General features: G+C 37.6%; 1 protein-coding gene, 1 long non-coding RNA gene and 1 pseudogene across 2 annotated transcripts in view; 1 reads left to right on the top strand and 2 right to left on the bottom strand.

Moving 5' to 3' along the window:
- The window catches only part of LOC140241263 (tyrosine kinase receptor Cad96Ca-like), a 24,313-nt gene extending 8,095 nt beyond the window's left edge, over nt 1-16,218 (bottom strand). Inside the window, exons 1-8 of the mRNA XM_072321014.1 lie at nt 16,159-16,218; nt 14,253-14,423; nt 13,602-13,697; nt 11,851-12,032; nt 3,842-3,946; nt 2,210-2,324; nt 1,242-1,338; nt 841-940 (exon numbers count right to left, since the gene is read on the bottom strand). Coding sequence (XP_072177115.1) covers nt 841-940; nt 1,242-1,338; nt 2,210-2,324; nt 3,842-3,946; nt 11,851-12,032; nt 13,602-13,697; nt 14,253-14,423; nt 16,159-16,180 — 888 coding nt within the window. The 5' untranslated portion in view covers nt 16,181-16,218. The remainder of the gene's footprint in view (nt 1-840; nt 941-1,241; nt 1,339-2,209; nt 2,325-3,841; nt 3,947-11,850; nt 12,033-13,601; nt 13,698-14,252; nt 14,424-16,158) is intronic.
- Nucleotides 16,219-33,939: 17,721 nt separating this feature from the next.
- On the bottom strand, nt 33,940-48,861 carry LOC140246113 (uncharacterized). Its single transcript, XR_011902430.1, has 3 exons — nt 48,751-48,861; nt 35,603-35,728; nt 33,940-34,021 (listed from the first exon to the last, which is right to left on the bottom strand). It is a non-coding gene; the product is annotated as an uncharacterized lncRNA (long non-coding RNA).
- An 11,210-nt stretch (nt 48,862-60,071) lies between these two features.
- Nucleotides 60,072-66,060, top strand: LOC140243560 (N-terminal EF-hand calcium-binding protein 1-like; annotated as a pseudogene).
- Nucleotides 66,061-72,089: the final 6,029 nt, after the last annotated feature.

Below are 72,089 nucleotides of genomic sequence, written 5' to 3'. Positions count from 1 at the left end.
CAATGCTTTCCAACTGTGAGTACTCTTGACAAAAGTTGCGCTGGGTGTTAGGATGCCTAGCATTGATGCGTTAAAGCGCGCATCCTTGGTAACACGGTTGCAATATATTGTTATGGCTTAATTTTGTTATTGTTCTCTCAGTATCAACACTTGAGAAAGGGCGGCGAGACGCTCGAAAATTTGTGCGAAGAAATAAACCGTTGGTGAATACAGCATGAACTTTGTTGCAGCTTTGTTACTTATATATATATATATATATATATATATATATATATATATATATCTTCATATACTGTACGTACATATTACATGTGAATGTTTTTATTATTGGGAAAATTTAATGACCAAGCCAAACCTCTTAACCATTTGTGAGGTACATTAATTATCAATCTTTATAACGGTAAGTATAATTATAAATGATTCAAAAATATTCAAAGTACACAAATATACATGAAAACGCCCCTACGCACTAATACACCTACACGCATACACATACACTGAATATACTCTTTACCTCTTGAGACCAGCAATAGACTTACACCAAAATGAATAAAGGCCGTTGCTTTAAACAAGCGGTCATTTATTGTGATGCAAACCCCGTGGTCAAGAAGAAAAAATGAAATTGAACCGGAGTAGTAAATGTTTTGTATTTTTAACAAGATGCAACTGCATTCATTACAAAGTCAAACAGTTCGTCAACTGCTCTGTTCACACTAAAATCATCATTTCATCAGCCTGGTATTATAACTTACCATGTAAGAAATAATTAACGCTCTGAGTAGAATATTTCACTCTAATGGTGAAAGAAATAATATTAATGAAACCGGTATGATAGCTTACATGATAAACCCCCATTGTCGGTTCAAGTTTCTGCAGAATAACATGATAAGCGCATCTCTCTTCCGGCTCCATTTCCCAGCAGCTGGTCATTAGAGAGTACCTATTATGCGAGGTAAAGTCAACAAACAACATTTTTTTTTTAAATAATCTATTGATGTCCATATTGATCTGTCTTTGAAATAGATTTATCCCACAAACAATAATTGGGTAAGTGTGCCATTACCTCACAAGTGTCGCATCTAGTCTGATTCAGTACAGGACAATAGGAATCAATGACAATTCTCGTCAACGAAAACAGGCAAACATATCACACAAACACAGACACACACACACACGCACGAACAAACGCATACACACACATAGATCCACTTGGAAAGGCAAATTTAATTAATTCTACTCACAATTCTTCAGCACAGTGAGAAGGGCGTGGCATCTTGTAGCCGTTTATGACCAGTTGCTTTACCATGTCCATTGTCATTTTGGGGTATGGTCTTGCTCCTTGAATATAGGTTAACGGCAAATAAAATGTTCATTTATGTTTTAATACTATATCTAAATATAAAATAACCAATGTAGTCCCTAACATTATACTCCCTATTACTAGCCACCACTCAGTTTCGATGTACATAAATCATACAGATACGTGTGTTCATGTTTGTGTACTTTCATGGTAGGCAGAGAGAACGGTGGAGAAAGCGAGAAAGATAAACGTGCATATAATAATGACGTGACGTTTATACACACACATACACACACACACACAAATATATATATATATATATATATATATATATATATATATGTTCTATGTTGTACATACATTATAAAACGTGTAAAATAACTTCACACTCTTGCTTGGTTTAGATCAACGTTCGTAAATTTCGTAATTTTATACGAATACGTAAACTATATATAAATTATAGGAACCTACATGTGTGTATATATATATATATTATATATTATATATTATATATTATATATATGTATATATATATTATATATATATATTTATATTATATATATATATATACTTCATAGATATTTAGCTTTATGCATATAAATATATATATATATATATATATATGATGGTATTATTATCCGCGTGTTGGAATAAGAGCATGAAGACGATGAAGACAAACAAGTTGACATAATGCATTAGAATCCGACTTCATTTATTTGTAAACCAAATTTTCGACCCTTGCACGGATCTCTGTTACCCTGAGGAAGATCCGTGCAAGGGTCGAAAATTTGGTTTACAAATAAATGAAGTTGGATTCTAATGCATTATGTCAACTTGTTTGTCTTCATCGTCTTTATATATATATATATATATATATATATATACATGTATAAGTATTATCTGGTATACCAAGAGTGACGATCTCCCAAAGAAGGATTCCGTAAGACCAAACATCGCCCTCTAGTGACAAGATGTTATTCTGCATTCCTTCAGGTGAAGTCCAGCGGTTTACATGGTTTAGTTCCTGCAAAGAATTACAAGCAAAGAAGAAGAAAAAAAAAAACATCGAGTGGCATATCGCATATGATAAAGTTAAACCTTCAAGAATCTACCCCTTGCATTCAATCTCACGTTAATTAACAAAGCAAGTAGGCCCTACTGTGTGTAGTGTCTTCGTTGTCTTTAAAGAGATGGTCAAGTTTTGGTTGAGGATTTAGCTTTTAACATATTGCGAGTTGATTAGAAAACCAGTTCATTAAATGTTACAGAGAGTATAATAAGAATCTACCAGTAAGAATCTACCAGTAAGAATCTACCAGTAAGAATCTACCAGTTCATTAAATGTTACAGAGAGTATAATAAGAATCTACCCCTTGCATTCAATCTCACGTTAATTAACAAAGCAAGTAGGCCGTACTGTGTATAGTGTCTTCGTTGTCTTTAAAGAGATGGTCAAGTTTTGGTTGAGGATTTAGCTTTTAACATATTGCGAGTTGATTAGAAAACCAGTTCATTAAATGTTCCAGAGAGTATAATTCAAAGAAGAATTCAAAGTTTATCTGATGAAAACTGGTTTTGAAATGGCTGAGATATCCAAAAGCAAAGTAAAACAAAGTGATCCTTATAAAAGGTGGGTCCTACCTTTTATTTGGATCCCTTTGTTTTGGATATCTCAGCCATTTCAAAACCAATTTTCATCAATAAGCTTTGGATTCCTCTTAGAATGATATGCTCTTTCATATCTCCAAAGAGGTTTTTCATTATCTCAAAAAATCTTCATCAAAAAGTTGGAAGCCTGAAGCTCCATTTCAACCGAAACTGTACCATCTTTTTGAATGGACTGCATAGTACTGGTTGAGGTGAGGATTCAGCTTGTAACGTTTTGCGAGATATTTAGAAACCACTCTATGAAATTTTAAAGAGCATACAATTCTAAGGGAAATCAAAAGATTATTTAATGAAAATCGGTATTGAAATGACTGAGATATCTAAAAACAAGGTAAAACAAAGAGATCCTAACAACAGTTGTGGCCTGCCAATCTTATTTGGATCGCTTTTTTGGATATCTCAGCCATTTGAAGGCCAATTTTCATTAAATAAATTATAACGTTGAATCCTTTTTTAAATTACATGCTCTTTCACATATCATAAGGAGTTTCTCATTATCTCACCAAAAATGTTATAAACATGAATCTTCACCTAAACCACTACTGTACAGTCCCTTTAAGCTATAGTCGCAATTCCTCTGACTTACAAGTAATATAAGGAGAGAACGGAGTAGGTCTATTTCTCTCTTCTTCTTTTTTTTTAGGCACAAGCTTCCTTTCTCGAATGAATGGAGGCAGTATTGTGGGATCAAAGCGATTCATGCAGGATTTTTAGGAGGAATATCATTTTTCATAGTTGTGGGCATTTTACTTATTTATAATTATTTCAGGAAAAAGGAAAGACATCCTTGTTATCTGTGCATCTGTTCCCTGGTAATCATTTTCAAACGAGCCTATTATGTCTCCTGTGATTGTGTGCTTGATTAATACTTACATTTCCAGCGGGTAAGATGAATGACGTCATCCCGTAGTCAGAAATCTTGCAGATTCTGTCTTCCGTCATCAGAATGTTGTGTGCACACAGGTGTCCGTGGACAATCTAAGGGTGATATCAAGTTTTGATTTCTTTCAAGATTCAAGATTCAACTTTATTTTCACTTCCATCGAATAAACAAAGAAATTATATACATTGCATATGTACAGGATATTTGTAATACTTGCAGAACGTAATTTGACAATGTACATGTGAAAATGAGAAGTAGATGCAATTACATCTTTGTTAATATATACATAAAGAGTATAATACATGTCAACTAAGGATGAGGATGTAAGTGGAGGGTCCCACTAAGAAGCAGAGCTTGTACGATGTGGGACCCTCAGAAAATACACAAGACAGCAATATAAAACAAAATAAAACGAACCGATGTCAACTGACATCAAGACGATTGGGAAGGGAAAAAGAAAGGAAAGGGGAAAAAAGGAGAAAAAAAGAAAAAAAAGGGGGGAACTACAGCACGTGACATCGTGGACGCAAGCAATCTAGATTCCATAATGTGAAATAAGTGATGAAATACAAGCTGGATTGAATATAATGCAAAACATTTTTATACGTAATTATGTTGGTAAGAATGCAGGAGAGAGAGAGAATAGACACATCGTTACATTTAGAACACAGACAGGAACATAATTAGAAGGAGGACTTATGTAAACAAAAGAGTGATGACTTGATTGAGATGATAAAGGGAAACTAACTCGGTTGGATATTGTAAGATTTCAATAAAAATAATTTTAATTTATTCTTGAAGGAGTTCAGAGATTGAGCTGTTGTAATATTGTTGTGAAGTGAATTCCAATACTTTGGCCCGTCATAGATGAATGTGTTTTGAGCCAACAAAGTTCTCAGAAATGGCAAATGGAAGTCATTTGATCACCGTGTTGGATAATTATGAACGGATTGATTTCTTTGAAACATTGTTTCAAATATGTTTGGAAGATTATTTTTGTTATAATTATACATGAATTGTCCTAGATTAAACAAATACAAATCATTGATTTTCAATATTTTATGCTCATAAAGTAGTGGGTCAGTATGGGACAAAAATGCAGTATGACATATGACACGGAGTAATTTTTTTTTGCAATAAAAGTAATTTATCTAAAAATGTTTTATATGTATTTCCCCATGCGAGAATACCGTAATTTAAATATAGCAATATTAAGGATGAATATAGTACAAGCAGGGACGACAAAGGAAAACAAAACTTAAGCTTATTAATTATACCAATATTACGTGAAATAATTTTACATATACTATCAATATGAAATTTCCATGAAAGCTTATTGTCAACTGTTATTCCAAGAAATTTTACATGGGAAACATTTTCGAGTGGAGTACCATCTAAAACAATATCAACAGACAATACCTCAGTAGAATTACTAAAGAGCATATATTTTGTTTTTTGAAAATTAAGAGATAGCTTATTTGCTTTTATCCGCTGGGCAACATTTTCTAATTCTGAATTTATTGTATCAACAAGGGTAAGAAGATTATTGTCTGAAAAAATAGATTTGAGTCATCTGCAAAGAGAATAAAAGAAAGAACATCTGATGATCTACAAAAATCATTTATGTAAACATTAAACAACAGTGGACCTAATAAACTTCCCTGTGGCACCCCACATTTAATATTTAACATTTGTGAATTACAACCATTTAGAGAGACATATTGTTTCCTGTTCATGAGGTAGCTCCTGAACCACTCCAAGGCCTTCCCGCGCACTCCATAATGATGTAATTTGTTAAGTAAAATATCATGATTGATGGTGTCGAAGGCCTTGGAGAAGTCCAGGAACAAACGAATCAGATGAGAAGATTTATCGATAGCATGTGCCACTTTTTCTATAAAACTCAATAATGCATTGTAGTGCTATGTTTCTCCCTAAGTCCAAACTGAGAATTCGAAAATATATCATTGAATTTATAGAAATTAATAGTTCTTTTATAAATAATTTTTTCAAGAATTTTTGACAATGCACTTAACAAAGAAATTGGTCGGTAATTATTTACGTCTAATTTGTCACCTTTTTTGAACAAAGGGATGACTTTTGCTGTTTTCATACTTTCGGGGAAGGTGCCTTTAAAAAGGGATAAATTAGATATATGAGCTAAAGGATCCGCAATTGACGATATTACCTCCTTTAAAAGAAAACTGCTGATGTCATCGTGTCCAGCACTTTTTTGGGAACTAAAATCAGAGACAATATTAATTATCTCCTGAGTGTATGTTGGATTAAAAAATATTGAACTAGAATTTGGTGGACCCAAAAATTCAGAAAAATGTTTTGTGGAGGGAGGAATATTACTTGTCAGGCCTTCCCCAATTGAAGAAAAATGATTATTTAAAATATTACAAATTTGATGAGGATCTTCAAAAATTTCGCCATCGAATCTAATCTTTTTAATATTTGACTTAACATTTGATTTATTCATGGCTTGCTTTAAAACTTTCCATGTATTTTGCATATCATGCCTGTAAAATTGTAACTGATTAGGATAATATTTTTTCTTTTCTATACGTATAATTTTCGTCAAAGTATTCTTATAACTAGTATATTTCAACTTTGATTGCTCAGTACGTTCCATTTTAAATCTGTAATACAAATGATTCTTTCTATTTATTGAACGCAAGAGCGATTTTGAAATCCATGGGAGCCTGGGTATTTTTTTTTTTTTTATAATTAGCTGATTTTTTTTACGTTTTGGAATACAAATGTCCAAATGTTGGATAAAAATCTTCATAAAATATTCAAAAGACAAATTAACATCATCTGCATCAAAGATACAGGACCAGTCTGCGGTGTCTAAACTAGCACCTAACCTGGCTATACTTTCATGAGTGATTCTTCATTTAAATATACGGTTGTTTTTATTATTAACTGTCTCATTTAAAGAAAAACCAGTCGAGATGGGGAAGTGATCGGTGATATCTGAGAGTACTACAAAAGAATCGGGAGGAGGAAGAATGTTACAAAAAATAATTATTATCAATAAGAGAAACGGATTCATCAACTATACGTATGGGTTTAGATATTAAGGGTAAAAAGAAAATAAAAAATCTTGCGACATATTATTGTTTTAATAAATCTATATTGAAATCACCCATTATAAAACAATTTTTATCAATAAAATGTGGGTTTTTAACCAAATCCGAAAGATAATCTAAAAATAATTTAGTATTCGCGCTTAGTGGTCTATATACTACACCTATGATTATATTTTTACTGCCTGGAACTGTGATTTCAATGAATAAAGACTCAAAGGAATCAGTCATACTGTTAAACTCATCACGAACTATATACTTAGTAATCATGATTTTGTGAAACATATATGGCAACACCTCCACCTACCCTATTTTGTCTGTTATTAACCACTAAATCGTACCCGTCAAGAGCGAATGGAAGACTGGAGTCATGAGAGAGCCAGGTTTCGGTTAAACCTACCGCCGAGATATTGTGCATAATGGGACTATTTAAAAATAACCTCAATTCTTCGAAATGTTTATTAATACTCTTAATATTAAAATGTAAAAGAGAAAAAATAGTACTATCATATTCCTTGACAACATTGTTAAATTGGGTTTGAGTAAGATCTTCAGAAGACGGACTTTGCGATTGGTTCTCTGTGTCAAAATCATAATCTAATTCTTGTGGCGATGAATTAAAACTGTCGGAAACATAATTATCAAAAAAAGTGTCATTTTGATTGATATTTGATTCGTTTTGTATAAAAGAAGGTCCTGCCAAATCAAAAAAGTCATCATCATTAATTGAATTGAATGCTGTGTCTATTGGATTGCATATTAAAGGGTGAGCGTGTTGTCCGTTCCTTGAGTCCACGAGGGCACCTGTAGAGGGCAGTAGAGAACAATTCGGCTGTGGAGATTGTTGCAATATTGCAGTTACACGTTATATCGTTGTCTCTTGACATAGCGTTATCTACAATAGAAAATAGGGTCGTCCTATACATAACATTAATACGATCTCAGTTGGCACAAACATAAAGAAAACAGTTTGTCATAAACATACTAATATATACAAAATAAGTTATAATAAAACTCCGGTAATTATTCTTTATCCATTCAATAGAAGGAACATATGTATATGATACGTATTGTGCTATGACAGAAGAGAAGACATCTCAAGTCTCATAGGGATAGGGTATATAGGGCAAATACGCGGTTGCCAAGGGCAACTCTAGGAAGGAAACCCTTGCCCGAGGAATCAATTTGGAGAGAACCAGCAATGGGCTTGTTCACAAGGAACATCTATAAATAAACCGTTTTTATCATCAATTCTATACGGATTCCTCCTCTCCCATAGCTGCAGAGCAAAAGAACACCCTATCCCTATGCCCCAAGAAGACCAATACGCTGAGACCGCCAACCGCCAGTATATATAGGGCAAGTACACGGTTGCCAAGGGCAACTCTATAGCGAACAAGGCACACACCAAACTCGAGAAAGTTACAAGTTGACATAATATATTGTAATAAACTGTGCAGCCGGTCCACTGCGTGAGTGGAGAAGAATACAATACTCGGCTGATACTGTCAGTTCAGATGGCACCCGTTTGCAGATGCAGATGTTGTGGATTTGGTTGCAATGGACGTGGTGGATTTGGTTGTAATGGACGTGGATTTGGTTGTATTAAGAAATCTATAAATGACACACTACAGAAAACCTTATTTGTATGATAATCATTTTTCATAACACTGTTGGAAAGGACAGAAATAAATAAAAAAGGCTATAAAACTTACATGATACGCCTTAATTTCGGTCTATAAAGTATATGGAAGAAAATGTGTAGGGGAACCTACAGAAAACAGATGCTTTATGGGGGTAGGTTCCAATAATGGAAGTCACGTACACATCTACACGTGTGTGTGTGTGTGTGTGTGTGTGTGTGTGTGTCTAGGACAATTTGTTAGCTGCACTCCAGTTTCTTAAAGGCCATGTCACACCTTTCCGGGCAAGCCTTGCGTGCGACTTGCGAAGACCAATTTTTGCTACCCGGAGGTCCCCACAGATGACCCGCACATGACAGTACCTAGCACGTGCCTCACCGGTAGTTACCCGGGGTTGCGCACGCAAGTCCTATTTTTTTTTTCAAGATTTTCAAGCACCTGGGACAATTTTTGCAGGTGGACAAGGATTTGGGCGAGTTTCGCATGCGTCTTACCTGCTGGACCCGTGCTACTTACGTGCATTCCGTTTGACCTGCGTGTCGAGTGGCGAGGGAGACCTGACAACTCGGTGAAGGAATCCCTGTGAAGGAATTTGATATGGCAGAAGTCCCAAAGAATGTCATTATCTTGGCCGCAGCCGACGCTCAACAGACCAGCGCAGAAAGGCAGTAACTAACCCTCAGCATGCACACAATTTGCTCGTATAGCTCGCTCCAAGCCCGCAGAACTGATCAGCCACACGGATATTTGCAGTTTCCACACCGTTCCTTGCCAGTAAAACACCCGTATTAATATGCTCGTAGAATGCCCGCATTTGACACGCGCTTCCCACGCATAAGCATACGTACGTGCTTCAACTTCCTGTGACTTGCGGCAGCTATACGGGCCTCCCACTGGTGTTTTGCGTGGACCTCTCTTTGTTGGTATACGACTGACCCGGAAAAAGTTTTGGTCATGATCAAAACTTGGCTGTGGGTAGATCAGACTTGCGTGCACACCTCCGGGTAACTACGGGCGAGATACACGCTAGGGACGTACTTTCAGGTGCGGGCTAACTGCTGAGAGCTCTGGGTAGCAAAAATCCCCCCCCCCCCCCCCCGGCAAGTCAACCAGCAATTAAGGCTTCCGCAGACACGGTGTGACAAGGCCTTGATCACGCTTTAAACTCGTTCCGGTTGAGTCGCGGGGTTTTGCCCGCAGAGGCACACGCAGAACACAAGTAGCAGGCCCTTAGCGGCAGCACCTCGCAGGCAACTCCTATGCAGGTACTTCGCAGTCCCTGTTTGTTGCTCGTAACTGAAAGCTCTCACGTAGGTCACACGGAATCCAGCAAGTAGTAGGTAAGTAGCACGCGTCTAGCAGGGAAGACGCAAGTACGAACTCGCCAACATTCTTGTCCGCCCGCAGAAAATTCCCAAGCGTGCTGGAAAATCCCTATAACTCGCTACAAACCCGCGTAGCTTACCCGGAAAGGTGTGACAGGGCCTTTGATGCGTGAGTTTACTATTGACTGTATCAAGAAGCATAATGCTATCTTGTGAGAAACACAACATAATATAACATAGAATTATAGACGAATAAAGACAAAGATTAATGCAAATCTAAGTCAGTAATATATCAAAAGCAATGGGAAGTTCTAATACAGGATCGTTTGGATACATTGGATCATTGCGTTATGAGTCGAGGAAGGAGAATGGACGCCAAATGAGAATTTAACACAATGCTCATCAAAATACATGAAGTATACTCCACGTCTCGTGTATTCACAGTCAGTGAATTAAATTAAGTCCACGTCTCTTCCGTTGATGGCGAAGATGTCATACATGACATTGGTCAAGCAAGAATCAAATCTAATCCAAAAAGGGAAGTTTACAAGGCATTCATGGCAGTTGTAAGGGACAAGTGATTATGTACACAAAGACCAGAACATAATGAGCTACAGGTCAATCTTTGGGGATAAAAAGGGAAGTAGATGTTACAATCCCATAGGATTAACAGAGCAGCATCATTCAAGTTCCCACTCTTAAAACATAGAACTGACCCGGAAAGGGTCCGTTGGGGTCACACCCCGTTCCGGGTCAGAAATGACAAGGAATGGGGTCAGATATGACCCCATTCAGAGTCATGAATTGGGTCAGGGTGACCCATTCCGGGTCTTCATGACCAAATTCCAAGTCATTTTTGACCCGGAACGGGGTGTGACCCCAACGGACCCGCCAAGTTCAGGGTCAGTTCTGACCCGGATTTTTTTTATTTATTTATTTATTCATTTATTTTTTAGAGTGCGGACGCTAGAAGAAATATAGGCCTACATTCTCAGAATCAATCTGACAGGCGACTAGATGGAGCTGTTCTTGTGATCTTTTCACAAAACATCTCTCGAGTTATGTGGTACACCTCAGAAAATGGGGTTTAACGCTTCCTGAACCATTGCATAAAGTCCCACCTTCACGCCTCCTCCTTCGTCTTTATCCCGGTCCTCTTCAGCCTATTCCTGTGGCCTAACTGGCCTTCCACGCTTATCTGTTTTTTGTTTTTGTTTTGTGTGTGTGTGTGTGTGTGTGTGTGTGTGTGTAGGTGTGTGTGTTTTAATAGAGCTGCCTTGTGTGCGTTTGTGTTTTTGTGTTGTGTGTGTCTATGTGTTTCGGCTATACTATGTTTCGGTCTTTCCTATTCATAGGCAACATGGCCAGCTTGTTAGTTCGGTCAATGTAATCACTGTTAATGAGGTGTCTGCAAAATACCAGCTTTACTTTTGAACAATTAACACCTTTCTCAATTTCCGGCAATTCTACTTTGTGTTGCCATAAAATCATATTTAATATAGGCCTACTTCAGTTCATTGTATTTTGCCTTTAATACTACAATGTACCAAGTTGCCTGCATTGCTTTTGTGTAATCATAATATTCAAAATCATGCATGTATACTTGTACCTTTGTATATTAGAAATGAAATAAAATGAAATCAAAAAAAAAAAAAGACGAACGAGGTTCAGTCTGGCTTGTTCTAATTCGTTCTGGCACGTAACTCGCTATATATTCTGCCGGTTTTTAGTAAACAAAAGTAAAAGCAGAACTATTTCCTTCACAATTTCACATCACTGGGGTTATGACAACGTCTATAAAACCGTTAGGGGCCTACTATGCAAGCAAAATAAAAACGTTCATTCATGACACACTTAGAAATAATTGTATAAACAGTTAGTGAGTCTGCATTATATCAAAAAGATTAACGTTTGCTCTTTATTTTTGTAAAATCACCTTGTTGGACGCAAGAAATTCCATCCCTTTTGCCACTTGCCAGGCGTACTTCAGTAACTGGGATTCATCAAAGCGGGGTCTTGGTGGCTTGATGTTGCCGTAAGGAGATTTTGAGGACTGGAGATTAAACTGAAGAAAAGTCAGCAGTGTCCCACCGGCAACAAACTCGTATATGATGGTACCTGTATGACGTCAGAGTATTCGTATTCACAGAAATCAAGCTATAAGCAAGCTCCCTCGTGGAGACATTATGTTGAATATCTGATAATAACGTTTGATTTGTTTAAGATTTATCATGGTCTAATTTTATGTTGGTATTGTCTGGGGCAAATCATTTTATTTTTATTAGTTTCCAATTTTTTCTTCTCTTCCTTTCCATTTCTTTTTAGAACGCCTGTTCAGTTTACGAAAAGTTTTAGCTCTTTTTTTCTTGAATATTACCAACCTAATAAACATGTATGTAGCAAATCAATGACATTTAAGTTACTGTAATTAACTGAATAAAGAAATTAATTTGTTTTAACTGTGTTGTTTTTTTCTTAAAAAAAAAAACAACTACGGTGAAATCACAATATGTCGGACAAAAAGACGAGGCCTATGCCACTATGTCTATGAAAGTGTAGGAGGCATGCAATAATGGTCCATGAGATGATATTGGGCATTTTTACATGCGCCATTCACTGCTTACATAATAGGACGATTGACTGTGAGACAGAAAGCGAAATGACCCTCCTTTGAGGGTTCGATTCTACATGTAAAAAAAAAAAAACCTGTACAGTGTATCTACTATTCATTCTTAGAAAAACAAAAAATGTATATAATTGATAAGGAATGAAATGTAACAATTAACCTGTATAGATTGTCACTCTTCTCTCTCTCTCTCTCCCTCTATCCCCTTCTCTCTCTCACACACACATACACACAAACACACACACACACACTTAGTCTATTGATTATTTAGACACAAGTTTGTATCAACTTATCTTATGATCACAACGAAATTTACTATTGATACAAAATCTTCCGTTCAATCAACGTAAGTGGTATTTCGTTGACTTCATCGGCCCAACTGATATTCTAACTTTTGAGAACAAACAAACAACAGTGAAACAAACAACAGTCAGGTCATCTAAGTATGTGGCCTTTAAACTGGGGGGGGGGAATATGCCTATAATAATGATAGTGTTGTTACGACAATGTATACATAATCATCCTGTTTGACTTCAAATTCTTTCCTTACGGTGAAAAAAAAAGTGATAATTTTTTTTCTCTCATCTTTTTGTTTCATTGTAATGAATATTGTATGTATGTATTATCTTATTGATTGTACCACTTCATGTTTTTCTGTATATCATACGGACTTGCTGAAAAACAGCCCAACGGCTGAGTGCAAGTATTTTAACCCGTGTATAAGTAAAACAAACAAGCAAATAATTACGAGGTAGTCAGAGAGGAAACATTGGAAAAGTTTGAAGAAAAAAAAAAACGAGCCAACAAAAACCAAGCAAAACGGAAAAAAATAGTTCATTCGTCCACGGCCAACTGTGTTCCTGTTTATAACCGCCATAGAGGTGTAATTAAGGGTGACGTCCGAAAAATCCACTGGAACTGGCCATAACAGATTGCTTCAAAACGGGTCATTTTATGCTTGTAATCTCAACTGACTTTTGTCTGTGTGTCTCTATTTATTTGATGTGATCTGTATTTGTGTGTGTTTTTCTTTTTCATGGAAACATATTAGGAGTACTTACGATATTTGTTACAATATCCCAGACACCTCACAATATATAGATTGTGTTGGAGTTCTTGCAAATATTTCACCACTTGCATAAGGTCTGGAATATTATCTGCACAGCGGAATATAACGAGGTAAAATGTCATTATGATGATTAGATATGCTGCATCAAACTTTCAGAATGAAACAAATATCATTGTTATCTCAAACCACTGTAAGAATGCACTATAACCGAAGAGATTGATTTTTAACTCAATCAGAAAAAAAAAAACTTTTGTTATGACAAATTACCAAGTTGTCCTTACCCAACCCGTCGTTCATTTATTATTTAGAAAATACAAGAAATTTCATAGGCACAACAGCAACAATAACAACAACAACAACAACAACAAGAACAACAAACATCTTCAAAAACATCAGGGCAGGATGTCTGGAATTTCTCCTCCCGCCTTTATAGACAATATAAATCTATCCATATATTTAAAAAGAGATTTAGAGATAATGATTTTGAAATGGATGCATGGTTGGCAATTGAATACGTGAATATAAAAACGACCACGTTACATACATCATGTGCATGTATAGGAAGGAATGCAGTTTAAATAAAACTATTTAATCAATGAAATAAAATACCATGTAATTTCATAAAAGTAGTTATAGTCATAACCTGTGATCTGCCTCAGGGCTACCGAAGTCACTCCCTCTTTTGAGCGCAGTTCACCCTTCCACACGTCGCCGAACTTCCCCGTGCCGATGCAACCAAGCCCAGAAAAGAACGTCAAATTTTCAGATTCTACTGCAGCCGTGCTTGGTGTAAGTCGTTGATACACAGCCCTACCTGTTAATCAAAAACAAATACTTCGTCATGCTTCTATTGACAGTCTGTACCTTCTTGTCTTCACACTTAATGAATTAGTATGCTCCGATAGTGAATTCGAGTAACCGGATTTTGAATTTGATTGCGGATTCAGTGCTGCGAGCGTGGAATGCTTGAAATCGAACGATGGGAATAGGAACTTGAATGAAAAAAAAATATGAAATTGGTCGGTAAAACCTATATTATTATTCTGAAGGAATAAATACCTGTTCTCACGGATGCATTTTCTTTTTCTGAATCATAAGAAATACTTTGATTACGTTATTTTCGGTGAATTCGTACTAAATCCACACCTCTAATTAGTACGCCCCTCCAGATCACGTAAGGCAAGTATGCGCTGTGACATTGATCATTTTGTGAAATATCTCCTTGTAAATTTGATTTCACAAAAGGATGTTTTTTTTTTTCTACCAGGCTGACCTGAATATGAACATCATTATACATATAGGCCCATTATTGATTTTCTTTCTTTCTTTTCTTTTTCTTTTTTTTTTTTGGCCTGAGTGAGCATAAGTAAGAGGAGACAGGACGGCTTTGGGGATAATTTCCACTACTTCCTAAAAAAAAAAAAAAAAAAAAAAGGAAAAAATGGACGGCGACGATACAAGTTTTATTTCATGAAGTACTGTAATAATCTGGCACAACAAAATAATACATATTAAAAGGCAATATATTAAGGAATGATAGGGAATATTGATAGCAGTTACATTTTCTCTCAAGATCTCACTAGACTGTAATGACCGTGCAAATTTTAGGGGAGGGGAGCAAGAATACCTAAAAATGTCGAAAAGTTAACACGCAAACGACGGTGTTTTTGCAATTTAGGAATCGGAGTATACTGGCGCACACTTTTAGCAATTTTTGCACAAACACTCACACATGCACACACAAATAAAGATCTTTAAAGTTCCAGGGGGTGAGAGCCGGTAACTTACGCGATAACACATTAGTAACTCCCCTTTCGTATTACTCATTTTTCTTCATTTTGCTAACATCCGAACACCCTATTCAACCACGCCCTCTTCATTGATTTATAGATGGCGCTGTTCATTCTGTTGGTCTCGTGAACCTTCTTTGCCCACTGTCGTCGGTCTCGTGAACCTCTTTTGCGTAGTGTCGGTCTCGTGCACCTCTTTTGCGTAGTGTCGGTCTCGTGATCTCTTTTGCGTAGTGTCGGTCTTGTGGGTTTTGTTTGCGTAATGTCGGTTTCATAAGCCTCTTTTACGTAGTGACGGTCTCGAGGGCTCTACTTCAGTGTCGAACTCATGGGCTGTAAAACCCGTGGGCTCATTTTACTTGATGTCGAACTCGTAGGCTGTATGACTCGTGGGCTGTATGACTCGTGGGTGTCGGTCTCGTGGCGTGTACTCGTGATTTCTCATGTGTGTTCAGGGTATGCCAATAAGCACTAAAAACACATACACGTCCACACACACGCACGAATACACACACAAACCCACACTGTCTTGTATTATTATGTTAGCTGCCAAGCCAAGAATGATTAGATTCACTGAGAAGAATAATTGGCGCATTTTGTCTGAAATATTTGGTCTCCACTTGATATTGTTATCATACATGCAAAAATAAAAATCAAATATACACGAACACGATTAATGACGGCTGATAGCTAAAGAGTTATTGATTTTTATGCCTTCAAAACAACAAGATTAATGTGTGTTAAAAGGCGACACTCTACCTTTGGTTCCGCTTTCGATCATCTCATACGTGCTGTTCTCGTTGTCCCCGGATATGCCTGTCCTTTGGTACAAACAGGGGCAAAATTGATGAGGTATGAATATTAGTGTAATTTTGTACTTATACAAGAGAAGCGATACTGGAAGCGTATGAACTTGAATTTGGAATCAATTTAAAGGAATTATACCGTATACCATTTGCAGATGAAATAAAAACCAAGCTTTAGTGTTTCAAAATAATTCTAGGGATAGAAACAACAAAATATGTAAAAATGTTAATCAGTAAAATCAATGTTAAGTATAATTGCTAAAATATACAAAATGTGAACCATGGTTATAATATTTTTTTTCTAGAACACTGTGGAATAAACCATCTACAGTTATGGTTTATTGAGAAAAAAAAAAATTATGTTTGTAGTATATGTGGCAGGGTGTTTTGTGAAGCAATTAACCTTCACATATGCATCAAATGTGATAACTTTCCTTCCTCCAGTTCGGTATGAGTACTGTATTGCTTCTCAATAACTTATTCATTATGTCGTAATCACGTTCTTTATGTCTACTTCTATCTTTCCCTGATTATCCACCTCTCTGCCTTTCCTTCTCTGTCAATCTCTAAGTCTATACCGCGAATATGTAAATATTATGTGTATATAGTTATATCAAATATCACATTGTGTACGATGTTTATTGTGTATATAGAATATTTCCAAAGATACAATTTGACTTCTGATATAAATTGTCTGCAGGCAGTGATGATATCACAATGATCTCTGTTGTGAGATCTTAATTGTCCGATGCGGCCACTACTCACGAGAGTAATTTGTAAACAATCTATACTCTGTATGACTTGCTATATTCTTTCCTTCTCTTCTTATCTGCTTTCAGTAATTCTTATAAGCAAAATGTTGACTACCATGTCATGGTCCATGTGTTGTTCTTGTTTTGAATATGGATAAAATTAATTTGTGTCCACATAAAAATGTCCAATGTCGGTATTATTTACCTGACGAGTTCAATTCAGAATTTATTATTCATGAACATTCTTTCAGTGTATTACACGTTACTGCTCGCAGTCTTTTAAGAAATTATGAAAATATGCAACTACTGTTATCAGCGATTGATATGAAGTTTTCAGTTATTGGTGTCACAGAAACATGGCTTAACGACAAATCTCCCCCGTTATATAACATTGATGGATATTCTGTTGTCCGTTCGGATAGAAAATGCGGACTAGAGGGCGGAGTCGCCCGGTTCCTTCCACACTCTTTGTCGTTTAAAGTAAGGCCTGATTTGATATACAACGGAAATGAATTTAGCCGTGATTGCATGAGTGTTGAAATTAATATGTACAATAGAAGAAATATAATACTTTGTGTAAGATATAGGCCCCCTCACACAGATAGTAATCTAATTTTGGAAAACTTTGATGTTGGTCAATCAGGAAAACAAAGATGTATACGTGATGGGCGATTTTAATATTGATCTTTTGAATCAATATAATAATGTTAAGAACAAACTTTGCAATATTTTGCAAGCATATTTTTGTAATATCACAATCGATAAGCCCTCAAGAATTACGGTCAACTCATTAACATTGATTGATAATATTTTTACAAATATTGATACAGTTTATTCAAAATCTGGTCTTCTGTATAGTGATATTTGTGATCATTTACCTATATTTTTAATCTGTGACGACACACAGTATTCCCATGTCAAGCAAACAGAACGTAAGAAGACGCGCAAATTCACATCAGAAAATATATCATTACTAAACAACGATTTAATCACGGAAACATGGGATGATGTATTACTTTACGCAGACCCAAATATTGCTTATGATACGTTCTGGAATATATTTATTTCTTATTTCGACAAACGTATCCCCACTATTGAAAAGAAAAACAATAGAAGAATTAAAAATCCTTGGATAAAAAGGGGGATTTTTCGATCAATTAAGAAAAGAAATGTATTATACAAATATAGCTTACGGTATTCTAATAATGATAATGTTGATCGATATAAATTATATAGAAATAAATTGACACAAATCATAAGGCTTTCCCGCAGAATGTATTACACCGTAGCCTTTAAAAACGCTACTGGAAACATGACAGCCACGTGGAAAGTAATTAATGAAGAAGGTGTCAACATTTCAAATTATACAATGTACGTGACGGACAAACACTTTGTGATCCTAGAGATGTGGCGTGCTATTTTAATGAATATTTTGTTAATATAGGTCCTAGTCAAGCTTCAAAAATAGATCCCACCCAAACAGATTTTTCGCAGTATTTAGGTACGTCAAATGATAATTCAATATTTTTTAAACCAACAGATTATAGTGACATCCTTGACATTGCACATTCATTGAAATCAAGTTGGTCATGATGAAATGAGCACGTCTTTCCTAAGCAAATTGATGGTAGTATATTGACACCTTTAGTACATATTTGTAACTTGTCCCTCTCGACTGGTACATTTCCAAATGCATGTAAAATTGCAAAAGTTATTCTAGTATACAAAAAAGATGACTCCTCTCTTATATCCAATTACCGTCCTATCTTTATTCTTCCTAGTCTTTCTAAGGTAATAGAAAGGCTTGTTTATAACAGACTGTATGATTTTTTTTTATTCAGAATGATATACTTAATCAAGACCAATATGGTTTCAGGAAATTTTATTCTACAGATATGGCACTAGCCCAATTGTACGATAGAGTGTCGACTGCCTTAGCTGAACAAAAACATGTCATTGGTGTTTTCATGGACCTAAGCAAGGCATTTGACACTCTTGACCACACTATCCTTATACGTAAATTGCATTGCTATGGGGTTCGTGGCATTCCACTAGAATGGTTATCGAATAGAAAGCAATATGTGTACTATGAATATGTTAACTCTCAAGTATTACCGATACAATGTGGTGTCCCACAAGGATCCATATTGGGACCGCTACTTTTTCTGGTGTATATAAATGATATTTCATCTATGTTACTGCAATATATCATGTTTGCCGATGACACCAACGTGTTCTGTTCCAATTCTGATTTTCATTCCCTTCTAAGAACTCTTAATACTGAATTACTGAAATTATCTACATGATTTAAGTATAATAGATTATCACTCAACTTAAAAAAGACAATTTTTTATTTATTTTCATAATAAGAAGCATAGAAATGAAATGCAACATTTGAATATTATGGTGGATGGTATACCATTGGAACAAAAAGAAAGTATCAAATTTCTCGGGATTTACATATGAGATGGAACACTCATGTGCAATACATCTCTGATAAAGTGTCTCGTAACGTTGGTATACTCCATAAGCTTAAGTATTATGTCCCTAAGAGTATTTTATTGATATTATCGTACATTTCATATTGCAACATTATATGGGCAACATCAAAAAGTCACACTGATAATATATTATTTCTACAAAAGAAAGCTATAGATACGCATATGCACCAATTCAGGTTATCGAGACCATTCAGATCCTTTATTTGCAGAATTAAAAACACTCGAGGTAAAAAAACACTCGAGGTAAATGATACTAATAAGCAGATAGTTCTGTGCTGACGCACAGAACTATCTGCTGACGCACAGAACTATTTCGAAAATAATTGTGAATACATGTTCATTGAAGACTTTCATACAAAATATGCAGATAAGTGTTCGGATTTTTCCCTTTTCCATATAAACGCAAGAAGCCTTCAGAAAAATTTTGATTCTTTTAACACACTTTTATCCTCCCTCGATTTTAATTTCAGTGTTATAGCAGCTTCTGAAACATGGTTTAACACAAAAGTGAATTTAGGTTTGTATGATATTAATAATTATTCTCTTGTTCATATTTGTAGACCAGCTGGAAAGGTTGGCGGTGGTGTAGCTCTTTATGTAAGAAATGAATATCAGTTTGTATTACGAACCAATTTATCATGTATATCAAACAATTATGAAATGCTCTTTATAGAAGTTAGCCTTAATGACAAATCTATTGTTGTTGCATGTATTTATCGTCCACCAAACACTGACATATCAGATTTTACTTCCAGAATTAACGATATTTTTGAAATACTGGAAAATGAAAAGAAAGAAATCTATCTCCTGGGCGACTTCAATATCGACTTACTAAATTCTGGTTCCCATCACAAAACAAATGAATTCTTAGACATGATGTATTCTTTTCATTTCTTTCCAATGATCACAAAACCAACTCGCATCTCAGCAAATAGAGCCTCTTTAATTGACAACATATATTCTAACACCCCTGAAAAAAATTCTTACAGTGGAATCATCTATGCTTACCTTTCTGATCACTTTCCAGTATTTGGCATTGTAAAAAAACAGAACGAGTATTAAACATAACATTTCAGAGAAAAAAGAAGTACGTAAAAGAATTATTAATGATACAAACCTTGTGTCATTTCGTGAGAAACTAAAAAATGTCGATTGGTCAAATGTAAAAGAATGTATAAATGTTGACGAGTGTTATTAACACATTTTTTGAAAAATTTTATGATATATATGATGATTGTTTTCCTTTTAAGATTATTCATGTGAATAAGATGGATAAATGTAAGAAACCTTGGATTACTAAAGGTATTCTTAAGTCTATAAATCGTAAAAACAGATTATATAAAGCAAGTTTAAAGAATCCAGACACAAAACATAAGACTGCTTATAAAGATTATAAAAACAAACTTACAAACACCATTTGTTATTCTAAATATAGATATTATAATGAATTGTTCTCGTCTGTAAAAGGTGACTTAAAGAAAACATGGTGTCATATAAATAGTATTTTAGGTAAGAAAAAACATAATTTAATGCCAAACAATATGTATTTTGATAATTGTAAGTTATCCTCAAAACAAGACATTGTGAATCAATTTAACTCTTATTTCATTAATGTTGGCCAAAAGTTGTCAAAATCGGTATGCAGCCCATCACATTCATTCCAAGAGTTTGTTTCATGTGAGAACGCTGAATCATTTTTTGTTAAACCTACTACTATTTATAAATTGTTAAAATTGTCTTCTTTTATAAAAATTTCAAAGACAAGTGGGCCTGATGATATATCCCCTCGTGTTGTCAAGGATTGTATACATTACATAGTTGACCCCTTATGCGATATTTTTAATAAATCTTTAAGCACTGGCATTGTACCCGAAAAATTAAAGACAGCGAAGATTGTACCTTTGCATAAAAAAGATGATCCAAAATATATTGATGATCATAGACCTGTTGCTCTTCTTTCAATTTTTTCTAAACTTCTAGAAAGACTTATGTATGACAGGCTTTATGAGTTCCTTACTAACTGAGCAATTCGGTTTTCGTAACAATTATTCTACTTCACTCAATGTTATTTGTTTTACTGACTACATTCTTCAAGAAATTGACAAAGGTAATTATTGCTGTGGTGTATTTATGGATCTCTCAAAGGCGTTCGACACCATCGACCACCACATCCTGCTAACGAAACTACATCTCTACGGAATAAGAGGTTTACCTCTACAATGGTTTGGTAGTTATTTATCAAATAGACGGCAGTATGTGGTGGTCGATGGTGTCGAGTCCACTCAATTAGATGTAACTCTTGGCGTACCGCAAGGTTCTGTACTTGGGCCCCTTTTATTCCTTGTATATGTAAATGACATAATCAATTGTTCAAAAATTTTGAGATTTTCACTTTTTGCAGATGATACTGTGGTATTTTACTCTCATGAAAATGTTACTTCACTTGTACTTACATTGAATAAAGAACTTTATATGTTAAATGAGTCGTTTAAATGCAATAAATTGTTTTTGAATTTTAAGAAAACAAAGTATGTTTTGTTCCATTCCAAAAGAAAGAAAATACCACAAAATCTTTCTCCAATACAAATAGAAAGTGCTGTTATAGATAGAACTGAATCAATAAATTTTTTAGGTATTTTAATCCATGAGTCTCTCGATTGGAAGTGTCACATTACAAACATCACCGCTAAAATATCGAGAAGTATAGGAATTCTATCTAAACTTAAATCTTTTTTACCAAGAAAAATATTGCTTTCTATTTACAATGCTTTAATATTACCTCACCTTAACTATTGCAGTGAAACTTGGGGCAAGACATACAAAGTTCATATTGACAAACTGTTCAGATTACAAAAACGTGCGGTACGGCTTGTAACAAAAAGTGATTTTCGAAGTCCGAGTCTACCTCTTTTCATTAAAAATAAAATTATTCCTATATTTGAACTTGTGCAACTTAATGTATTGGTATTCATGTTTAAGTATCATAAAGGGATACTCCCTTCCATTTTTCAAAACATGTTTAGAACAAATTCGTCATTCCATGCATACTCAACCCGTTCTAAAGATGATCTTCGAGTTCCAAGTTGTCGCTTAACAACAAGGTCTCATTCTATTCGATTCACAGGGGCGCATGAATGGAATTTAATTTCTTGTGATCTTAAATCCAGTATTACACTTACTCGTTTCAGAACCCTATTCAAACGTATTACATTTAAAAAACTATCATCCTTGACTGAGTAGACTTCAACAGCTGTACTTTTTCTTCTTTCTTTATCTTCATTTCTTCACTCTCTTACCAATCTCTTGCATTGCATTTTTACTGAGTGTATGCTTGCGTATGTCTATGTGTATATATTGTAACGTAATTCTGTATTTTTTAATTTACTACTTATGACAGAAATTTTGATATAATAATGCTTAATTGCATTTTTGTTATTGATTGTTTGATTGCTGCAAAGGGCCCCATAACAAGCACTAGTTGCTTACAAGGGGTCCCGGCCTTTGAATGTTATGTCTTTTATAATGTGCACTTTTTAATGTTGTATCATACAGTTGCCGAATAAATTGAAATTGAAAATTGAATCTTTTGCAAAATTCACCCTTTCTGTTTCGTTTACATAATGGTTAGTTGCCATCTTCCTTCTTCTCACTATTTCAAATAAACAAGGACATACACTCTTATCCCACGAGACAATCTGATAAATTTCATTTATATAACCCTAAAACAGTGATGGCTCTAAAATCTATCAGACACACGGGACCCGATGTTTGGAACTCTCTACCTTCTGAATTCGATGTTTAAAGTCCTTGTATTCTTTTAGGAAAGCTGAAAAAAAATCACTTTTTCAATATCAGTGATTTCGTTATCATTGTTAGTGTATAATACACGAAATTCCTTCGTAGGAGTATCGCCGCATTTCATCTATTATGTAATCTTGTATCCAACCATGAATTGTAACTGTTCACCTGTACCTCGGTGAGAAATATTTTGTCATGCCTTACTGATCAGTGATCCAGGTGAACTAACTTTGTGTAAGCCTTTAGTGAAAGCAGACATACCTCTCCCTTCCCTTTCTCCTTTCTACTATCCTATCTCTACGCAAGTCATCCCTCCCTCCTATTTTTTCTTTGTGTACTGTATTATGTACGAGGGCTGCACGCAAATCAAGCCACGCTTAAGCTGGGTAGCCCGTGACTGTATTATTCATTGTATCACGCTTGTATTGCTGATACGTTTCTGCTGTACATTGTGTAAAGGCATGCAATGAAGAAAAAAATATTTTGTTAACAACTGATGATTATATACAATGGCTCCAACAATGTATGTATACATACATGTACATGTATGTTCATGTACAATGATATTACAGGAATCAATAAATCAAATCAAATCAAATCAAAACTCGAACATTTGTTTTATACCATTGCTCCCAATGGTAAACAGTACCTTTAGGTTGAACTTAGTTGCTCATTGCAGGCGAAATCTAGCCCCTACCACCTCCATCGTGGCCACTGAAAGATAACTGCTTTTCTTTGGAATACCAAAAAGTGAAATGCTGGAGAAACGGGTGATGTGTACGTTTCTTACCTTGCCCGAGTCTCTGATGTACTTAATACTAGAAGAGAGAGAAAAGAACAGAAACAGCTAGGTGCCATAATTTTCTGTAATTTTTGTATTCACATCGTATTAGAGTAAATTACATAATTCTAATTAATGCAATTCTTGTCATATAATTCTTGTAATTACGGAATGTCAAGGTAGGTCATGTACTCTATGAAATTTTATTTGGCTTTTGCCCGTGAAATGTTTCATGACTACATGTATGTTGGTGTAATTGTAAAACCATATTATATTTTCATTTTCAATCTGTTTATAGGGCATATACTATGGTCAAGTGAAGGGGCAGAAAGAGTATTTGCACAAACAGGTGGACCTACACATACGCAAACACAAATTCACACTGAAGTGGCACAATGTAGCCAATATGCTACATATTTCGTCATGATCAGGATTGTTTACCATTCTATCAACCTGTTAAATTTGTTTTAAAAAAGCGACCACGTGTGTGCCAAGTAATGGTATAAGTTATAAGACTCGACAGGCAGGACCCAGAACAATCATCATTACCCAAACTTATCGATTTGCTATAACAGAAATATGACATACAGTTATAGATAATATTATATAGTATTCAGATAATAATGAATAGATAATGAAAAGTTAATGATGATGGTGATGATGATAATAATAATGATAATGATAATGATATTAGTAATGATAACAATAATGACAATAATGTATATGATTATGAATCATATAACAATACATTCCTACCAACCTTGACTGGATGCTTTGCTCTGTTTGTAGAACTGTAGAACATTTACTGTTATGGAAACAGCAAGCAGGACACCCATGATTGAGACGGCGGCTATCATACCAGACGAGGGGCAGTCACAAGCACACGCGTCTAGATTACAAATATAGCAAACACACAAAATAGAAAGTGAGTATAATGTGTCACAACTATAATTAACGCTGTTGCTATAAATGCAAGTTTTTACTCTGGAAAAAATGGTGGCAAGTTCTACAAGTTTGTATTAATTGCTTGCTTAACAGTCTAGCACTAGCAAAGGAACATAACCATTATCACTGTAAGATCGTGTGGAAGAACAGTCATTATTTTGCAGATGGCTGAACGGGCAATCCCCCGTTTCTTCATACAGTTACGTATATGCAATGTATATGCAACTTGTTTGTACAACCTGTTTTTTTTTTTTATCTGAAGACGGAAATAAAAACAAACAACAAACAAACCAACAGTCTTATTATTTTTGTTAGAGTGCTATTGACAAAATTGATTATTATAATTAACCTTTGTAAATTATTAGTTCAATTGTCATAATCAGATATTTTCATGATTGCAAACATATTTCTGCGTTCTTGATGATCTTTCCTGCTATCTCTCCAGGATGATACGGCTATAATCATTTATATGATCTATCTCATTTTTGAAGATAGAGAGATTTTGTAATGTGATTCATCAATGTTTTGAATAAGTGTGTGTGTGTGTGTTTGTATTTTTTTTTATTAGAATTGTTTATTTCGTTAAAAAATTGCAAAATCGTAGCCCGAAGGCTAAAATACATTGGAAAGACATATAAATACTACCAAATTAAATAGAACACATTGAACCGTCGCACATAATATCCGCATCAGAAATCACAATTAAACATAAAATATATTGCACGAAAAATTACCACATATTACTCCACAGAAAAGAGCAAAACAAATAATAAAATCTATTCATATATCACAAGTGTATAAGTTCGTATGAGTATGTTTCAATCAATAATTATTTACCCACCCCCCCCCCCAAAAAAAAATAAATAAAAATCTATATATACTAAAAAAAAATGGATTACTAAAAAAATGGATAACTGAAAAGTGTGTACGGCACACTGATTTGTTTATGCTCTGGCATCATTATAGTTATTTCTATTATTACAAGCTGCCATGTGAAACATCATGATAAGAATTTGTAAAGTTAACCCATTTGGGCGTGAATGGTCGAATATAGAATAAACAAATTGCTTCTTTAATGAACACAAAGGCATGCCATCACTTTGATCTCAATTCCAGTTTTCAAGTATAGAACCAACATCAGAATGGTTTCAACATTGGATAAAAATGATGACTTTAAATCTCACTTTCTCTCTTGATTCGAGTCTGAGGAAGAGCGTTATACATCAATATTGCCACCTGTACCTTTCTACTGAAATGTGATTTGGAAACGGCCTTGCATTTTACACCTTTATCGATATTATGTTTTGTATTATTTTACGTAACATTATATCATGTAACATTTTGTATGTACATGTAAATGTAAATGAACATTCACAAAGCTTATGATGTATCGATGTACAATAATTGCATCCCTTCCTCATTTTGATCGAAGTATGAGTTTGAAAAGGGTAAATACTTCATAGTCACTAAAAAAAAAATAACGACAAATGATGAAGGATATCAGAACCCTTACTCCTTACCTGGTGGTGATTCTGACGACAACTGGACTGACGTTTCCCCACCAGTGGTCGGTCTGACTCCTGTATCAGCTAAATGTATTGATGATACAAAAAACACACACACACACACACACACACACACACACACACACACACACACACACACGACAGGTTTATTTGCGCTATGCGCTATGGGTTCGTGTTAGATCAATTATTGATATATTGTTGTTTTTATGCCTGTACAAGGTATATAAACTTCCGTTTCTCTTTCACGAACACTGATTATTCGGGGCTTACAACCGAACAAGCTTGCTTTCATGTAGGTCCCATCATACTTCTCTTTGTACAGTACTCCCATTTCGATTTCATCTAGTTATCATTATCATTATTGTGTTATTATCATGTATGTATGTTTTTTGGGGTGTTTTTTGTACATTGTTGACAAGGTAAAAGAACTTATGCTATTATCTTTGATGCAATATTGATATATGAGAAGTGTGAAATAAATTAAAGTATAACTCTGATTGTAAAAAGATTGTTTACATGTAATGCAAACATTCATATCATAAGATGTCAGAACATTACCTTAAAAAGAGAGACAATAAACATACAAATTGAATCTTGAGTGTGAAATTAGTATCTAAATACAAAGAAAGACATAGAAATCAAACGTAGCTGATCATGATAAGTAATTTGACACCGACATTTGACTTACAGTGAAGATTGAGAGATACGCTCTGTTGCTGGTTTAGACTGGCCACCTGATGCCCGGTGGTTTCACATCGTAGAGACTGACCATCATTTTGCCTTACCGCAGTGAAGGTAAACGTGCTCGTTGTATCGGTCAAGTCTGAATTACCAGCATTCGAAACACTTGTTGGTGGGTCACATGTCTGCTGTACATTGTTCAAATACCATTCAATGTCTACAGCTGGTCGGCTTCCCTCGGCTCTGCACACTGCTTCATACGTTTCCCCGGCGATCATAGTCACAGTATTCAACATTAACGTCAAAGTTGGTCTCACTAATAATAATGATAAAACGTGATGTCTAAATTTTACTATAGTAGAAAAGAATACTACATAGAATGATAATTATGACTCTCATGATAAAAAGACTTTTGTCTTTTTATACAAACTGCTCAATCCATAGTGTCTGTCTGTCTGTAGCTTGTAACACTGTAATTGGCAGTGTCTTAAATCGTGGCTTGTATTTTTTTTGAAATAGTTACTGATTATAATGATTTCTTTTTATAATAAAGATTATTTTTTTCAACCTATTGATATTAAGTAATACCAAGTGACCCACGTCTTACCAGCTTTGCTTTTTCAGTGGGCAACTCTTTTTCCATTATAGAATATTTACTTTTCTTTCAACCTTCCAAAGTGTGCATTGCTATTCTTGGTTATTTTACAAAATTGTGTGTATAGTTTATTACACCTCATTATACGCTTTTCGTGTATTTCTTTAAAAAAGATAAACGAATGGAAATAAATGTCAAATGACCTGAACTTTTGAGAATCGGCCATCTTTGAGTTTTTTTCCACACATTTCTGACTCTTGCTTACGCTACAAGCGTGATTTCAAACATATTCATTCAAATTCGTCAGGAGAACAAGAAGTCCTAAATGCTTAAAACATTGATGGATCTTCACGTGCAGAAGTAGCCTATTTTGTCAGCAAAAATTACCTGAGTTCACACAACTTTTTTTTTCTTGGTGTAAATATTTGTCAACTCTTAACTGCAAGTACTTATTCATATCATGCCATAAAATGCCACTTTCATCTTCGTGTTCTTTATTTCACTGGACAAATCACACCGTTCCTGGAACATATTAATCCTTTTGCTCAGCACAACTGTGCTACCATGAACATAGGGTTGTGATCGTGTCCGTCTTTTTATCCCTCTCTTTTTCTTTTTCTTTTCCTCCGGTGGCAGAAATTTCTTATTTATAATTTATGTCATGGTTTTATTGAAAGTGCTAAGAACTAACTGATGCAGTATACAGTACCCATAAAATAGTGGTCATATCACATCAAACAGGAATATCGTTCGTCATTATTTCACTAATTCATGTTTCTGCTATTGTCGTATTGTGTCATTGTGACTGTATGATATGACTGCATATGAAGATCAAGACATAACCAACATCACGAATGGCAAATCAGAATTACACTGATGTAAGTTAATAACGAGAAACAGATGATCTTCGTATAACCAAATGATGATGATAATGGTGGAAACAGGGTGTATGACAACTTAGCCTTTGGTTGTATGGTGAGTACAAACCGCTCTCTATAAATTACCACAGAGACATTACCACAGAGATTTCATTCTGCACAAACTATATCATCATCTGGAGAACTGTGGTTAAGGCAGCCCGTCCAAGGACTATAGAAAAGACTCAAACGCAGGACAAAATTGTTGAAAAAAAAAATCAAACAAAAAAATCTAGAACCCTATCAGCTAACTTAGGATGAATGGTCCGCGTACGTGTATCGTAGTTTGTGTGTGAATTTGTGTGTGTGCGTGAGTGTGTGTGTGTGTGCGTGCGTAGAATTAATTTGATACTGACTACAAGAAAAACTACAACAACCACGTACAATGTAATCCGGATGAAGTAGATTTTTTTTCTTTTATTGATTCTTTCTCAGACTGCATTGTCTGTCTGTCCGATAAGACATTTTTAATTCGCAACTCAAATTATAAATTGAGATGCAATATAAAGAGGCTGGGTTCATTTGGCAAAAGAGATGAGGCAAATATAGTCATTAAAGGTTACAGCTCGTTATTCCGAAGGTTCGTTATTCCGAAGGCTCTTTATTCCTAAGATTCGTTATTCCGAAGGTTCATTGTTCCGAATTTCATTTTCGGATTAACCGATCTTCGGAATAACGAACCTTCGGAATAACGCCACAAATTTTCGGATTAACGAACCCTTTTTCATTTTCGGATTAACGAACCTCTAGGTATAGGGAATTGCGTGTTTCGGATTAACGACCCTTCGGAATAATGACCCTTCGGAATAGCGAACCTTCGGAATAACGAACAGCACCCGTCATTAAACACCATCAACGAAACGAGAGATTTTAAGTATGTTGTAGTATATACATTGTAATACCTAGAATCCCTACGAAGAATGGTAGAGCATTCATAATTGGTCCCTCCTGTGATCTAAAAGTGAACATTCAAAGAAAATCACTATTTGACACAAATTTGTATGCTGTGTTTATGCTATAATTTTGGAAAGGACAAAATGTAAGACTTTTGCTCCTTCCACAACGGGGAATGCAACAAGAGCAAAGAGAAAATTCATACGATGTTTGCGATAATGCAAGCACTTCAGATGAATTCGGGAAAATTCGGCAAAGGTTTTACAGACGTCATAACATGGACCAATCTAACAGCAGTAGACGACATGTCACAGCTAAAACACAAATTATAAGTGCATTCATTGCTACTGAGGAAGAGGTTAAATTACTTTGTATTACGCTAATTGTCGCATTCTTCGAAAGAAAAGGTGGCACAGAACGCTACTTTACCAGTGCCCAGCTTAGAAACCATCACTGGAAAGGCATATTTATGATTTTAGAAGGCAAGGGCCATCGATTTTCGAATTTGAAACTCCCGTCTAACAAAGGTGAATGTAAATGGACAGCAAACCACCCGGCGTGGCAGTGCGGCTGGATATAACTGAAACAGTAACAAGGCCAGGCGAATATGCTGACAATCACTTTTGTCGGAGTGTTCGGGCGGGCAAGTGCATGAAAGACATGGAATTTCACTTTCTATTTGAAAGATTGTTGTTACTGTTGATGTTTGGCTTGTTTTGGGGTTTTTTTTTTAAAGCAGATCATTCAAATGACGCGGAATAGCGTTAATTCACTTTGCATTGGTATGGCATTTCATTATCCCAGCTAAATATCAATAAAACGCTCACCTAGGAAAGCAGTTGCACTTTTGGACCTGGTGCATTGTCTTCATGACGTAGTTTGCTTTTGCTTGCCAATTCCATTCATTGACGTCACAAATATCAGGCGTGTTCGGCAAGTTTTGGTAGGTTTTCGAAATAGAAAGGATAATGGTATTCCCCTCGCTTTATGTTGTACAAATCTTTTCCGTGAGATTGGGAATATAATAACTGAGACAGGCTTTAACTCTACCTGTAATTTCATGAAGTATTATCCATGTTAAACATGCTAAATATCTTTGAATAGGCAGCTTACACTTTAATGATACCTAGTACCAACTCACCCTCTACAGTAACGTGTGCTGCTGGTGCAGGATCCGCCACTTCTGAAGCCTGGCAAACATAAATCCCTTCTTCGGCAATCTGTGTATCAGTGATTGTCAGTGTAGACGTGGCTGTATCATCTGATACAGTAAAGTCAACATATTTTGCGTTACCAGTTACTTTGTTTCCTCCACTGAACATGGTGAAAGGGGGGCTAACTGAGGCATCAATCCAAGTAAAGTTTGACGATGTTCCTCCAGTAACAGTACATCTCAGCTGTGTGTTAGTTCCAGCTTCCACCGCTACTGATGATGATGGTAGATTCGGCGTCTGACAGTGTGTTACCATTATTATCTTCAAGTAATGAGAGAGATAGAGAGAGAGGGATAGAGAAACTGTATCTTACATATGCTTGTGTTTGTTAGTGTAGGGTAATGCTGGTACAGTTGGGACAGTATCCGTGTATATTCACGAAAAACATTAAGGGCCGCCTACTTGTGAATTTCCAAATTACACCCTGACATTAATGCCGTGCAGAATCATCGCTGCAACTGAAATCATTACGTGGTGTGCCGTCATTTCCTATATTCTGTCCAAAGCGGGGGAAAAGAATAAAAAGAAGAATAAGAGTGCGTATAAACGTTTTCAAGCAGCTTCATAAAGTTTGTATTATCATTACAGTTGCATATCTATTGGGTTGTTTTGTTATTTTTTTTAGATATTTTTGAGGCAGTACGAAATAGTCTCGAGGAGAAAAAAAAGGACGCAAATCTATGCTTGACTCAGTTTGCAATCACTGAAATCAATAAGATCAAAATAGTATAATACGATAACACGATAACGAAAGTGTAAAGCCATTAATTATCTTGTAGAATCGGCAAATGCAGCAGTGAGCGATATGCACATTATAATTTTTTGTTTGTTTTAATACTTGCAATTACGTTAACATTTACTTTTATTTCTGGCCTTTTTGCACACGGTTCAACTCTACACTTTTTGTCAAAATGGAAGCACCTTTGATATAGTATAACGCTGGGAGCACTTTTACAACTTTTCAACTTTTAGACCAGAAAGGTGCAAAGTTCCAACTTCAAATGCGCATAATAGTACCTTACTATTTTCCTGATGTGAAGGCGCTAGCGCATACATGGGCAATTGCAAGCTTAAACTAAAGGCGCTATTTTATAGTGCATGAAGCTGAATGCACTATAACAATAAAAGCACTGGCCAATTCTGAATTTGCCACGAAGGTCAATTATATTCAATGAGGCCGCAGGCCGAATTAGATGTAACTGTCTGAGCGCATAATTTAGAATTTGGATGTGCTTGGTACTTGTTATAGTGCACAAAGAAGTCATGCACTATGTATAATAGAATAGTATACATACCCAGTTAAATAAAAAAAAAAGTCTAGATCATTTACCAATTTCTTTTAAGCTGTATATATATATATATATATATATATATATATATATATATATATCTCCTTTCCCTTTGTAGACAAAGTCCCGAAGATCTAAATTCAACTAACGGTGAAAGTAGAACAGTATAGAAACTCTCTAACAGTTAACACGTAACGCTCTGGAAGACAGAACACAAAATCCAAACGGTGAAGTTTCATAGAACATTAGATCACGCCGTTGTACATCGTCATCGAGTTTACTATTGTTCTTTTACTTCTGATATAAAATTTTGACTTTGCACCCATGAACATGATGAAAATGAAGTTGCTGGTGAATATATATGCTCGAGCTGATGTTGATAAGAGAAGTAGGGGTGACGATAGTAACGTTACAATGGCAAATTTCAATTAACCACAAAGATCTATATCTTTGTCTTTGTTGGAGAGCGGCTAGATTTAAAAGGAAAATAAATTTTTGCCGAATTCAGAATCACAGAGAACAAAAGAACCTAATATATACTTCTTTTTCATTTAATTGAATAACAGAATATCATTGTATCATCAAGCGCAAACAGATTTGACTGCTGCATAGATAGGGTCCCTTGGTCAAATTAGACAGTACAAAATTATGCAAACACTGCTTTTCGCAGAAAAAAAAAGAGAAATCCTCTACAACAACCAGGTGATTTAAGACAACTCACCGTCTGGGAAGGCGAGGATGCAGGGAGACTGAGGCCCACTGAAATGTCTTCGCTGGCTACACACTCCTCTGAGCTGAATGGCAGCCACCTTGATAGCTTTCCAACGTGCATGCAATCCCGGTAGCGGGTGCACCTGGCGGAAATTCAATTCAATTCTATTCAATTTTATTTATTCCACATGCTAAAAAGTATTAAAAAAATACAAAAACATGTACACGGACATAACATATTGCACATTACGTTTACATAGGAAACAAAAGGAATAATGCAACCAGATATAGTTAGCATGTGTGGGAATCAGAAAAAGACCAAATAGGACTTATCGAGGCCGATTCCCTTACAAATGAAGAGGCTGCAAATTGCAATCAAAGATATACATTTTAAGAATAAATCTATACCATTCGAAATTATACACAAAATTGCAAGAAAGGACAAAATACACACAAAAGACAAAACAAAACAAAAATGCAAATATCCCAAGAATTATTCAGCTGCATTTTGGATTAAAAACATTCTATATCTATGTAGGACATTCTTTGATAATAGCAGGTAACTCATTCCAGGACTTAGCTCCAATATATCTAATTTTAGTCTTTGAAAACTTATATTGGTAAAAGGGTAAACATAATGTATGTTAGCACATCTTGTGTTATAACTATGAACTGCACTATTTTGAACGAATAACTTATGGAAGATTACAGGTAAAACGCCTTTAAAATACGAAAACATAAATATGGTCACTTGTAATTGCACTATTTATTTTGATCAATTTTTAAAACTTTCATTTTCTTGAATAATGTTGCAGTGTGCTCAAAAGGGCTTACGTCACAGACTATTCTTATTACACGCTTTTGTAATAATAATACACGGTTTAATAAGTACAATGAAGTGTGACCCCATACTATTGCACAATATGTTAAATGGATTGAATATGAAGTAGTCTGAGAGTTTGCTCACGAGGTCCTTCCTGTGTCTAGCGTCTTCCTGACTACTTGTAAAACTCCTAAAAGATAAAATAAAAGAAGCTCAAGTACGGTGAATTCACTAGGTGATATGAAGTATAGTCACACTCTGTATTCCCCCTACCTTGCTAGTAATGTGCACCATCCACAGTACGGATCACCGTCGTCTCCTCCGCTCTCACCAATGCACTCATTGCACGTTTTGTACTGACAGCAGTTTACCGTAGACATACGTACTAGCTGCAGAAATTGAAAAAAAAAAACAACAACAACAAAACAAAACAAACACATATTTTTTTTTTTAAGTATATGGCATATATTCATTATTATCTCAGGAGGTAAAATTCAAGTCGCTATACTGGAAGGCATGGGATCGCACAACTACCAAAACATCATCATCAATGCACACAATATACCGTCCTTTATTCCGTGTGGATGTAATTTTAGTTGCAAAAATGATAATAAGGGTAACAAAACAGTGAAGTTTCTGTGAAAACCTGCCACAGATAAAAGAATGCTAGAACCATCTGAATGTTCACATATTTGAAAGCGGCCACACATGAGCATCTTCAGACTTTTTCCCATATCATGTGACCTTGATTTTGCCTGGTTTTCTTCTTTGTGTTTGATATGTAAAATTACTTTATTATCACATCTTCTCAAAATACATTATGTATTCTCTGGGAACTTCAGCAGGAGGTAAGTAAAACGGCATGCTTGTCCTTTATCTGCACGATAAATACAAATAAATACACAAAATTCAATAAAATGGTAACAATTTTTAGATTGTGTAAGAAGCAGTTTGCAAATAATCATGATAACATAAAGGAAAAGTTACGCTATACACTCGTATGCCAGGTCAACTTTTGTATATTCACAAAATTACCAAACGTCAAAATATTGCCACCTGTGTACCATGTTATTAACTCTGATGTAAGTAATCTCAAGTAGTGATTTCAGAAGAATGATAGGGCCTATGTATATCAAAGGCATCGCATTTTGCTGTGTTTTTATTCTCATTTTTTTTGCATTTTTTACTCGACAGATATTCGTCAAAATCGTGAAAATATTACCTTACATAACACAAGTGCATTCGTCTCCAAAATAAAAAATCGGAACTTTCTTTTTTAATTGACAGGACTTCTTTTGTATTTCATCAATGTGGTTTACGATCCCAAATTCAACCACTTTGAAAATGGTCATACAAGTCATAGTCAGAGAAATATTTTACTTGCATAGCGTATACAGTATTTGATTTCTATTGCTGTAGTACTCAAAAGTGAATTTGACCTTTCGCAAAATAGGCTTAGAAGTCCCTATTACGAAAATGCATGCGATCAAAAAAAAAATTTAAAAAATTATCAAATTATATCTTCAATTCTCAGCCTCATTACCGTGCTATTAAAGTCATACGAAAAAAATAACAGCCATTTGAATGTCAACATGATATCGCTACTTCCATTTCAACCTTCTCCGTGATTTCCCAAATGTTGAGATAACTTCTTTTTTCAGCCTGAAATACAGCACATAATTGCAGATCGCTAATGCAAAAGAAAAAGCCCCTTTAAGCTATGAATGTCAATGACCATTAAATTCTCTGCTATAATTAAAGTCAGTGCCAGTATAACCTTTAACAAGGAAAATAGAATAGAGTTTGACATCAAGGTGGGACTGGTTATTTGCAACTCTGCAAAAACACAGTGCATGACTCTCTTCCTACTGTATACATGTACAACCTTTCCTCCATTGCTTTTAACAACAATTATTTCTCAGTACACATTTGACATGTTAGGGATATTAAGATTGAGTTCTCAGTCATACCTTTTGCTCAGTTAGAACATAGAGCTGGTCATCGGAAGAATTGAAGAGGGTGACCTGTTTGATTGGTGTTGACCCTACTGTAACTACTTCATATTTCCTGGCATAGGAGCTGCTATTGAGATGGGCCTGTAAAAGGAAATATTAATCATCAAATGCAATACATTCCGTTCAACTCAGTAGATTCACAACTCTCTTGCCCCAAGTCACGAAGGTGGCACAATAATTATTGAAACCATGGTTTAAACCATGGACAATTTGTATGGAGCGCCAAGTGTCGCATGGCCTATTTCGTTACGAAACGCAGTCATTTTGTCGACGAAATGACATTTCGTTAACAAAATGAACAAACTTTGGTAACCCTGTAATTGTGCATCGATAGTCATGACTTAGTGGGTTATGTTAAAGAGTTAATGCTCATTAAATTTCCAGATATAAAAAATAAGATATTTTTACTTATAGAACACCACCTTCCCTACCTAAATACAATATAAACAATGTAATACACATGCCAAGGAGTGTAAAGTGGCTAAGACTATAGAAAAATACAGTCGTTCTCATTTTATCTGGTTATAGCTGTCCCACACCCTCCCCGGCCAGAAAAATAAATAAAATGCTGTCACCCCACCCCCGGTCCAAATTATTGACCTTTTATCGAAAAACATATATTCAAAGCGTGCAAGAGAAACAATTAGTTCATCAGCACCAAGGGTCAAAGATTTCATCTGATGGGTGCCACCTAAAATGACCAGTTGTGGGAGAAATTTCATTACTCGACCATGCGGTTCTGCCACTCCACCGCTCCGACTGTGTTGCAGTATTCCTTCAGGTATCAAGACGTCATATTCTGACGTCTTTATGACGTCTTCATAGACGTCATATTCACGTCATATATTTACGTCTTATAGTTGACAGTTTGCACCGCACAAGACGTAAAATAAGACGTCATATTCTGACGTCTTTATGACATTTATTGGTTAAAAATGACGTCATTATGACGTCTTTACGACCAGCCTATTGAATATGTAAATGACCTATCCTACATACTCTAGTAATTTAGACTCTATGTCTACGTCCTATTTCTAACTACAATCACAATGCATCACATGATTTATATACCCACCTTTTAGGCTAATGTATTTACTTATTGCCACTAGCTTTTGCATATTAGATCATCTCTCATGAATATCCATGATCGATGGAGAACCAAAACGTACGTCAACTTTTGACGACTTTATGACCAAACTACACGCATTTAAACATGAAAGTTGAAAAAAATATAGGCTTTGATATTCTTTTTTTGACATTTTGAACATATTCTCTTAATGGAAATTCATGATCGATGCAAAAAACAACAATGAAGATCCAACTGGAATCACATTTGTTATTTGTACACGGTCTCTTTAACAAAAATGCATGCAACTGAAAAGCCCGCCCTTTATTCGCCCGCGCGCGCGCGCGCACACACACACACACACACACAAATTCATATCGTTCATTTCATTACATTTCATTTATTTTATTGTCCGCAAAAATGGAAAGTCTTTATTATTCAAGCAGCATACATAAATACACACACATGAAGCACACATTTCAAAATAAGCACAGAAGATAACAACACACATGTCATTATTAATATACAAATAACACAGAATAAAAATAAAACACTCAATAACAACAACAACAACAAACTACATCCACGACATCAAATATTGCACCTGTTACTTCTATGCCTAATCTAAATAACTTTTCAAACCCAAGTGTCATAGTATAACAACAGTTGCAAAATACACTGAAATAAATGAATAAGGCTTATAAAGCACATACACCTGTACAAAAACAATTATATATATATATATATATATATATATATATATATATATGTTGGCATGTCATCCTATGAAAAATTGGAACATTGACAACTCTGTCAGTAAGAACTTACTAGCTGGAATAAAATTTCACATGAATCTCAATAACAAATTTGAATAAAATCCGACAGAGAAGTGGTTGATACAGCACACACAAGAATATGAGTGACAGATCCAGCACACAGAAAAATTAAAAATCATTTTGTGTATATAAGACTGTTGATTTTTCTAAGTACATAGGTTTCGTAGCCAAGATTATTCCAGTTGTTTAACCCTTTAATGAACTGACATATTTTAGTATTCCAGTTCATTTAATAATTTTACGATGAAATAAACTGGTAAATCTGCCATTGTTCACCAGTAACGTGCTTAGAGTCCATCTGGTGTGAATTTGCCCAGTTTGGTCCATTTAATTCTCCAAGGAATCAACTGGTATGCTATTTAGTGTGCCAGTCCGTTACCTTGTTTTCAAAGTCGAATGAAACTCTATAGTCAATTGTAATTTCTGTCCAGCCGATTCCAACTGATATCAAATACTATTCTATACAGAAATGGGCTGAAAACATGCAATGAATAGTCTTAACGTGGTTCAAAAAGTAAAAGAAAAAATATATACCAAAGGAAACACATTTGATTTTTTACTTAATTAGCCGTAAATAATTGGTTGAATAATTGACATAAAACTTCCGTCATATTATGATCATGAATGCAAATAGTACAAAAATGGTTGTATAAAGAAGTCATATTGACATCTTTAAGACGTCCTCAGTCTGCTTTCGGGGAAGTCAGTAATATACGTCACACAAAAACTGACGTGAAATTCACGTCATAAATACGTCGCTTATATGACGTGATGAACACGTCCCAAAACTGACGTGAAATGTACATCATAATGCGTCGCTAACATGACGTGATAAATACACCACAAAACTGATGTGAAATTTACGTCATAAATACATCACTAACATGACTTGATGAACACGTAAAAAGAAACTGACGTTAATTATACGTCATAAGTACGTCGCTAACATGACGTGATAAAAACGTCGCAAAACTGACGTGAAATTCACGCTATAAATACATCGCTGATATGACGTGATGACCACGTCGCAAAACTGACGTGAAATTTACATCATAAATACATCGCTAACATGACGTGATAAATACGCCGCAAAACTGACGTGATATTTACGTCATAAATACGTCGCTAATATGACGTGATAGGTATTAATCTTGAGACTGACGTAGATTTGACGTCATTTAATGGTCTTGATATGGCATGCGACCAGTTTTTATTAGTTGCGACCAAATTAAGACGTTTAATTGACGTCAGTCTGCTATCAGGGTAGGATACTAGGTGTGTGGGATAGGTCATTTACATATTCAATATGCTGGCTTGATTTTGCGTCTTCATTGGATGTGCACTATACATCTGCATAAGGAGTATGATATCAAATTCGTCGTAAATATGACGTGACATCCACTAGTCAATTTTGTTTTCATAGGAATGTGACAAAAATACGTAAAAAAAGACGTCAAATATGACGTCTTATTTTACGTCTTGCCCGGTGCAAACTGTCGTCAAGAAGTTGTAAATATATGACCTGAATATGATGTGTTTTCAAAAAGATGTAAGAAAGACGTCGAATTTTGACCTAAGAAAGACGTCAGAATATAAAAAGACATAAATATGACGTTATTTTTATCAGTGTGAATGCAAAATTCGTCATAAATACGTCATAAAAACTTTATTTTTAAATCAATAAAACGTCATAAACTCGTAAAAATATGACGTCTTATTTTACATCTCGTGCTGGTGCAAACTGACATCTTAAGGACATAAATATATGACCTGAATATCACGTTCATGAAGACATAAATATATGATGTGAATATCACGTCCATGAAGACCTTAAAAAGACTTGATATATGACGTCAATATGACGGCAAACTCGGCCAAACAAAAGACGTAAAAATGATTTTTTTTTCCACAGGAATGTGACAAAAAGACGTAAAAAAGACGTTTGCGCCGGTGCATACTGACGTCTTAAAGACGTAAATATATGAACTGAATATGACGTCCATGAAGACGTAAATGACGTGAATATAACGCCTATGAAGACGTAAAAAAGATATGACGGCAATATGACGGCAACATGTCCTAAAAATAAAGACGTGAATATGACGTGATTTTTACTGGCGTGAATGTAAAATTCTGGTCTTGAACACAAAATTCTGGACGTTAAGACGTCAATAATGATATCATTTTTAAACCAATAAGACGTCATAAAGTCAGAATATGACGTCTTATCTTACGTCTTGTGCTGGTGCAAACTGTCCACTATAAGACGTAGACGTATATGACGTGAATATGACGTCTGTCGTGACGTAAAAAGACATGTCTTTTACCAGTCTCTGCTATCGGGGTACATGCGCTGCAGCTTGGCAACACGGGTGGTGTGGAGTCTCTGTTCCCGTGGGAGTAGAAAACGGAAAACGTAAAACGTAAAAAAACGCAATTATTGTCTGCAGCATTCGTAACTGTCCGTAGAAGTTCGTAAGAGGACGTAAGTGTTGTAAAACGGTAACTTGCGGTTAATTTCGGATACTTACGGTGGACGAAAATGAACGCAAATGCACGGGAGGTAAAAATAAAAAAAAAAAATATATCGTAAGCCACTGTGTGACTGGGGCTTTACGATGGGTTTGAAAACGTCCTATAGATACGGATGAGTGGGCGCAGGCATCCCCAGGGTCGTATGTAGATGTAACTGTTCGTAAAGCCCCGGTCACACAGCGCTTTACAGCTTAATCACGGCCAAAACCCGTCTAAAAGTGGTCTCCCGTGAAGCAGACGATGTTGTTCGCGTTGATGTCGAGTTTAAGACGAGCTACGGTCGATTTATAGACGTGACAGGACGCGGGGAAAAATCGGAACGGCGTCGGACGCGGTAAAAAGTTTTGTACTGCTCAAAATTTTACTCCGCGGACAACCACGGGTTGCACACGTGGTAAAGACGTGCAACACACGTGAAACACACGTGATAATCCGTGTTCTGGCAGTGATTAAAACTTGGGGAGACGCGGCAAGAAGCGAAAGTTTAGTGGTCTGTCACGGGCAGAGCACGGTCATCTGACGCGTGTTACGCGTTGGTATCACGGGAAATAGCGTGTGTTTAACGGCTTATCACTGACAAATTGATTTTCCGTGTACATAAACGTGGCTGGACGTGGTTAGCCGTACTTAGGCAGTGCTTCAGCAGTGGAACAGCCGCCGACGGTCATATCCCGTACAACGCACGGCCAAACCAAAATTGACCAAAAAAATTACCACATACGACCACGTCCACCAGATTTTCATAACTTTTTGTACGTGTTTTAGACGTGGAGTGCTGTGTGACCGGGATATAACTTATCCGTAAAGAAACGAAAATGACGGCGCCAAGCCTGCGAAATTTGAAATGTTCAAAAATTCGCAGAGGGACTCCACGGATGCAGACTTACGCAAGTAACTATAACTAAACGTAACATCCGAACTATATGAACGTAACTATACGAAACTCTCCGAAGCTTGGACGCAGAACATCCGCACAAAAAAAAAAAAAAAATGAAAATAAAATAATATACGTTTTCCCGGTCAATTTCATACTTTTGTCATTCAAGTTCCTGTTCCAAGCATTCAATTTCACGCATTCCACGCTCGCAGCACTGAATCAGCAATCAAATTAAAAATCCTGTCATTCGAATTCACTATCGCAGCATTCAAATTCACTATCGGAGCATTCAGATTTACTGTCGGAACATTCAAATTCACTATCGGAGCATTCAAATTTAAAGGTAGGGGATACCTTTTACAGAACTCCCAAAATGCAGCAAAACATTAAATATGAACCTCAGGGGACTTGTTTAGGCCACTGCTTAGAAATTTGGAAGTCAACAGTTATCTACAATTTGAATAATGCACAAAACTCAACTACTCATTAGTTCTGTGTGTCAGCCACACTTAAGCCTTTTTGTTGCAGTCTTCTGTATTTTTTATCTATAAACACAAATCTAAAAGTATAAGAGCTGATGTAATAACATATAGAGTGTGCGGCAAGAATGTATATAGAAATGTTTGTAAGTTTTGATGAACTTTATTCACAAAATATACATGATGGACACACATGCAGTCCATGGGTCTGCAAAGGTAGCCTAGTAATGTACTGGAATTTACGGTGAGCCCCGAAAAAAAAAAAATCAATTCAAAATCTAACGGTCAATAAAAATCTACTAAATGTTACCTTCCACTTTCAATACTTTATGGGAGTTTTTAAAATGATACTCTCTTCAACATACCACTGTGTTTACACAACTCTTCATTTAAGGCATGCAAATGGGATTCCCTACCTTTAAAGCGGGTTCCCACTATCGTACGACCTATTACGAACACCACGATTGGACATTCATAACTGATCGTGGAAGTTTCGTTGAACTCGTCTGAAATTTCACGTTTGGATACGAGGTTATGCGAGTCAATACGTTTTGCTTCGCTTGGATGCGATATGATCACTATTGGTCTATTTCAAGCAATACGATCTGTCACGATCTGGTCTCCCGTTCAATTACGATCCGATAGGATTGTCCCGATTGAGTCCACGATTGGTTCTGATACGTTCCAATACGAATACCGCGAACCAAAGCGGGCTATTGAGATAAGATACGATATCTTTCACGATCGGGATCAAAAGCGACCCCCATTTAAGGTGCGATTGGAACCGAATGGGAATATTATAGTCCGGCTGACGATGGATTTCATTGTTTCCTCAACTTCTGCAGGGCCCTCTTGATTAGGCCTACTATCCACGACCATTGATGATGGCAAGGGTTGACAGGTTGAGGATGATGAGAACGTGACCTTTGCAGTATTGCGAATGACGATTACATTATCATCAAATAGAAAGCATCACCTAGGCCAGCCACAACCTCAGATAGTCCCTCCCCTAATCTAACCTAAAGAAATTAATAGATTATTGAATCAACTTGCTCACCCTCCCCCCAAAAAACAAACAAACAAACAAATAAAAACAATAAACAAGATCAGATCATTGCCCCATCTTTCCAAGAAAAAAAGATCAAGACAAAATGTTTTCACCTTCCTTTGAAATGCATGAAGAAAATAAGATGAAATTGAAGCTAAAAAAAGAGGATGGGATCTTTTTGAATGCTAACATTATATGTGTTATATACGTTCAATATAAGAAAGTTGGCCGAACTGATAGCACTGCTTGTGGTTTGATTTCATATGTATTATATGCATTTTTATTTCAAAATGTCGTTATCTCATGGGGTATTGAAACTTTGGTTTGTTTGGCTTGGTTTATTGTTTTATTTAACAGTGTTTAACAAAACCAACATACACACACAACAGAAAGGTAACTCCCCTAAAATAATGTCACTTTTTAACAAAAAAAAAAATAGTCTTAAGCAAAATTATTTCGTAGGCGTATTGCTACACTTATTGACTAACTTTTACGTGAAAAATAATGACAGTGACCTTTATAGTCATGCATGAGTGACCTTACATCCACGACAATGGTCACTTTTCAAAAGTCACAAAAGTTACTTTTTGGGGTATGCGAAACATTCTGCTTCTGGTGGATGTTTCAGTGATGTTGTTATTTCATGTTTCATTGTGCCACCCCTCCCTTATTCAACCTCGCGGAACACAAAATATATACAATTTGCGAGTAAAATAGGGGCAAATGTGCAATATAAGCAGCACGGAAAATGAAAAAGTCGATCCCGATCAACACGATTAAGAAGCACGATTAGGTAAGATTTGCTGCGTTTTGATATGATCCAAGAAAATTTTTGAACCGTCCAAAAATTTTCTACGATTAACGCGATTGCCACGATTGACCTCAAGATTTGATACAATCTAATGCAATCTGATAAGATCACCGCGATTACTTCACGATTAAGACCACGATTTCAATCGTGGCGCCAATCGTGATAGTGGGAACCCCGCTTAAGAGCGAGGAGCACGCGTTTCAGCAATGAGCATTCAAATTCACGTCAAGCTGGCGACGGAATCTCGTCGGTCATTCAAATTCATGAATAGGCAACGATGTTCCAAATAGCTGCATTCAATTTAATAGAAGGCCGGAATTCAGTTAATTTAGGGCCGTGCAAGTGTGTCTTTTTCATTTAGCTTTGCATATATCAGGATTTATGATGAATATTATCTATTTTGCAGGAAAGGTCCACATTTTCACTGACAAATATGAACTCGGGCTTCACGAAAAGGAATATACAGGCACATGTCCCTCTGATAGGACGTTTGCGCTCTTAAATTCCTCCACACCAGTATCCTTTTTCGTACCCAAAGACTTCGGAACGCGTGAACAGCTGGCTTGTTGTATTCATCTCAGTGCAATACTGGCTGGTAATTCTAATTCTTCTTTGAATGTTAGTACTTGTACGTTCACTCTGTAGGCTTCCCGTATCTCTCCTGAGGACTCGCATGTCGAGTTGTTCTTTTTTCAGCATTATTCAAATCGTATTATTACACTATTGTCAACATATATCATTATCACTATTTGTATTGAGAAGATTCTGTTATTGTCCCGGATATTTTTGCCTTTTATTTTTGTTTTTCTTTATTTTGGTCCTACGTTGCATCCGTGCTCCTCATCTGTATCTTACACTCTGTTCAGAATTTGGGACCTACGCTTAACAAGCTCGCTTTTAAGTAGGTTCCATCATATTTCTTTAGCGTTATACATAGAGCCTAACGCGGACATACGATGATTGACCGCTATGTTTTATATGTTTACATTAATTTACTCTGCATCCAAGCCGGATATTATGATTCACTATGTTTTATTATATTTGATAAAAATTCCTTCATTGAGAAATATGAAAATAAATTGAATTAAATTGAATTGAATTAAAAGGTTTGAGATTACGAGAAAAAAAAAAGAAAAAAAAAATGGAGGTCCCATGTGTGACAGAGTCACAACTCATGCACGCAAAAGATCCCACTTCATTTAAGGCCGTGTCACACCTTTCCGGGCAAGCTACGCGGGCTTGTGGCGAGGAGGTAGTTTCAAGCACGTAGAAGATTTTCCACGGGCGAACAAGAATGTTTGCAATTTTCGCACTTGTTTCTTACTTACTAGACGCGTGCTACTTAGCTTCAACTTGCGTACATTCCGTGTGATCTGCGTGAGAGCTTTGAAACCGATCCGTTTTCTGTTACGAGCGACTTATGGGTACTGAGAAGTACCTGCGTTGGAGTTGCCTGCGAGGTGCTGCTGGTAAGGGTCTCCTACTGGTGTTCTGCGTGTACCTCTGCTAGCGAACCCCCACGACTCACTCGGAACAAGTTTTGAGCATGCTCAAGACCTTGTCATATCGTATCTGGGGAAGTTTTGCGGCTCGATTTGCGGGGAAACAAATTTGCTACCCGGAGCTCTCCGCAGTTGGTTCGCACCTGACAGTACCTAGCGCGTATCTCGCCTGTAGTTGCCCGGAGGTGCTCACGCAAGTTCGATTTAACCACAACCAAGTTTTGAGCATGACCAAAACTTTTTCCGGGTGAGCCGCGGGAATGCCCGGAGAGGTCCACGCAGAACGCCAGTAGGAGGCCCTTAATGGTAGCACTTCGCAGGCAACTCCCACGCAGGCACTTCGCAGTCCCCGTATGCAGCCAAGATAATGACATTCCGTGGGACTTTGCCATTCCTTCAGAGGAATTCCTTCACCGAGTTGTCAGCCCTCACGCGACTGGTACAAAGGTCACACATATACCCGCAAGTGGAATTTAAGTAGAACGCGTCCAGCAAGTAAGACACATGCACTGACTCGCCCAAATCCTTGTTCGCCCTCAGAAATTGCTGGTATGCTGGAAAATCCCTACACGCAACAAGCCTGCGTAGCTTGCCCGGAAAGGTGTGACAGGGCCTACACATGGTTGCGGGTAAAATGATTTGCGTGCGCATCTCCGGGTGACTACGGGTGAGATACGTGCTAGGTACTGTCATGTGCGGCCTCCGGGTAGTCAACATTGTTCTTTGCAAGTCGCACGCAAGGCTTGCCCGGAAAGGTGTGGCACGGCCTTTATCTATCGCAAAGAGCAGGGTGTTTAACCCGGTGAAGTGATCCCACCTGATATCCAACTGGACCCCATAGAAGACCAGCTATAGCAGTCATCTTCTTAGATGAAAAATGAAATAAACACCCCCTCCCACCCCCCCCCCCAAAATAAAAAAAATAGAAAAAAAAATCAGGCACTATATATGGATATGACTACAGACAAGCGTGATACAGACGATTGGTTGACACCTTCAGCATTGTTCAGGAAAAAAAAAGAAGCAATTTCGAGTAGGCCTATATTGAAACTGGGTATACGTCTTATTTGTTGTTTATTGCTATCTTATTGGTTTACTTTTGCGTGACTATGTGAGGTCATTGTGTGTCTCTTTGTCTTTAACTTGATGCATTACCATTATGTGGTTAGTGTTTCGGCGTTGTCAGCATGCATGCAGTATCATCAAGAAATATGATTTATTTTTTAATTAGACAGATCGACGTTGTATTCTTTGGATGCACTGCTGATTGGACCCTACAATTTAGATTTCAGCGGATGAAAAACGATGAATACATGAACAGAGAAAAATGCAGAACATTTAACAATAGTAATTACACTGTATGCAAGCATTCATTAGTTGTGTATGCCATTTCTCCTTTCTTAAATAAGTCTACTCCATTTTCCTCGTTAAATTGATCTCACGAAGTAGGAACTTGATCGCCTGAAAATGAAATTGAACGCTCCAAACAAGCTCATCGGGATTATCACATGACTATCGCGTTAATTTGAATGCACGAGTAGGCAATGCAATGCTCGCATTTAGAAATTGAAAACCCAATTGTGAATTTCATTTCACGAAAACGAAATAGAACGCCCATAAATGAAATTGATCGCTCGGATTCTGAATTTGAATGCCCGAATATTTCCGCGTGCGTACGCTGTGTGAATTTGAATGCACGTTATATGAATTTGAATGACCAAAGTATGAAATTGACCAGGAAAAACTATAATAAAATAATAACAATAACAATAATAATGATAATAATGATAATGATAATAATAATAATAATTTACCTTGCCTTAAAAACGGTATCCGCAAAAATGTTGCTCGGACTTCGCAGTAACTTTTGACAAATTTTCGGCCTTGCCATTAAGGGTAATGACCCCGACATTACCCCGAAAACACTTCTTTACCCCTAATTCACTCAACACACATGCTTAACATTGCAGACAGAAAACGCCACGGGCCGATCAGGGGCATGGATTGTAACCAGTGATCTCTATATAGTCGAGACCATATAATTGTAACCACGTCTTATTTGTCAACACGATTACCTACACAGATATGGGGGCAATCTACAAATGTAGAACAACAAGCGGCGCTCGCCCATGTGCGGGGTAGTTGCATTTAAAAGTGGACACACTTCTTTCGTGTAACCTACCCAGATAAGGTTTCCGTTGTGTGACTGTTCAACGGTAAAAATATAAATGAAATCGAATGAAAAGTAAGGAAGTTATGACATTTTGAAGTTATGCTAACTTCTGTAAAACAGTCCTCGCACAGTGGATCTGAATATGCAAATGTGTGAGCTAACCATGTCATAACTTCACAATTTTCCATTGATCTTGTACAAACAAAAGGGGAAAAAATACGAAAGTTCAATGTTTCTGTCATTGAAGTCTGAAACACGATGCTATTCCTGATTGAATAACTGCAGAATAGTGATCAGTTGGAAATACTGTACCAGGATTTCAGCCTTGGGCATAATTGCGCTTGAATGAAAAAAGAGAAATTTCACAATTTTGTGTACAAACTATCAATATAACAAGTTGTGAGGGTATGACAAGCTCAATTTGCCATTTACATATTCATATTGACCATTCAAGAACTGTTACCAGAAAAACAAGTGAATTTTCAAAATGTTATAACTTTTATTTTCACGCGATTTTGATCATTTTTTTTTCCGCTGAACTCGGTATATTTCACTCTTTCTTATCAGACTAACTTATATTTGGACTGGATTTTCCCTTAAGACGGTAACACTTGTTCTTTTTTTTTTTTTGCGCGATGGGAGGAATTTTGTTATTCGGACGTCATGGACGTTGTCGCGACGTTGTGGGGGGTAAGGTCTGTTAAACAGGACTTTTCACAGCAGGAAAAAGTAATTATTCTACTACCAGTCTTCTGACTTGCATTACTGTTGCATTGACAAAATGGAATCAGAGCAGTTTGAATTGCTTACAGTTTACATGTCTGTCTCCACTTTCCATGTAATCACCGTATGTGCATAACTTTGTCTTGAGTGGTGAACACACTAAATTGATGAGAGTATTCAATGAATGAAATCCGATCTTTCAAGTCTGGGTTTAAGGCAGTTATTCCTTCTCAGTCACGAAGAAACATCTGAGAACTTTGATGTCATACATGCACAAACACATACACATGCTCAAATATTTTGTACACACAATGTTTTCTGTTAAACTACTCTTTGTTAATTGTTCAAAATTAATTGCTCAAGAGGATTACATGCATTGTGTTAATTTTTCTCAAAACTTATTTAGACAGCTATAGGAAAATCTTAATCTAACAAACATCGCAGCACATATTTTCGGGGTCATCCCACAAGACCCACGAGTCATACAGCCAACGAGTTCGACATTGAAAAGAGGTCCATGAGACATACAGCTCGCGAGTCACACAGCCCATGAGTTCGACACTAGGCAAATAAAGCCCATGAGTTCGACACTATAGGTAAAACAGCCCACGAGTTCGACAGATAAAACACGGGGCTTAATGTGTCGGTCTCGTGGGCCTTGTTAATTTAATTTAATTGTTAACCTTGCTAAATGTCGAACTTACTATTCGTGCATCCCCGTGTCTTTAACAATTTGTTTTAAATGTAAATAAATCACCTATCTTTCGTGGATAGCGGATAGCGGATAACGAATAGTAATTAGTATCAAAAAGATATGTGATTATGCAATGAGACACGAGTTATTGTTATCCTATATGGGCGGCAGATCCAGTTTAGCATATTCTTCAAATATTTTCGAGTGGCGGCATCGTACATGGGTTCAAAGGAAATTCATAAGACAATTGTGACTTCACTCTCTTGAACCTCCTTGGTCAAATTATATCAGCACTTAACACGGAAAAACTATGTACACATATTTTTATCGCAGAACAAGGCAAGCTGAATGATTTGTACCTTTAGTAAGTTGCCTGTCTCTGTTCCAATAAATGCCACAGTTTCCTTTTCCTCTGTTGCTATGCTGATTGAAGTGGCATGCACCCCATCCAATTCCAGCACTGCTTCAGCAGGGAGTGGCTCCTGGGCAGCTGCATAGTTGTAAAAAGGGTCCTCTTCACACTGAATATTTCTTGCTTTTTCTCTAGTGAACTGGAGAAGGAAAAAACAATAAATATAATATATACATTTTTACTTTCATGTATATACCCAGTGAGTAATTCCTCCATATCGACTTTCGTGGAGAAATATGACAGTACTATACACAAATCAAAGCTCTATGATACTGCCATAATCATATTTAATAGATAAGTGTATAATTCAGTAATTCGTTGATTTTTTATTTCTTTAAAACATCCTAATATTTCCTCAGACTTGATGATAAGTTTGTTAAGACCATTCCAAGATTTGTACAGAGAAAAAGCATTGAAGTAATATACTGCTCCAGATGACTTGACCATTGACCAAAAACCTGAAACAAGGACAGAATGGTACATGTATAAATGTATTTCGGGTATTTCATTATAATTAAACATATAGTTTAAGGCGTATTCATAACAAAGTGGTATTGACTGTGAAATACATATGAGATGACTTGATCACAAAATTCCAAGTCTCAGACAAAACAATAGATCGACAAATTTCCAGGAAATGTCTTTATCTTTTAAAACAAACTGCAATTCAATTCAATTCAATTCAAAAGTTTATTTCATTTTTTCGACAAAACATGTTTCACTTCCTTTGATAACGGAGAATAAGGTAAACAGAACATTATGTAATGAGAAGACTGTACAATAATTGAGGACCTTATAGTAATTATACATGGTAGTAAAAAAGAAACAGAAGTGGTCGAAATGAAGTGCATGTATAACCTTGCTTAAAGTGCGAAAAAATATGGAGAAACCGACTAAAAAAAAAAGACAGAGCTTGTAGAATGTGGGCCCCTCTGGAAAAAAAAAAAGAAACATCGATGGGAAGATTAATTGAAGCATCATAAATACAAAAAAAAAAATACAAAAAACAGAAGAGGAAGAAGTCTGGAAGCCCAGTGAGAATTAGATTCACAGATAAATACACTTACTTTCATAGAACAAACATGAAACAAGACTGGACAACACAACAACTACTAAAGAAAATGCTGTACAGGACAAAACGGAATGGACAAGACTAACAAACGCGAACAAACATAAAACAAGACTAGACAACAAAACAACTACAGTATCATACTGTACTGAAGAAAAGGCTGTAGGGGACAAAACGGAATGGACAAGACAAAATAGTAGACAAAAACGCACAACGGAGACAGCGATCTTCGGTAGAAGCATGTCAAGAGAAACAGATAATAGTTGTGGAGAAAAAAAAAAGTGATATTGTAACGCCTGAAAAGAGAAAAACAAGGAAATAGAGGGACGTATCAACAGGGGTATAAACAGACAGAAATTCAACTCTTAGACGCTTTGGGCAATAGCATAAATGACAAAAAATATCCAAAAGATTACAATTAATTCTTCAATGAGGAGAAAAATTGAGTAAGTCAGTATATGTGAGAAAGAAGGCCAAATGGCTAGTTCAGTACTGTAGAGTCATACGATTGCAATAGAAAGGACTTCAGTCTCCTCTTGAAAAAAGTCATGTTAAAAATCATGTTAAAAAATAAAAATCATGTTAAAAAATAAAACTGTAACGGTTACGAACTGCTGCTCACCGCGCATTATGCAGTAGTTATCTGAAATGATGTTATTTATTACGGCTGAAGGGGCTGCGATAGTCAAGCACTGGCTGCAACCATGATCTTCATAATACTTTATAATAGACCTACAAACTGATAGGGCCATTATAGGAGAGTAATACGTATACGATGATATTTGCTTCATCTACTTTACTTAGCGCAGAAGGTTGCCATTAATGTCCCTGCCTTGTGGAAACTTGTGCCTTTTTGTAGATTCCATAACTTTTCATTCATGTTTCTACTTCCAGCAGAACTGTTTTAAATCTTTTTGTCCCATTTGACTCCTTCTTGTCAACGTCTATTTGAAGATTGAAAGTGAAATTACAAGTAACAAAACGCTTAGTATTATCAGGACCATTTTTTCTTTGGCCGTATAGAGTTTTCATAAAATGGCCCGCTATCGATCTGTTAGTCGTCATGACACCTCGGGACATTTGCATGAGGGTCTTCTTTCAGTTCGTAATTACAGTACTACTGCAACTATACACTGTAGATGAAACCAGTGTGCTCTTTATTTTGACATGTTGTACAGTACCCACTCATGGAGGAAATGGACTACACTGCAGATCTTTCACAAAAGATTTTTTTCTTTCCTACAATTATTGTTTGTTTGTTTTTTTTTTTCTTCTCGCTAGATTGCTTGCGGACGGTTTGACATTTTATAGCAATTTCTATGTGAGTATCAAACCCCTATGAAACGCCTCGTAGATGACAAAAAAAAAAAAAAAATGACTTCCGCAATTCGGCGAGACCCTTCAAAGCCCCAAGGTTGCCAGAGTTGGCATAATTATGCTTTTTGGCATTATCTTTTTTTGTTTGTTTTCAAATACTCTTCAGTACGTAGCATTATGCTGGGCATAATAATAGGTGTTGTTTAGCATAATTCTGGCATAATTATTACAAAAAAGGAAATAAATATGCGTGTTGTTTTTTGTTTTTTTTTGTTTCCTGATTTGCAGATGAAATTGACAGTAAAAAGTTTTGACAACCTGTTTTTGTTTGTTTGTTGTTCTTGTTTGTTTGGTTGTTTGGTTGTTTTGTTTTTTGTTTGTTTTTTATTTGGGGGGGTACTTGTCAGCCGATTGGGAACCATAGACCTTTCTTTCTTTTCGCTTGTTTGCTTATTGTCGTTGCTGATTTTCTTTCTTTTTTTTTATTGCTTGTCAGCTGATTGGGCACCATGGACCATTCTTTGTTTTTGCTCGTGTGTTTTATTGTCTTGTTTATCGTCGGCTTATCTGCTATTTGTTTCGGTTTTTGTTGTGGGTTTTGTTTTGTTTTTGTTTGTTTTTTGTTTGTTTTTTGTTTGTTTTTTTGCTTTTAAGGCCATTGGGAAACAAATTGGGAGCAGAGTTATTTTTCCATTTTCGTTGGTTGATATGATGTAACATAATTTCCTGGCAATTTAGAATAATTTCAGGTCGCCTTAAGCACAAAACCATTTTTTTTTTTCACGCTGGCCACGCTGCAAAACCCCCAAATGAGATTCTTTTTGCCTGTCAAAAAAGAACAGATAGGTTCGTAATCCGCCTCTGCGAAGGCAGTTTCCCTTTTCACAGTCAACTGCATATGCCATGTCGAAATATCGATCGGATGCCAAATTATGAATAGAAAGTGCGCTGATGGACTGACAAATGCTTTTTATTATACACCATATGGGCACCCGAATGGGATCAGCGAAGGAGTTCTGTGGCAATTCAAACATACCTCTACTTTGAAAAGGGGAAGACAAATATACATGCAGGTTTATGATTAATACAGAAAATAAATAGATATCGTTTTAAAAATATATATATATGTATATATATATATATATATATATATGTTTCAATCACAGCCATTTTTCATGCCAGCATTGCAGAAATAAACATGGATTTAAGTTACGAATGCAGGCACTTCTTAATGTTCACATTTTTGGAACTTGGTGTAGGGCCTTCCAGGTTCTCATATGAGTTAACGCTAGGGGAACCCGATATACCAGGTTCCCATAAGGACTTAAAAACAATGTTACGTCTCACCTGGAATCTGAAACAATTGCCCGGCAGGTGAATAATTGGTGGAGTTTGCTCTGTCAGGCACTCAAATACTGCATCAAGAAACTTCTCCTGTATGTCCGACATTCTGTAGATACACAGAGCAGATTGAGGTTCATCCACACCCTCAGGTACCTCTTCCGCTATAAAAACAGCATACAACAGGGCTCCCCCAGATGAACTGAAGGAATCTGCCAGGTGCGCTCCAGGAACAGAAAATGCTACAGCCTGGATCAGATTATAAGAGATTCCCCCATCTCCTGAAGAGCAGGTAATAGGCAATTCAGTGAAGGAATCCAGTGATGTAGTTGGTGACTGGCAAACCCTGTTCAGCACAGACACATATGGGGCATCATCAGGATGACTGCCCCCCTGCAGCTGCTGCTGGGTAGTGACGAAATAGGTGAATCCCTCATAGCTGAAGCCATCAAGGAAATTTACTTGAAATCTCACTTGGAAAGCATCAGTGGACTGCTGAGTTGTCATTGAACTGGAGGAAAAGGGAGGCTGCATTTCCCATCTTGTAACATAAGGTATTTTTTCCACTTGACTGATCAGGAAGTTTGGGCCAACTCCAACAAACAAGTATGGGCTTTCTCCACTTGTAAAAACTCCAGCAGCGGAAGATCCAGAGTTGATGACGACATTTGGATACCTCTCAGCGCTGGATATGTTTGCTAAGTTCCGCAGCTGACATGTCTTAGAGTAGTCGTCACAGGTGATCAGTCTGTCTATAGGATCCGGAGCAACAATTAAAATTCTGTTTTGATTATTGCATGGGATTTGACATGTCTCAGGGTCTGGAGCTGTACTGACGATGCGCTGCTGGTTCAGGTCTGCACCGAGCTGAAGGAGAGCCCTATTTGCCCCAATATAGAAGTTTCCTGTCTTAGGATCCTTGGCAAAGTGACTGAATTCATTGCCTTCCTCAGGATAGATGTACTCCAATGGGTGATATGTATTAAGTGAAGCTGAAGAAGTACTATCGCAGTATGCAAAGCTCACTAGAGTGGCAAGGGTAGCTAATACTACCCAGCCAATAGTACTTGTTCTGAACATGCTAGTCCTCAGAGAAACCTGACTTTTATCCATCATGTGCTGCCTCATGTGCTGCCGGTCTCCTCCAAAAATCCAGACCTCAGGGTTGAAAAGGAAATGTGAAAGAAGCATTAGCACTAGTCACATAATACGTATACAACTATAGGGCAATATGGATATACAGCGATACTGGAGGACAACCAGCTTCACATGCGTCAATCCCGATCATTTTATTATTTCGAGTAACTTGAGTATGATGTTTTGTTAGTTGAAATTTAAACGAAATTTAAATCAGTATTGATGTTAGGATCAAGTAACTTCGCAAATTGAAAAAGGGACGATATCATTGCCTTTCGATCCAAAGGTTCCATTACACATAATTTTATGATTTTTGTTTCTTTTCTTTTTTCTTCTTTTTTTTTTTGGTTTGTTTGAAGCCAATGTGAGCATTGTGAGAGGTGTTGCGCTATTGTATCTACCAATCTGCGTGCGTTTAGGACCAATATCACTGTAGTTGGTGAAAGCATGAAAAACTTTTTAAAAATCAGTTACTTTTATATCTTTTTACTGATCAACATGAAACTTCCAGCATCTGTGCTTTCTTATTTTACTTTGTTTATCAATGTCAACTAAATAATGGCGTGGACTTGTACGAGTCAACTGCCGGTAGCTCCAAATTTATGCAACACGTTCAAAATATTCAAATAGAGTGCAAACAGCAATCTCCGCTGTGGCAGTGTGGTGGGTCTTGTAGCCTACATTTCATCTCACCTAACACCTTCAAAATCTAGGCTACATTCAAGTACGTGTATTATAGTTTATGTTCACAAAAGATGTGGGGAAAGAAGACAAATAGGTCTAACAACAGATGAGGGGACACCGGGGTGGGACATACTGAACTTGGCATTTTCTGGATGTAAACACTATTTTCTTCTACTCTATTATGTAAGTCCTACATCCAAACAAATTTTATGAACGATAGTCTTGAATATTTTCATCAGCATTGTATGCAAACATATTTCGTTATCATCTATTAGCATTTGAAAGGGGGATGTAGAGCCCACTAATGTCAAAATCGCCCACTAATGTCAAAACAACCACTAATGTCATAACACGTCGACGACAAATGTCAAAACAACCACTAATGTCATAACGCGTCGACGACAAATGTCAAAACAACCACTAATGTCATAACACGTCGACGACAAATGTCAAAATTTCCACTTTTACTGCAAATGTCATAACACGTCGACGACAAATGTCAAAATCGGATTAACCACTAATGTCATAACACGTCGACGACAAATGTCAAAATTTCCAAATTTTCTGCAAAATGTCATGCATGACGCGTCACAAGGGCGGATCGAGGAATTCCATAAAGGGGAGGCGCCTTTACAAAATCAAAGGCTGGAGCGACCCTCGCCCCCCCCCCCCATTTTCTTATTTTTATTTCTGTTGTGTTCACAAAATAAAGAGGGGGGGGGCACTAAAGGGGAATGCGCCCCCTCTAAATCCGCGATTGCGTCAACCACAAATATCAATATTGGATTAACCACAAATGTCATAACACGTCGACCACAATGTCATAACGCGACACAGGGGCGGATCCATGAATTCCGTAAAGGGGGGGGGGGGGGGGCTTTACAAATTCAAAGGCTGGCGCGACCCCCTTTTCTTATTTTTGTTTCTGTTAGTGAGGGTGCACGAGAGGGGGAAGCGCCCCCTCTCGATCCATCATTGCGTCAGCCACATATGGAAAAACTCATTACTTGCATTACAGGGGCGGATCCAGGAATTTCGTAAAGGGGAGGCGGCTTTACAAAATAAAGGGCTACCGCACCCCGTCCCCCCATATTTTTCTTTTTATCTATGTTGTTTTAACCAAAAAAGAAAGAAAGAAAAGAAAAGAAAGGGGGCACCAGAGGGAGATGCGCCCCTTCTTAATCCATCATTGCGTCAAGCACAAATGACCAAACTCATTGCTTGCATTACAGGGGCGGATCCAGGAATTTCGTAAAGGGGAGGCGTCTTTGCAAAGTAAAAGTCTTACGCGACCCTCCCCCTCCCCTATTTTCTTCTTTTTATATCTGTTGTGTTGACAAAATAAAGAGATTGGGCACTGATGGGGGATGCGCCTCCTTTCAATCCGCGATTGCGTCAACCGCAAATGTCAAAATCGGGGATTAACCACAAATGTCATAACGCGTCGACCACAGATGTCAAAATTTTCAAACTACTAACTGCAAATGTCATAACACGTCACAGGGGTAGATCCAGGAATTCCGTAAAGGGGAGGGGCGCCTTAAAAAAAAAAAAAAATCAAAGGCTGGCGTGACCCCCCCCCCCATTTTCTTATCTTTATTTCTGTTGTTTTAACATACTGTAGTGAGGGGGAACCAGAGGGGGAAGCGCCCCCTCTCGATTCATGATTGCGTCAACCACAAATATCAAAACTCATTGCTTGCATTACGGGGGCGGATCCAGGAATTTCGTAAATGGGAGGGGCGCCTTTACGAAATGAAAGGCTGGCGCGACCCTCCCCCTTTTCTTCTTATTTCTGTTGTGTTGACGAAATAAATAGAGGGGGGTGCGCCTCCTCTAAATCCGCGATTGCGTCAACCGCAAATGTCAATGTTGGATTAACCACTAATGTCATAACACTTCGACCACAAATGTCATAATGCGTCACAAGGGCGGATCCAGGAATTCCGTAAAGGGGGGGGGGGGGGGGGGAGGGCTTTACAAAATCAAAGGCTGGCGCGACTCCCCTTTTCTTATTTTTGTTTCTGTTGGTTGAACCTAATATAGTGAGGGGCACCAGAGGGGGAAGCGCCCCCTCTCGATACGTCGTTGCGTCAACCACAAATGGCAAAACTCATTGCTTGAAATTATGGGGGCGGATCCAGGAATTCCGTAAAGGGGAGGGGCGCCTTTACAAAATGAAAGGCTGGCGCGACCCTTCCCCATTTTCTTCTTTTTATTTCTGTTGTGTTGACAAAATAAAGAGAGGGGCACTGAAGGGGGGTGCGCCACCTCACAATCCGCGATTGCGTCAACCAAAAGTCAAAATCGGGAATTAAAGGCAGCCGGTCGTCGCAGGCGATTCGCAGCTCAGTAGAAAAGCACGACAAGCTGCTCCTCCCGTTATTGTACCCCCGTACGTACCGAATGCCGAACACGACGCTACGCAGCGCACCAGCGAAAACCAGATGGGGCACGAGCGCCGTGTGCGAGCTGTCCACTGTAATTTCAACATGGACGCCCGAATACCTACCGAATGGGGCCGAATGGGTGCATGCACAAAACCGCACAACAGCCATGCGCATGAAAATCTCTCCCGGTTCGCGACACAACAAGTAGTGAGAGCTGTCGGGTGTACGTACGTACGTATCTGGCTCCAATCTCTGTTTATATGCACTATGGTGCCAATTTCAGCAATCTAAGCAATAATATTTCAAAATGTCTGAAAATATTATATAACAATATCATAAATTATTCATATACTCAGTATTACGTTGTTTAATATTTGATATTTATAAATATGCTTTGATGAAGAATGTATAGCAAGTTGCAATGCATATGGCCATATGGCAGGTTGTTATGATCTCATCGTGCAATGTTGTCTGCTGCGTCAGCTGCATGTGTTATACGTACAGCTTACAGTACGTTGGGCCGGATTGTAACATAACAGAGTTGAGAAAGTCGGCGGTACCGGTATGTCAATATCAATATTGTGTGTGGTATGCGTGTACTGTTTGCAATAAAAAGTGCTGTACTGTTTCGGCCTAGCCTTGGCTTTGGTTTAGTAATGAAACTTCACTATGGAGATCAAACAGCCGTCCAACTCGAGGCAACGTATCTACTTGTTTGACGCTATCGACGAGTGGAGAACGCAGAGAGACGTGTTCTTAGCTGGAGGACAAGTAAGAGACCAGAGGGGGAGGCTTCAGCGTCAGCGTGCCGATGAAAAATTTGCTTTCCACTTGCTGGAGTTGCATGAACAGTTTTGCAGGAATTTTTATTTAGAATGTGCAAATTCGTGTTACGACATGCACGGTGGAATTGTGTTGCCACGGCTTACGCCAATCAAGCAACCCCAGCTGGCCAAGTCAACAACTTCAAGGAATCCAGATCCAGATGATGTGTAAGTAGAAGTCTACACATGAATCAATGATTGAAGTGGAATGACTTTTTCTAATCTAGTATCAGTAACTTTAGGGCATTTGCGTTTGATCGACAAGTAGGCCTATTTTTCTATGTATAATTCCGCGAAAAACTTCTCTAACATTAAGTTCTCATTTATGTCAAATTATGATAATGCCGTAATTGAAATGACATTTGCTGGGTCAGTTTAATGTCATTAGTCCCATTAAATGAGAAGTTTTTCATATCAATCATGATATGCAAATTCCCCAAGAATATGATTTAGTATTTGCAAATAAATTTTTAAAAAATGAATAACGTTAGATCTATCTTAAGCTCCATCATAGTCTAACCCAATAGATCTGGTAGAACTCTAACGTTTAAACAGGGGAACTGTAGGTTCAAAGATGATAGATCTAACAATAATAGATTCTAGTTTAGGCCCTACTTCGACTTGAAGGTATGTCGGTTGGTGCACGGCCCCCTTCTACCACGGCCACAGGTACACTGTGCAGTGCAACTGTGGCCGTTGGCCCTGCACGGGCACAGTCGCTTCCCCGTCCTGAATTTACACACGCCAGGGCAAGTATGGTTGGACCTACTACTAATCGACCGCCTAATGTTTATCTGCTTGATAAGAATATCTAACACTGAAATTCACGTAAAAAAAACTTGACCTACGTGATTGAGAAAATCCAGCTCTATCAAATGCCGTTGTTCCGTTTTCGATTCGAAGTTTCAGTGCAAAAATATCGCCGACGATGGCCTCGTTTCAGCTCCCCGCGGTAAATCGCGTTATTAGGATCGACCGCTGTTTTTGCATTGACAATGCACGCAAACCGAGTTGTATTGAACACCGTGTTGTACGAAGCTTTTTAGAAGCCTTTTAGAAACTTCCATAGACATTACATTGTGCTGTCATTACGATTCGGTGAAAATATTCATTCGAAATTTTGTCCTTGATTAAAACCATTAATGAACAATGAGTTATCGCGTTTTTATGGCACGCCAGAAGGGAATCAAATAATTATGTTCGACACCAACTAAAAAACCATTTCATCAATTTAAATTTCATTCCACAAAAATATGTTCGATAAAATATATATTTCATAAAATATATATTCAAACAAAATATATATTTGACAAGAAAATATGAAGGTTTGACCGAAATATATTCGACAAAATATATATTTGACAAAAATATATATGTTTCACCAAAAATATATTTCACAAAAATATATTTGATCAAAAATATATTTGACACAAACTATGTTTGACCCAAAATATATTTGACCAAAAATATATTTGACCAAAAATCATATTTGACCAAAATATATTCGACAAAAAATATATATATTTCACCAAAAATATATTAGACCCAAGATATATTTGACATGGCGTTCTATACTTACGACAAGAAATCATTCGATGAACAAAAAACCATTCGATGAACAAAAAATCATTCCATGAAAATAAAAAGTCATTCGATGACAATACAGCGCAGCGCAAGCTTACACTGCACGTGTCGTTGCGTGTACACTGTGGTATACACCATCAATCTGCAAATTGCATGCGCATGCACATCCGCGCGCGCTTGCTAGCCCGTATTGACCGATTCTGTGACGCGCTATGTGTATTTTTAGCATGGGCGCAGCCATAGTGGGTGTATCAGCCGACCCCCCCCCCCCCCCCCTCCGCACTCCCCCACCCCTCTCCCTACACTAGCACGCGCGCAGAATGAAAAACTGCTTTAGCCAATAGGCGTCTCGTACTGAGTGCGCGAATGCTTGCTTAGTGCGCGAACCTTTGTTACAAGTGCGTGTAAACATGTTGCCCCTGGGTGGGGGAGAGCAGGGGGGGTCGGCACTATCGGCTGATACACCCACTATGGCTGCGCCCTGTGCCGTAAAATGTCTGCTGCCCTCAACGAACCCGAATCGGTCAATACCGTGCGGTGAGAGCTAGACGCTCGCGTGGTACGCGCGCTATTATACAAAGCATTAGCGATTTCGATGTCTGTCTCTTCTGAAAGTGGGAGTGGGAACGATCTCGATGGCGTTATGCAAGAGCTCCGCCATTGCCAGTGAGATGACGAGCGCGAGATCGATCGGGATCAGGTCGCCCGGTCGTGGACATACTTGGAGACTAAGTTAGCACGAGCAGAGCAACATCAGCGGTAACCGCAGCAGCGACCCCAACACGTTACTGGTACAGCGCCCGGCCGCCCCGGGCGGGGGTTACATCAGCGGCAGCGTTTACGAATAGCCCGACCAGACGGAGGTACGCTGTGTGAATATCCTACGTACAGCGACTGGGCTGTAGTTACGGCAGCGCCTGCCATGACGATCCGGTCTCCAACCCAAACATCAAGCAGGCCAAGGGCAAGACCACAGCCTGAGGCTGTAAATAAGCTCAGGCTCAACCACCGGCACCGCACCGGCACTACGGATACGGGCTCGGCAACCCCAGGTTGGTAAACTGTCGTAGACCGATCTGTATGGTTTAGTCAGCAAAATGTCCAGGAAGACATAGACTGTCTATCCACGCTAAATTGTAGAGGAGCACTACGTGTGGACAGAGCGCGACCATTGAAATTTGTCTGAGATCTGTCTCTTCTCGTTGCCGTCGGTCATGGGCTTCTTTAGAGACAGATTCCGGCGGTAGTAAAATGGTAATGCTGTATTGGCAGTAAGCCAATATCGTATCTAAGAGGCAAGAAGATATACCTCAAATTTCACTCTACCAAATTCCACCAAAATTTCAGGGATTCCTTAGTATCTCATTTCCAGTCACTCACATAAATTTGAATTAAATGAGACATGGGGAAGCATTGAATTCAACGTTGACTTAGTTGTGGTTGTTTCTGCTCGCACTCACAGCTTACGCTGTCTAATGTTAACGTTACACATTACGGTGGCTTTTAAATAAGGGGGACCATCATAGACATCATAAAAAACAAGGTTATATGCCTTCTAACCTGGAGTAATGTGTAACTCATCATGAAATATAGATTGCTAGTTGTTCTCCACCCCCCCCCCCCCATGAGACTAACAATTAGAGTTACTGTCACACAGGTCAGTATCATTACGACAGCGCGTTGCTGACTGCAGTTATTCACGCGATCACGATTACTCTCCACAGGCCTTCATTGTCGGCAGGTAGTTCGCCGTACAGGAGGAAAAGAATATGAAGTTTCCGTGACAACCTGAGGACATACGTTGATGCAGCAGGAAGAGATGATGGATGTGTGAGGTAAGACATCGTGTCCTCATTGCTAGATTCCCACTGGTGTGATATTTTGAATGGAAAGTGCTTCAGTAATATTATACTAATCACAGAGTTAGGAAAATTGACTTTATTTCTTTTTTTTTCTTCTATGAATGTGATGTTTCTTATGGAAAGTTATGAGATTGAATAAGCTGAATGAACAATTCTCAGAGGATATAGATATGTGATATAAACAACCATCCCTATCTTTCAATAGAGCAGAATTCTGGATGCCTAATCCAGTCAAGTACTAACTTAGTCAAGTACTTGTACTGTTTGAAAATTGTTGTTCAAATTTTACCTCTTTATTGTTATTTATTTGTGTGTGTGTGCGTGTGTGTGTGTGTGTGTGTGTGTTGAAACTAAAGTTTCAAAGATGAAGTTTAGGAAGTCAAGACTTTATGCCCCATTGTGAATGTTTTTTACTTTTGTGATAAACTTGGAATATAGTGATTTGGTGTGTTTTTTCAAAGCTAGTAATATTAGGAATAATAAAGTAGTGATGGTAGTGATCATAATAAAATTTTCATGATGAATTATCACTGTTGTTATTACTTGAATAATGAAAATGATGTTTCTAGTCATGATTATCATCATCATCATCATCATAATTTATCATTGCTTTCCCCCTTGCAGAATTACAATATATATGCCTCTAAATATATTGTAGGCAAACTGTAATAGCAGTACCTAGAGAAACCTGAAACAAGTACCGGTACATCAATATGGTACTAATTGGAAACATTTCAGTTCATCTTTTCAACATCAAGTTTATTATATGTTGATAAAATTATGTTCCAAAAGGTATACAGTATTTACCCAGTAATGTCATGCATTGTATTTCTGTTGTTTCCACTAATACACAATGGCAGCTACAGTGTGAGAATGTTTGAGGCCATGAGGGGACCTGTAACTATGCCGTCTACGAGATCTGGGAAACAGAAGAGGACTGGAAGACGTGAGTCACTTTGTGTTGATCTCTATTGATCCAGTGATGGTTTTGCCAAGGTTTGACACTGTAGCTCCTTATTATAAAGCATAGATTATTAAGTTCAGAAGAAAATCAAGCAAACAATTCCATACTTCTTCAAATTCATGAAATTCTTCCGTCGAGATGTTTTCATTGCGACTGATTGACAAATTGCCCCACATCGACGTAAATAAGCACTGAATTGATCAGTGTTTTAGTAGTAGCCATGATATTTACGTCGATGTGGGGCAATTTGTCAATCAGTCGCAATGAAAACATCTCGACGGAAGAATTTCATGAATTTGAATAACAAAGCAGTACCCGCTGCATGCTATAAGGATTAGAACCAACACTTGCTGTCGGGCGAAAGCTCGGTGGTCTAGTGGAGATACGCCTGTCCGGTGATCAGGAGGTCGTAGGTTCGAATCCTGCTTGAGTATGTACGCCCATGATTTTTTATCATGGCTACTGGGTAATTCCATGGGGTTGGGACTGAAATTGTGACATACAAGTTGAAAATTCAAGTTGGGTAAATTGAAATTTCCTTTTTCCCCCTGATTTGTTACTCCCATTCTTCAACTTATTCCACTAGAAATCTGTTTATTACTTCGCACACTTTCAGTCAGCATGGGTAAACAGGTATGGCAAAATACCTATGTTACACGGACTTCATTTGTTGACATCCTTCATAATTTTGTGTTCTGAAATGATAACAATGAACACATCCACGTTTTTTTCGTCCATAACACATCAACATGTTATTTAACAGGCGCATGAGATCATTATTAGTAAGATTGTATGTTCTGATGTCAACTGCAAGCCACTTTTATTAACATGTTTTTTTCTACAAACCATTAACAATTTCAATCAAAGGTTTAACTTTTTCATCAAGAGTGACACAATGACAATATTCTTAAAAGCACCACAAGTGAAGCAAGTGATTTGTATGGGTATTCAAGTGAAAACATGATTTTATTGTTATAATCAGGGGTTTTCAGTCAACAACCTCGCCCACAGTGTACTACCTATGTTACACGGACAGTATGTCTTTGTAACATAGGTACACTACGACATATCAACTGATTTCCTTTATTGTGGTGTGAGATGTTAAAACCTACACATCTAGACTTTATGTATGTTCCCACAAATAACACTATTGTAACAGTTCTTTGGAATTATATCTACTGCACACCTGTGGAACAATACCTATGTTACACAGACTTCAATTCTTTGTAACTCTGGTATGAAAGAAGGCAGACTTAATCAGAAGAAGAAGAAGAAAGTGAAGCTTTACACAATTTGACCTCATATACACTAACATCATCAACTAGTTGTCAACTAACTAAGAAAACTAATAAAGAGAAATCAGACAAGTCTTCTTGTCTTCTCCATGTTCTTTGTTTGAAATTAATTTCTGCTCTTTTGTCCAATGTCCATTTAGCCCTCGATTTTTGTTTTTCTTCTGTCCATTTTCCCTCTGTGCAGTTTTCTTTTTGTCTAGTTTGTTACATTCGCTCTTCTTGGGTGTTGCTTTGTCGGCTTCCTCTCTGTTTGTGGAGTGCTGTGGATGTGTCCTTGTCACTCTTTCATGTAGTTTAAAACGTAGTGGTGGCAGAGGAGGAGCCATGGCAGATTCATCGACAAACTGAACATAAGGTGTAAAGAGAAATAGAATAAAAGAATTAAAAGAAAATTTTTGTCGGGGTCGACTATATATTCCTGTTGATGTATGTGTGTGTTTATGAATGGAATTAAATAATTTCAACAATTTTGCTTACATTTCTACCTCTTGGCATACCCATTAGCTAGCGTTCCATGTGTACCTCCCACCAAAATTGGAAAAAAAAAATGGGTTATGCTTAAAATGATGTAAATATTAATAATAATAATAGCATGTAAAACATAGGAAAATATCATTTTCATACTCTATGCTAAAAACTTGTTTTGATGTAAGCTAGGAAGGGCAGGTCGCTGCCCCCAGTGTCCTAGCTAAGGTTAGGCTAGGGTCGGGGTTACGGTTACGGTTATGGTCCTTAATAGACTCCCAAAATAATACTAGGCCCTATTTTATATTCAACCTCCATCAAAATTGTCGCCCTCTTTTTGAATGATAGTGTAGAGCAATAATAGTCCAATTTTGATTGGGGTTCATAATTTCATTGAAGCCTTTCCTACCCACTACCCACCCAAACTGAATAGGACACTGGCATTTTAGCTTTGAGACTTCACAGTGGGTGAGCATGGAATAGAAATGGTGAATCCTTGTGAAATGTTAACAACTTCATCAGAGCATCTAACAGGTCAGTGAAATCTTGGAAGGAAAACATTGACATTTTCGAAGTAAATCTGTTAAAGAGAAAGACTATCACAGCTCCTAGTTCTCTCAATATCACCAGCAAAATAAGGCAAACTCTATTTCTCTTGTTCAGATGCAGTCTGGACATCTACGTTTTCCAACTAGTATATAGTGATGAATACTAACTTTAGCACGTCTACCTTGGTTGATACGTTATGACAAAAGGGTCCAAAAATTCACAATAATCGGGAGGTAAAACAAATTTATATTGCAGTGAAGATACACTGATATACTTTTGTATGGTTTTCTAAGAGAGGAATTATATGCTCCTTTTGCAGAGACCGGCATGGACGGAAAATTTGGCGATCAAAATTATGAACATGAACCTGTAACAAATATCTCAGTATGTGGGACTACAGTATCATCGTCCACAGTATTTTTGGCCAGTTCAGGGGTTTAGATGTCGTTTTTTTTCCTCTAATAGAGTTACAGAATATGACAAATGTTATTATTTTCGTAAAATAGCATAAAAGCTTACCAATTGACTTCAGAAACATTAAAACTCCTGTACCTACGTTACATGGACAACGGCAGAAAAACAGATCTTGCGCTGTCCAGGTAGGTGTATATTGGCTGTGAGTAGTTTTTCTGCCATTGGGGGAGGACTGCCAGTGACATGAATACGATTGCTGAAGTTAGTAGCTCTTCTTTTTATCGCGAGACGCGTCTTTCCTTACCTACGTTACACGAAGAGGCCGGACATCGCACTGAAGTACAGTGATATGTTCTGTATTTTCTTGTTTATTTGGAGGATTTTGATGCTAATTTTTGGATAAGAATACTTCTGAAATATAAATCTCATTATAGAAATAAAGTTTCTGATCATATTATGATTGGAAGTGTATGTAAAACCATGCTATACCTATGTTACAACAAAAATTGCCGTGGACATCGTTTGTAACGTAGGTATGAGGTTGCTTGAAGATGCTCTGGTGTTCTTATTTTGTTACAAATGTTTATGTGCCTTATAGTCTTTGTAGAAGTCACCTTGCCTCTCTTAATTATGATAGGCATAATGCTGAAAGGTTGTATATTCCTGTTTTACATTGCCATGAAAATGGCATATATTTATGTCACAACATAAACCACAAAAAACCATGGGACATCATTAGTGAAACAGTCATAGACAAAATACATTTGTACACAGGCTTGTTTTTTTTTTCATCAAATAATTCTTCACACATTTCTCTTCAAGAATAACTGCAAACCACAGACAATTAGTTGATAAATTTGTCAGAATATGACTTTTATTCCCTACACAACATGAAAATCTACAGAAGACCCAACCCCATGGAATGACCCTACTACTAAAACACTGATCAATTCAGTGCTTATTTACGTCGATGTGGGGCAATTTGTCAATCAGTTGCAATTCCATACTTCATTTGTCAGAATAAATTGTGCAGTATTAAAAGAAAAAAAAAGTGTCTTGTTCAGAATGTGTTCACTGTTATTGTAGTTTGTGTTTATTTGTTTGTTTGGTGGGTCATAGGATTTCTGTACCAGATGTAATTGCTTATGATTTGTGGTATTTTGTAGTACATGTATCATGTTCTTTGTTGATAAGCTTGTCTTGTATTCTTTCAGGAACTTTGCTGGTGCCAAGTCAAAGTCTTTCCGTCGAGAGAATGTGGATCTTTTGGACAAACCAGAGCAGCTGTCTTCAATGGCTATACCAGGTGAGAGTCATGTTACCCCAGTGATAGCTGGAGTCCAATTCCAGAGTGGTTAACCCTGACTTTAACTAGTGGGGAAATTCTGTTTAATCAACATATTGCTTACAGGAGCCATGCTTGTGCTGCGATAACTATTTTATCAGAGGATCCTGATCAGTGTATATCAAAATTTTACGTCCCTCATAAAGGTAGTTACATCAATCAGCTAATCTTTGAGGAGTTGTAGATTCAGAAAGAAATGAAGACAGGATACTGTAAAGATTTTTGTTTCAAAAAGTAGATTCTAGAGTATCTATCTTGTGTTGCAATAATCAAAAGTGCACACCCAATTCTTAACAATCTCTATTCTCTACTTACACAAAATGTTGTTCTTACACCCCAATGGAAGTAGTTTTGTGCATACTAAAGCAAGAAATATTTGCAGTGTGAAATTTTCTTGAATCACAGCTGACAGCCTTTTTTTTTCTTTTTTTTTATGCCTCCGCCACGAAGTGGTGCCGGAGGCATTTTGTTTTCGGGTTGTCCGTCCGTCCGTCCTTCCGTCCGTAATGAATTTTGTGGACAGCGTAACTAAAAAACGTTTTGAGGTATCCTAATGAAACTTGGCATGTATGTGTATTAGGGGGTGAAGTTGTGCCTATCAACTTTTGGGTGCACATGCTCAAGATCAAAGATCAAAAGGTCAAGGTCAAATACGTAAAATTTCACTATTTCCACCATATCTATGCAATGTGTTACGACCACAATCACTCTGAGAATGATCGCACAAAAGAAACCATCAACTAATGTTCAGGCGGTTTATTAACAGTGATATTGTGGGTACAGACTCGTCATCGGTTTTCACATCAGTACAATAATGATCAATAGAAACAATTACAAATCGGTAATAGAATCACTTACATATTATGTTATCAAGTAGTCCTTTGAAAATGTTCAGATACGATGTTCGATGCACCGATGAATGATCCTTGACGCACCGATGAATGATTCCTCCGACGTAACTCCAAAGGCACAGGTTGCAGTAATCCACAGTATAAATCCGGGGTAAAATCCACGATAGATGTCCAAGGTATAATGTTCACAGCGAAACGTGTAAAATCCAGACGTTATGACGACCACGTCCAGTTGATGCGTTGAATGATGATTCACTTAATAATGTCCAGCGAGGAATCCAGCCCGTCACAGCTTTGCCGTAATAATGTCCGTTGACACTAAAATATGGAGTCTATCTCCAACGTAGGCAAATTAATTCTCTGCAGGCAAAATGTCTCCCAGGCCTTATCTCCACAAACACAGTTTGTATAGCAGGTCAGCAGGTAACACAGGACTGACTATAACAAGTCGCTTCAGAGCCAGAAGTGACGTAACTCTCAGAGCAGAGGTGTTGGGTACTCTGCCTACCTCAGAATTTCTCCTGCTTATATACTATCCATTCACCCCTTTCTAGTACATTCTGTAATTTTCTCCAACCTGGGGCCACATACCTGAACATACTAGCAAGTCCAAATTCCAGGAACCCTGGAAGACTCACTGCCTAATATGTGCATAACATCATTGCCAAAATTAACTACCAATCACATTGGGTTACAAGGGCAGTGCCTCACTCAGCCAGCACTTCCTAGAATTTTCTGGAATGGGTTAAATCATTCTAGATTGAGTGAGCTATAATGTATTTCATGTCACATGCATACATGTACTGTAGCTACATTGTATACCATGTAGAAAATTCTCCACTGATCTGGTCAGCCTGTATGTACTATATCTATATCATATAGAATGTTCTCCATTAATCTGGTCACCCTGTGTACATACACATTGAAACAACCATGCATACAGCCTGGATACATGTACATAACTACTTGTGTGTACATTTGTGACACCATCCCCTATGGGAAAAAGAAAGCCTTGCCGTAGCAAGGGTTTCTTTTACCTTCACAATTTCTCATTGCTAAGTACAACGAATGTGAGGTAAAATCCAAATCAAGCAACAACAATCACATACTATCACATGCCTTTTGAAAAGCTGCATTGATTCCATGTTCTCTTTTCATGGATACCATTTACAATGAATTTGCTTGGATTCTCGAAGCTTATACAATCATGTCAAACTGTTTTGCATACATTAATGGATATACTAAACACATACACTGTAAATGATATGCGGTGAAAACTTTTCACCTTTGATACTCTCTTCAGGTTACACTCTTGACAAAGCGTCAGCAATGACATTATTTTTGCCTGCCACATGTTTGATTTTGAGAGCATATGGCTGCGTCATCATGCTCCATCTGAACAGTCTATTGTTCTTCATTTTGAACCGGTCTAAAAAGACCAAGGGGTTGTGGTCAGTATAGACCGTGATCTCCCCTTTGCTATTTGTCAAGTACACTTCATATTGCTGGAGGGCAAGGACGAGACTGAGAGCCTCCTTCTCGATAGTTGAGTATTTCTTTTGGTATGCGTTCAACTTTTTGGAAAAGTAGCTAACCGGTCGTTCAGTGCCTTCTTCATCTTCTTGGAGCAAAACCGCTCCCACTCCTACATCACTAGCATCGATTGCCACTTTGAATGGCTTTTGGAAGTCAGGAGCTGCCAGAACAGGCTCATTAGCAAGGACTGCTTTTAGTTTCTCGAAGGCCCTTTGACACTCATCAGTCCAGGTGTACTTTGCCTTACCCTTCAGCAGGTTTGTTAGGGGGGTGACTACAGTGCTGAAATTTGGCACAAATTTCCTGTAGAAACCAGCCATGCCCAGGAATCTGAGCAACTCCTTCTTGGATTGGGGAATGGGAAAGCCTAGTATAGCTTCTACCTTAGCTTCTCTTGGCAATACCTGTCCCTGACCGACTACATGCCCGAGATACACCACTTTGGCCTTTGCAAATTCACTCTTTGCCAGATTAATCACCAATCCAGCCTCCTTGAGTCGATCAAAAAGTTGCCGCAAGTGTGTAATGTGCTCTTCCCACGTGTCACTATACACTAGGATGTCATCAATGTATACTACACAGTTGTCAAGTCCGGCAATGATTTGGTTTGTTAGCCGTTGGAAGGTGGCCGGAGCATTTTTCATGCCGAATGGCATTACTTTGCATTGGAACAAGCCATCTGGTGTAGCAAAGGCAGAAATCTCCCTGGCTTTGTCGGTCAAGGGCACTTGCCAGTATCCCTTTAGAAGGTCTATTTTACTGACATATATGCAGAATTTCCGACCCTGTCAATGCAGTCTTCTAGTCTGGGAATGGGGAAAGAATCTGTTTTCGTCACGGCGTTTACCTTTCGGTAATCTATACAGAATCTTTGAGACCCATCCGGTTTGGGCACCATGACGATTGGGGAGCTCCAACTGCTTTTACTCGGTTCTATTATGTCATTGTCTAACATGTACTGAACCTCTTCCCGTACTTTTTGCAGTTTGCTCGGGTTTAGTCTGTAAGGGTTTTGCTTGATAGGGTCAGCATCTCCTACATCAACATCATGTACAGCCAGAGGGGTGCAGCCTGGTTTGTCTTTACACAATTCTTTGTACTCATGTAACAGACTAGTCACATCTTTCCTCTGATTTTCAGGTAGGTAGTCCAGTGCCTCATCTACTTTCCCTAACATCTCTGAGTTAGACAACCTGGCACTAGAGGGCGCACTTCCATTCTCATCTTGGGCTTCTCCCTCTTCATCTACTACTTCTTCTACCACCTGAGCTACACCTACAGGCTGACTAGCCTTTCTCTCATAGTACTCTTTCAGCATGTTTACATGACACACCCTCTGATCTTTTCGTCTGTCTGGCGTACTGATCACATAGTTCACATCATTGAGTTTCTTTTTGACACAGTATGGGCCACTGAACTTGGCTTTCAGTGGTTCACCTTGTATGGGCAGCAGTACAAGAACTTTGTCACCTGGTTTGAAGGTTCGGGCTTTGGCATTTTTGTCTGCCTTTCTCTTCATTGAGTCTTGTGACACTTTCAAGTGTTCCCTATCTACCTCACAAGCCTTTGAAAGCCTTTCACGAAACTTTGACACATAGTCAAGTAGGTGGACCTCATCATCCTCAGTCATGAATTTCTCTTTGATGAGCTTCAGTGGGCCCCTAACTTCATGACCGTACACCAACTCAAATGGGCTGAAACCCGTCGACTCATTTGGGGAGTCCCTCGTTGCGAACAGCAGGAAAGGGATGCCCTTATCCCAATCCTCGGGATACTCCTCACAAAATGCCCTAATCATTGTCTTTAGGGTCTGGTGGTAGCGCTCCAACGCACCTTGGGATTGGGGATGATAAGCTGACGACTTCAGCTGCTTCACACCCAAACGATACATCACCTCTTGAAATATGCCTGACATGAAATTTGACCCTTGGTCAGACTGCACTTCCTTAGGCAACCCATACCTAGTGAAAAACTGCACTAGAGCATCTACCACAGTCTTGGCAGTGATATTTCGTAATGGGATAGCCTCTGGGAACCGTGTAGACATATCCATGATTGTCAAGAGGTACTTATGACCCGACCTAGTCCTAGGCAAAGGTCCAACACAGTCAACTAGAACCCGACTGAATGGTTCTTCAAACGCAGGTATCGGAATCAATGGTGCCGGCTTCACTGAATGCTGTGGTTTACCAGCCACTTGACATGTGTGACAAGTCTTGCAAAACTCAGCCACATCAACATTCAACCCTGGCCAATAGAAATGCCTCATGATCCAATCCTTTGTCTTTCTGACGCCTAAATGGCCGCCAACAGGTAACTTGTGAGCAATCCTCAAGATCTCACAGCGGTAACTGGGAGGGACAACAACTTGACGGACCACCGTCCAATCCTCATCAGCTGGCCTATGGGGAGATCTCCACTTCCTCATCAAAATGCCATCTTTGACATAATAGCACTCAGGGACCTTTTCAGCCTCAGCCTCAGAACACGCCGTCTGAGACAAGCCTTTCAACTCAGAGTCTGCCTGCTGTGCTTCAACCAAGGAAGACTTGCTAAACAGCCCATCACTGTTAGCCTCGGAGCCTAATACAGCAACCCCATCATTCAAATCCTTGAAAACGGTTTCTGCCAACCAAACACCGGAATTCTCCTCCACATCAACAGAATCCGCTTCATCTTGAACAGCTCTACGAGCCTGAGACCTAGTCACAACACAATCTGGGAAAATCCCAGGAAACTCCTCCTGCAACTGCTCAGTTTCAGCAACCACCACTGGTTTATCCGAAACAACTGGAGACGCAACCACCATATCCCCAGCCAAGTCATTCCCCAACAAGAAATCAATGCCTGCCATGGGCAACTCAGGAACAACTCCAACAGTAACAGGACCAGAAACTAGGTCACACTTCAAATCCACTCTATACAGTGGTACTGACATATAACTGCCATCAACAGTCTGAATCAAGACTTTTGCATTCACTGCACTATCTGGTGGAAAAGTCATACCACCATCCACCATCAACGACTGAGAGGCCCCCGTATCCCGCAGGATGACCACTGGCTTACCTGCCTCACCAGAAGTACATGGGGTCACCTCACCATCAAACAAAAAGCTACGATAGCTCTCATCCACCTGCTTCAGCCTATCTTTGAATTTGGGAGATTGACTTTCAATGGCCTGTGTTTCACTGAACGGGACACTATTTTCGGGTAGGACACTTTTTGACATGACAAATCCCATGTCCTTCTTTGTTTTGTTTTGCAACTTCCAACACTGTGACTTTACGTGCCCTGTCTTGTTACAGTGAAAACATTTGATGGCATTTGCACTTGTACTGGACCCTTTGTCAGATTGATGCTTTGGTGCCGATGAAGTTTCAGAACTCGTGCCTTTTTCAGAACCAGCATTCTTTGGATTGCTCGACTGATATTTGTCTCTCTTATTTCCAGAGAAATTCCTGAAAGGTGGTCTGTTGTCATTTCTGTGGGTCAGCTCATACTCATCAGCCATCAAGGCTGCTTTATGCAAACTTGTCACTTTGTGATCATCCAAATGTGACCGCACACTGAAAGCAACACTCTTTTTGAATTCTTCCAAGAGAACAACCTCACGTAGGTTATCAAAATCCTGATCCACTTTCAGGGATCTGTACCACCTA

Source organism: Diadema setosum, chromosome 2, assembly GCF_964275005.1.
Source record: "Diadema setosum chromosome 2, eeDiaSeto1, whole genome shotgun sequence".
Classification (NCBI taxonomy): domain Eukaryota; kingdom Metazoa; phylum Echinodermata; class Echinoidea; order Diadematoida; family Diadematidae; genus Diadema; species Diadema setosum.
This window is presented reverse-complemented; position numbering and strand designations above follow the sequence as displayed.